The following is a 72,089-nucleotide window of genomic DNA, read 5'->3' as shown; positions in this document are numbered from 1 at the left end:
AGATCCAGACTAACACGGCTACCCCTCTGATACTTCTTCTATAGATTAAGCTTCGATTGTTGCCTGGGACCTCAATCATCCGGCTAGTCAAAAGCCATCGGAGAGGAGCTCCAGGGAGTCCTTTGATGTTCCTCTGGGTCTGAAGAAGAGTAGATGGTATGTCAGGGAACAGTAGCTGACAATGAATGATGATAAGTGGTATGTGGCTATCTGTCCTTCTCTTCTCCTTGCAGGTGATGGCAAATGCATGTCCAAGTGGAGGCGGAGCTGTGAAAAGAAAACCCTAGCCCCCCTCTACCACTAGGATGGGTAGGTAAGTCCAAGTCAGACCTGCGACAGTCAGTGGTGTAGCCAGCTTCTAAGAGGAGGGGGAGCAAACATAAAAAAGGCGCCCCCCCTTTGCTCCTCCTCTGGCCCCCCCCTTGGCTCCTCCTCCGGCCGCACCGCCCCTCCCCGCCCATGGCTCCTCCGGCCCTGCCGTGCCCCCCCATGGCCCTCCCCCCTCGCTCCTCCGGCCGCGGCTGCCGGCCACCATGCTGATGGACATAACCCAACACAGGGAGGGACAAGATCCCTGACGGGGGTAGAGACGCTCCAGACCTTTCAAAAACCGGATCGTCAAGTCATGAGCGAAGACTGACCTGCCCTGGAGCAAAGGGTGGAAGGCTGAAATAGTGGCCAAGTGGACTTTGATGACAGGGACAACCCCTGGAGCTTGAGGTGCAGAAGATAGTCTAGGATCGCCTGCAGCAAAGACTGAAGTAGAAGAACCGCTAGTCCTTATGAGGCAAGGGAAAAGCACTGCGACTAACCACCACGTGTGGTAAGAAGGAACTGAGAGGGCATAGGGCTGGCGGCGCCTAATATACCGACGCATGGGTGCGGTACTCAAGGGGGCACCAAAGCCAACCCTACGGATACCGTGAAGGCAAAAATCTCCGACGGCTGTGCACATGGGCACACCTAGAATGGAATCGAGATGGGTAAGCACTTGAAGAAGAACCAATAAGCCAGTAAGCAGGAGACATATGGGAACTGTACAGATCAGGGCTTAAATTCTCCCCAAGTATTTCCCGAACTCTCGGGGCAGAAGCCGCATGGGGTGCACCGGGGATTGGGGCAGAAGCCCACAGGAGGCACCAGGACTCCCTCGGGTTTAAAAGTATTTACCAGAGCTCCACTCTGGTTGGCTTTGGCTGAATTTAAGCCTTGGTGCAGACTTCATTTGTCCTTTGGAGTTGCAGTCAGGTACTGTAATGGCAAACCTCTGAACAGTGAAAATTGGGCAAGAATCCCTAGCCCTGTCTCCCCTACATCAGGATGATGCATTACTGTCAAAAAAGTACACACAATATTCTCTTGTTGCATATATGCATTTTAACAATCAATGACTTGTACATGCATTGAATTAGCTTAATCATGATAAAATAATGCGGAAATCATGAGACAGGTCTAATTGCTGAAAATTAGTATATTCAATTCTTTCATAAGAGTTTAATTTAGTGAATATTGCTAACCTTGTAATTGTATACTTTTTACACTCATTAGATTTAAGGCTTGTCAGTTAGTGATTCACAAAATCAACATGCACCAATGTATTGGGTTTATTATTTTAAAAATTAATAAATAAATAAATAAATGAATCCATAGCTACAGCTTAAACTTGTGAAATCAGGACTATATTTTAAACTCCTGTACTCCTAAATTAACATAGGGCCTAGGAACCTGAATAGGGCCCCCTCGGCAAGCAGTGCAGGAAACGTAAGAATTAGCGTGACATATGCAACTGCTCTGTTTAGAAACAAATACCTAAACATCCTCTTTAAACCCTAGTCTGGTCAAAGTCTTAAGAGTTCTTCCATGAAGTCAAACAAACCTTGTTCACTCACTCATGAGGGCTAGCACCAAGGTGGGCTCTAGGTTTTTTGTCGCCCCAAGCAAAAAAAATTTTGGCTGCCCCCACCCCAGCCCTGGGCTCCCCCCACCCACAACACCCTGCCGCCCCAGCCCTGGGCTCTCCCCCCCACACCCGCACCCCCCTGCTGTCCCAGCCCTGGGCTCTCCCCCTCCACCCGCACCCCCTGCCACCCCAGCCCTGGGCTCTCCCCCCACCCCCCCGCACCTTCCTTCCGCCCCTGCCCTGGGTCACTGGTAACTAGCTCCCAGAGCGGGTCATTCAACAGGAATTTTGGATGTGCACAGAACACAGACAGGATTGGTTCCCATATGGTTACAGAACTGCAGTAAAGTGGAACAATTTTCAGCTTGTGTGATTGGAGGATATCTGGATGCACATTATAAGACTCCATAAATGAGGAAACGTTGAGGTGCCTTTATTATTCTTTTGTTCCACTCTTTGTTTCTATGGGGAATTTGCCAATGCAATATCACTGTCTTCCTTTTAAACAAATAAAACTAAAAAAAAAAAAAAAAAAAAAAAAGGCAGTGGCTGTTGAAAATAGCAATTCCAGTCCTAATAACCACTGGGAAGCATTTCTTGCTCAATTTTATCCCACTTTTTCTACAGCAAGTTACAGTGGATCAGTATATTTGATTTAGGAGAAATGAAGTAACAGCTGCCCAAATTGAGCTTGAGCACTCCTGAATTTTGAGGTGTTCAAATCTGGAAGGCAGGTGCTAGATTCCCTTTCTGAATATTAGCTAAATCTGGAAAGGAAAAGTCAATTTCTGCTTCCATGGCTCAGAAGTGGAAATCCTCCTATGTACCTGCTACTGTATCTAAAGCTGCCCAAGTCCAGTAGAGCCTCCCCTCCCTTACTTTTCATTTTAAATTCTAGTGGGATCCACATACCTCCCTTGCTAGACTTCAGATAGAGAGGGGCACTGTCTATTTAGTCCACCCAATTCTTTCTTTGGGGGCTGCAAGGTGAGGTCACACCAGTATCCCTAATCCGGTCTGGGGATGTCTTCTGAAGGAGATATCTGGGCCAAAGCCTTCTACTCCTTGGGCATACTTGTTCCCCATTCAGAGTGCCACCCCGCTCTAGCAGTGAGCTCTCCATTCACAGCAAGCTGCAGCATGAGGTTTCAGCTACCATACTCCCTTCCCCTCCCTTTCCTGTTGATAGCGGCCAAGGGAATGCTGGGAAATGTAGTTCTTTCCCTGCTCCAGGGCTGGCTCTATAGGCAGGGAGCTAACCAAGGAACTACAGCTCCCAGGCTGGATCCCTGCCGGCTGCCGCCCCTGCAAATGGGCTGCCCCAAGCACCTGCTTGCTTTGCTGGTGCCTAGAGCCGCCCTTGGCTAGCACTGTATTAAGGTCCCATAATGGTGCTGTTTCTTTAACAGGAGGGACTAGATGGACAATCCCTTTTAATAATCTACCCACCAGGGAGTTAGAAAAAATTGACTTCTCTTGAATCGGTGGACGGAAAGCTGATGTCACCACTAAGTGGACCCTCAAGGAGCTGAGAGACAGACCTTAGGACTTAAAATGCAACAGATAATTCAAAATGTCCTGAATATATGCTAGCTTTGGCTGGGTTCTCCAAGCTAGAGACCAAACAGAAAAATGCTTCCACTTGGTGAAATATGTAGTCCTACTAGAAAGCTTTCTACTGTTAAGCAAGACTCCCTGCACCACTTCCGAGAAATGTCCTTCCTCCTCATCTAGCCGAGCAGCCTCCATGCTCAGAGGTTCAGACTGCTCAGTGCTGGATGCTGAATCTGACTGTGGTGTTGTGTCAGAGGGCCTGGGAGGAGGGGAAGAGGTTTGGGAGGTCGAACAGACAGGCTGAGAAGATCCGAGAACCAATACTGTCTTAGCCAAGCTGCTGCGATGAGTATCAGGTTGACATGATCCAATTTCAGTTGGATAACCTGTGGAATTAACAGGAATTGGGGGAAAGCATATATCAGCTCCAGACCCCGATTCAAATGGAAGGTATTGGGTTGAAGAGCTTGGACTGAACTCCACTTGAGAGGAAAACTGACTGCATTTTCTGTTGTCTTTTGTTGCAAACAAATTGATTGCCAGAATACCCCAATCTCTGAAGATGGACCTCAACACGCTGTTCTTCAGGGACCACTCATGATTGTGGAAAAAACTCTACTGAGGTGGTCAGCTAACTGATTCTGAACATTGGGTAAGTGTGCTGCTGTGGAGGTAGTGTTCTCTTTGATGCAAAGTTTTATTTCTTCCTGGAAAAATTGGTTCCTGCTTGTGCAATAATACTCCCCTTTCTGAGATAGGCCGCCACTATAGACATGTATTTAGTAAACACGTGTGGGTCTGAGAATAGGCCAAAAGAGAGCACTGTATATTGATATGCTGACCTGCCATTACAAATCTCAGACATTTCCTGTGACCTGGGAAAATTGCCACCTGGAAGTAGGCATCCTGAAGACCAAGAGCAGCAAACCAGTCATTGTGATCCAATGCAGGAAGATAGTAGCCAGAGTAACCATGCAGAATCTCAGGTATTTTATGTATCTGTTGAGATTGCGGAGACTGAGGATGGGTCTTACCCCTCCCTTGGACTGGAATTGCTGGGAGTAGAATTTCTTTCCCTGATGATGATGATGAATCTCCTCTAAAGCCCCCAGAGCACACGGAGTTTGGACCTGCTTAGAAGCTGTGACTCATGAGAGGGGTCCTGAAAAGGGATGGGGAAGGGGTATGAGAGGGGGGAATGGACAGAAATTGGATGGCATAACATGATCCCACAGGGCTTAGAACCAATTTTTCCATAGTTATTGTTTCTCAAGTATTGCAGAAGTGAGCTAGCCTATCCCAAACTGCGGAGGCATGGTTGATAAGTTCACAACTGGTATGCTGCTCTCGATATGAAAGTCAAGTAGATTGCCTGCCCAAAGGTGGAGGAGGATGGGCTGGTTGATTACAACTGGACCCAGAAGGTCTTCTTGTCTGCGATTTATGCTCCTTTCTGGTGAAGTCTTGCTGCCTAGCAGGGTAGGATGACTGTCAGAAGCATCGCTCCAGACGATATCGCTGGTGTTGTTGCTGACCTCCATAATGATATATTTTTGTGGCCTGGGCATAGACCCCCCAATGACAGCAAAGTAGTATTGACTAAAAGAATGCAATGTCTCGTCATTTTTCTCAGAAAACAAAAAGCGTCCATCAAGAGGTAAGTCATCTATGTCTGTTGGACCTCAGGAGCTGTGCTGGAGTTCTGTAACCATGAGACTCTTCTCATTGTTGCAGCTGAAGCATAAGTCTGGATGAAGCATCTGCCACGTCCAGTGCTGACTGCAAAGATGTCTTGGCCATCAAACTGCCTTCTGCAATGAATGCCTGGAACTTTTTCCTGGAGGATTCCGGCAATTTATTTGTAAACTTGGACATAGCATCCCAGTTCACAAAGGTATACTTAGATAATAGCACCTGTTGGTTTGCAATGGCCATTTGTAATGAAGAGATTGAATAAACTATTATCCCCATCAAGTCTAACCTCTTAGACTCTTTGTCTTTATTTGTGGGTTTATATCTCCCCTGAGGTAACTTCTTATTTGCTGTCATCAAAATAAGAGAATTAGGAGCTGGATGTAAGAAAAACACTCAAAACCTTGCATGGGGATATAATACCTCTTATCGGTACACTTTGCTGTGGGCGCTAAAGGCACTGACTTTGATGTGCTTTGTGCATACACACATGAGTGGAATATACATCTGCAACCACTTGAAGAAGAACAGCTTTTACAAAGTATTTAGACTCGGCAAACTGGTTCTAGCTGTGATGGAATTAGGCCGACAGAAAGCACAGGTGCTCAGGACTTGTGTTAGTCTCTATCCTTCCAAATTACCTGGCTAAGTTCCTTTTGGACTTTAATCAATGCTATGTATTCACAGAGACAGTTTTTGATTGATGACATTCCCTCACCAGCAGAGGAGGAACACATTTGCCACTGCACTACTCCTAGCCCAGCTAATGCAACTGAGAATTGATGCATATCTGGTAATGCAGAGCTCTCTCGTAGTCCAGCTCTTTTCAGAAAACATTTACAGTAGAACCCTAATTTTATCAATATCAATTACAAAAGCCTAGTTATACGAACCATCTTTCTACTACCAAAGTCATCTTTTTGCCAGTGAATGTGACTTTAAATCCTTCAGCCAACATTCAAGGAGCTGTACAGGTTTGAAGAGACTGACATTTGGCAGCAAAAAGATGTAGTTCTCTCAAAGAAAAAAAAATCAGGCACATTGTATATATTTGTTAGCATTCATTATGTACACTAATCATTGAATGATTAGTAAATTGACTTATGTACTGTACCTATTGTGATTTTGAGACGTTAGAGAGGTTAGAACCACACGCTCATCTCTTGGGCTGGATGTGAAGTATTTCATTTAAAGTGTAACAATGGAGGGTAAACAAAAATGGGAAAAAATACCAAGACTGAAGGGGCAAGGATAACAGTCTAACCTCCTTGAATTCTAGGCAACATGAAAAAGTTAAGGCTAGATAGGCTGAGTCTACAGTTGTAAAAATGGCAGCTAAGAGGGAGTAAGAAGCGAAGTATAAGAAGAGTAGCTATAGCCGTGTTGGTCGCAGGACATTAGAGAGACAAGGTGAGTAAACCTGGCAGCTGCGCCACAATGCCATCCAGAACCGCCTGGTGAAAGCCATCGCACCACGCCTTGGGGAGATCTCCGTGAACTGCGCCATCCCCGGTACCGACAGCCAGCTACAACCTGACATCGTCATCACCGACGAGGCCCAGAAAAAGATCATCCTCGTTGATGTCATGGTCTCCTTTGAGAACAGGACCCCGGCATTTTGCGAAGCCCGAGCTTGTAAGCTGGAAAAGTATGCCCCCCTGGCCAACACCCTGAGAGCGAAGGGCTACGAGGTGCAGATGGATGCCCTGATTGTCGGAGCCCTGGGAACCTGGGACCCCTGCAACGAGCGTGTGCTGCGGACCTGCGGGATTGGTAGACGCTACGCATGGCTCATGCGGCGCCTCATGGTCTCAGACACCATCCGATGGTCCAGGGACATCTACATCGAACACATCACTGGCCACCGACAGTACCAGGAGGCGTGAGCTGGAGTGACATCATTCTTCGACTACGAGAAAGGGACCAACAGACCATGATCCGTTGGATCATATGAACTGGAACCAAAAACTCCACGAACATTAAATCTCACCAAATGAGGGTCAATCCATCCTCATCATCATATCCACTCATTATACTCCACACCTGAACATAGCCATTATATGAACTTCATACCCTCATATCTCAATGTCTGTACTTTGACCCATCAATATTTTACCCCGATCGGGGATATTGCAGATTATGTATTCCTTATGCCATCCGATCTTAAACCGAACTTCGTACCCCTCGATAATCTGTATGTTATTCCCTGATAACCAGAAACTTCTATGCGTAAACTCTGTACTGTTCACTTTTTTTTTAAAACATCATCTTAATAAAAAATTTTAAATCTCTTACTGGACCAAATTCTACTGGTGAAAGAGACATGTTTTCGAGCTTACACAGAACAGTTCTCCAGCTCTGGGAAAGGTACTCAGAGTGTCAGATCTAAACACAAGGTGGAACAGATTGTTAAGCATAAGGAGTTAACTCATGTTGTAAAGACCATTTAAGGTGAAGCGGGCAGTTAACACCTCTGCAGTCATAGGACAAAAGGAGTGTTAGTAGGTTACAGATTGTTGTAATGAGCCATAAATCTAGTGTCTTTATTGAGTCTTTGATTTTTAATGTCTAGCACATTCATAAATTTAAGTTCCCAGGCTTATCTTTTGAAGTTGTTGCGCAGATTTCCTTTGAGGACAAGGACTGAAAGGTCAAATGTGGAGTGATTGTTAATTTAAAAGTGTTTGCCCATGGACGATCTCGTGTTTTTGTCTTTTATCATTTTTCTGAGAGTTCATCTGGGAGAGTAGTGATTGTCTCATTTCACCCACACAGTTGTCATTGGGGTATTTAGTGAGCTGGATGAGGTACATCACATGTTGTGATAGGCTTGTGTAGGACCCATGGATATTGAAAGGTGTGTTGTAAGGGGTACTGATCATCATAGCAATAGAGATATGCCTGGAGGTTTTGTATCTGTTATGGCAATATTTATGGCAATATCTGGTGCCTTTTTGAGTTAGTGAATCCTGGGCTGTGGGGAGCTTGCTTCATATGAACTTGGCAAGGTTTGGGGGGTTATTTGAAGGTCAGCAGAGGGAGTTCCGGAAAGATTTATTTCAGGATGTGGTCCCCCTCATGTATGGGTTATAATTGTTTAATGATACCCCACATTGGTTCCAGGGGTGGTAGGTGACAACTAGGTGTGTGTGATCAGAGCTTTTTTTTCTCTCTCTCCATATTGAAGCAGGTTCTCTCAGGGTATTTGGGTGGCCCATTCCATGATGTGATCTACTTCTCTGGTGGAGTATCCTTGTTTGGTGAAGGCGGTTTTAAGTGTGTTAAAGTGTGTATCCCAGACTTTCTCCTCAGAGCATATTCTGTGGTATCTGAGTACCTGGCTGCTCAGGTTTCTTGGTGTGTTTGGGGTGGTTACTGCATCTGTGAAGGAAAGCATGGTCCATGGGTTTCTTGTATATAGTTGTCTGTAGGATTCCATGGTTGAAAGTGATGTTGGTGTCCAGGAAATTGATGCTGGTGTAGGAGGATTCTAGGAGTTTGATGGATGGGTGTGACCGAAAGCACCCATGTATTCACATCCTACACACTATTGTAATAATCTTTGTATAAAATATGCCTTGTGAGGTATAATTTAAAAACTAATAACTCACTGTTCAATAATATCATGGTGAAATGTATGTAGCAACATTATATGTAAAGTAATTAATTACCCCATATGAGGTTATTAGCACAGTTTCAAAACCCTGCCTGATAAAAGTGTTAAGCAGGTCTATCCTAAACAAAGGAATGTGTGTTTACCTCAATTTATGTACAAGTAGTAAACAGGATCTTCAAGACAGCAGGGGAAGGAGATGGTAGGAAACAGAATAATTTGCATTTCAGCAAACACAAGTGGGGGAAGAAAGAGCATACAGCTCCCTTCATCACTAGACTCCATGTTGCCATCTTCACTGCTTCAATAAACTTTACTTTAAGGGTAACCTTCAGAAGAATCCACTTCAAAGGCTCACTGGTCTATAAAAGAAAGCGACAGAAACCCCAAATTATCTCTTTGACCTAAGAAGACAAAGGCGGTGGGCGGTGGGTGAACTGCTGGTTGAGAGAGGCTAGCCCCCTGCCAGCCCTGCCTGAGGACCCACACTTCCACTGCCGGAGCCCTCCAATCCCACGGCTAGTGCATGGTGGGAGGGCAGCATGTGGCCTCCTGGCCCCCAAGTGCAGGGCATGCGGGCAGCATGCCATCCCCCAAGCACAGGGTGGGTGTGCAGCCCCCCCCAGCCCCTGAGTGCAGGGGTGGCATGTGGCCCCCCCAGCCCTCAAATGCAGAGTGGGTGGGCAGTGCACAGCCCCCCTGATCCCTGAGCGCAGGATGGTCAGGCGCCCCCCCAGTGCCCTGAACCCTCCCAAGCACAGGGCAGGAAGCCCCCCAGTGCTCCCAACCAGGGCCGGCTCCAGCTTTTTTGCCGCCCCAAGCGCCCCCTATCGGCGGCACTTCGGCGGCAGCTCAGTCGCGCCGCTTCATTCTTCTGCAGCAATTCAGCGGCAGGTCCTTCGCTCCCTCTCTTCCTCTTCGGCGGCAGCTCAAAGAGGAAGAGAGGGACTGAGGGACCCGCTGCCGAATTGCCGCCAAAGACCCGGACGTGCCGCCCTTTTCCATTGGCCACTCCAAGCACCTGCTTCCTTCACTGGTACCTGGAGCCGGCCCTGCTCCCAACCCCCCGCAATGACGGATGGGCAGCCCCAGTGCCAACCCACCCCCAGTGTTGGGTGGCACGGCCCCAGCGCCTGGGGGCCCCCAGTGCTGGGTGGTCCCAGCCACCCCAAGTCCTGACACCCTCACCCTAGCCACAGCCTGCTTCCCTGAAGAGTAGTAGCCTACCTGGGCTGGGGCAAAGGGCAAGCATGATGGGGTTTGGGAAGAAGTGTGGGCAGGGCCACACCAGGCTGTTTGGGGAGGCACAGCCTTCCTCAGCCTATGCGACACATTGTCCATGGGCACCAGCACCTTTGGGCCTCTGGGAGAGATCATGACTAAGGCTATGTTTTAGTCACGGGTATTTTTAGTAAAAGTCATGGACAGGTCATGGGCAGTAAACAAAAATTCATGGCCTGTGACCCTATCCATGACTTGTATTATATACCCCTAACTAAAACTTGGGCCAGGAGGCTGTGGCTGCTCTGGGGGGACGGTCGGGGGGGGGCACTGCGGGTGCTGGGGGGGTAGCCCGGGACTCCTGCTGGTGCTGGGCAGGGAAGTGGGTGGTGGTGCATGGCCCGGGACCCCCGCTGGTGCTGGGGTGTGTGTGTGTGTCTGGGCTGTGGCGTGCAGTCTGGGACCTCCGCTGGTGCTGCCAATGAGGGGGAGGGTTGGCGGGGCTGGCAGGCTCCCAACTGGGCTCCGTGCAGCTCCCCAGAAGCTGCTGGCATGTCCCTGCAGCTCCTAGGGGGAGGGAAGGCCAGGGAGGCTCCACGTGCTGCTCCCGCCATGAGCTCCAGCTGCACAGTTCCCATTGGCCAGGAACCACAGCCAATGGGAGCTGCAGGGGCAGTGCCTCCAGGCAGCGGCAGCATGCAGATATCCCTGGACCCTCTGCCTATGAGCTGCAGGAACATGCCAGCCTCTTCCAGGGAGCGACCCCCCCCGGTAAGCACTGCACTGCACCGCACCCCAACCCCGAGCTGTCTCTCACACCCAAACTTTCCCAGCAGCAGCCAATGCGACTGGCCCAGGGGCTGCCTGATCTGCTCGGGCAGCCCCAGAGCCAGCTGCACCGGCTGCTGCAGAAGTCTCGGAGGTCAGGGAAAGTCACAGAATCTGTGATCTCCATGACAGACATGGAGCCTTAATTATGACTGAGGAGAAGGTCAGTCACCATCTTGCTGGAAGACTGTGGGTGAGAAAGGCCATCTTAAACAAAGCTTTGAACCAAAACTTGCTAGATTAAGTTTTAGATGTTTTCACTTGTATTTGCTGGTAGCCATTTCTAACTATCTCCTATACTTGAATTCACTTAAAATCCTATCTTCTTTTGTTAATAAATGCATTTTATTTTTAATCTAAACCAACCCAGTGCTGTGTGTAAACTGAACTGTTTGTTAACTCCAGGTAAAGTAGCAAATTGTTGAATATTGACTCCTTAAAAGGGCAACAAACATTAATATCACTCTGTTTGTTCCAGGACAGGAGTGGACATTTCAGAACACACATTTCTGGAAAAATTTGGGGTTAGCAGAGTGTGGTGTCACCATACCAGCTGTTAACCAAGGTTGGTGGAAATCTGTGATATTGCAGGCAGGCTTCAAGATCCAAAGATTTGGACCAGGGCTACCCAGTACATAGACGGATTGCATGCTTGTTGCTGACTGTAGGTGTCCCAGGGAGAGAACCACAGTGGCAAGGCATTGTGAGGCACTCAGTGTTACAAGATAAAAGGTGACAACTTTTCACTAGTCTGGATTGCATAGATGCTGTTTCTAATCTGCCGGGGGGTGCTCCCCCTAGGCCCTGTCCCCACTCCAACCCTTCTCCCAAGGCCTGACCCCACCCTGCTTCTTCTCACCCCCACCCTGCCTCTTCCCACCCCACCCCTGCCCAGTTCTGCCCCCTCCCCCGAGCATGCTGCGCCTTCGTGTCCCGTCCCCCCCAGCACCTCCTGATGCCGCGAAACTACTGATCCGTGCCAGGCAGTAGGCGCTGGGAGGAAGAGGGAGGCACTGATTTGCAGAGCCCGCCAGCAGACAGGAGGTGCTGGGTGGAGGGGGAGGTTCTTGTAGGGGGGCTGCTGGTGGGTGCTTAGCACTCACCATGGGTGCTTCAGCCCCAGAGCACCCACAGAGTTGGCACCCATGCTGGATTGCACCCCAGAATGTGCACCCAGACAATAGGTGCTGGCTCACATGGTGGTGGAAGTCTATGAGGGAGTTCAGGCCATCTGTCCAAAGAATGAAAATATCATTGATGTATTTCAGGCAAATCACTGGTTTTGTGGTGCATTTTTCCAGAAATACTTCCTTGAGGTGGCCTTTGAAGAGGTTGGCATATTGGGGAGCTGTTCCAGTACCCATTGCTGTTCCCATGGTTTCTACAAAGTATTTCCTGTTGAATGTAAAATTTTTATGGGTGAAGATGAAATGGCTGAGTTTGGCAATGTATTTGGGGTGGATTTTTGAGTGTTACCCATTGTCTTGTAGATATTAGAAGCAGGTAGTGATGCAGTCCTGGTGAGGGATGTTGATGTAGAGGGAGGTGACATCCATGGTAGCAAGGATGGTGTTTTGAGGAAGGTTGTTGATGTTACAGTTTCTGAAGGAAGTCGGTTGTGTCCTGGAGGAAACTGGCTCTTTATGTGGTGAGTGGTTTGAAGATGGTTTCTATGAGTCCTGATATTCCTTCAGTAAGAGTGCCATGACCAGATATGATGAGTCTGCCTGGTTTCCCTTGTTTGTATATCTTGGGCAGCATGCAGGTCACTGGTGTGGGTCTGCAGAAGGGGATGAGGTTGTAGGGTTTCTCTTGGAGTTGTTTTGTGAAGGGTTTGATGATATCCTTAAATTCCTGGGTGAATTGTAGTGTGGGGTCTTATTTGAGTACTTTATTGTGAGTGGCATTGAAGAGTTGTTGGTTGTCATCATGGAGAGAGTGTGGTGTTTGTGAGGTGATATTTGTTAAGGATTTCACAGTTGATTTTTTCCTGAAGCAATCAGTGTAATGATCAAATGTGTAGTTTCATCTGCTGTGAGGGGTCCACTCAGATTATTCTTTTTTCTGTGACAGTTGGGGGAATATGGAGTTGTGGGTGGTGTCATCTTTGTTGTGAAAGAATTCTTTGAGGTGACATCAAAGAAAGAATTCTAGTTTGCCACAGTTATCATACTATCAGGTTCTGTGGTGGGGTGGAAATTCAGTCCCTTGGAAAGTATACATAATTCAACTTGGGGTAGGAGTAGTCTTGATAAATTGATGTTGTGTAACCCACTAACCCTGCTTTGTCCTTTGACTGCAGGTATTAACTGCCTACTTCCCCTTGAATGGTCTCTTGTAACATGTGTTAATTCCTCATGCTCAACAATCTGTCCTACCTTGAATTTAGCTGTGACACTCTGAGGGACCCTTTCCCAAACCTGGAGCAGAGCTTTGTGTAAGCTCAAAATGTTGTCTCTTTCACCAACAGAACTTGATCCAATAATATATATTACTTCACCCACCTTGTATGTCTAAATAAAAGGATTCTATCTGAGTGTTACTTAGGCTGATATTGTTCAATTTAAGCGGGCCCAATAATGCTTGAAGTTTACCCCAGTACGACTAACCTAATCAGATGTTTGATTTCACGTACCTTTGATGGTGTTATTTTTCTGGAGACAGTTATACAGTACTTGGAAGATGTAATCACAATCTTCACTTTGTTATTGTATTGTATGAAAATTCATCTTGTTTTTTATATTACTGAAAGTTTCTGAAACTTTTTTTTTAAGTCCAGAAACTTCCTGTTTATTACAATAGAAAGTTAGAAATATTGAAAAAAGAAAGATGAAAGATTCCCATCCCTACTGAAATGCCACCACCAAAACAAGCTCAGCCCCTCCCCTCAAAACCAAGAACTTTTAAGAGGCTCTGAAGTGTTCTTTATATATATGTCACCAATGGCTAGAAACCCTTTAGAAAAATAAAAGATTAAGGATATAAAGTTGTTCCTTATCTTCCAGAAGGATTTAAGTGAGGAAGAAATTTCACATTTAATGAAACGATATACACATTCCATTTAAGCAGTCAACAGGGCTGCCAATACAGTAGACCCTCAGAGTTATGAACACCAGGGTTACGAACTGACCAGTCAACCACACACCTCATTTGGAACCAGAAGTACACAATCAGGCAGCAAAGACGAAAAAAAAAAAATTTTACTGTACAGTACTGTGTTAAATGTAAACTGCTAAAAATATAAAGGGAAAGTTTAAAAAAACTAGACAAGATAAGAAAACTGTTTCTGTGCTTGTTTCATTTAAATGAAGATGGTTAAAAGCAAAATTTTCCTTCTGCATAGTAAAGTTTCAAAACTGTATTAAGTCAATGTTCAATTGTAAACTTTTGAAAGAACAATGATAATATTTTGTTCAGTTACAAACAACCTCTATTCTCGAAGTGTTTGTAACTCTGAGGTTCTATTTTACTACCAATTTCACTCTTTTCAGAGTTTACAAAATAATTCTCCAAGGTGTACATTAAGAGATGGAGTCAATATTATACACATTTCTCATTGATCTTTACTAATATAAAGCTATCAGACGAAATTCAAAATTAACTAATAAATGTTGATATTTTGTATAATTACCCAATAAACTTCCCACTGAAATAAACGGATAGACAGAGAAATCTTTTCGCTTCCCATCAAAATAGTGGTAGCAATGGCACCTATGCCCCAATGTTTCCCCCCCATAGTTCACTCTTGTTTCTACTTATAGGCCAAATGTTTCCTTTAGATACACATAAAGAACCCCACTGCAACTTGGAGAGGAGGGATTTGGCCTTATGTATGCTGGTAGATTTCAAACCTTTCTGCAACGAATCATTGTTTTACCTCCAGTTAAACTGTGGGAAAGTAGCAGCTGGCAACTGCTCACCATTTCTGATATTGCCATCAATGATCTGCTGTGACTCCTATGCAGCTAGAAGATAAAGGTGGTGGCATCAAAGAACATAAGAGGAGTCAAGACACTTCAAGTCTCTTCTAACAGCTGTAACCAGAGGGAGAGACTTCATCATTTCCTTATTTTGGAGGATACTCAGCATGTAGAGCAGATCAAGGGAGAAGTTTAAACATTTTCAGGGTTATCTACTATAAATATCAGTTATGAAAATATTCTTGCCTAGTAAAAATCTGAAATACAGAGCACTAATTTTTTTTTATTTAAAGAACCAAAACAATAACACATTTAACAGAGGTTTTGTGATTTTATTTTTGAACCCCAAACTATCTGGCAGTGAGGAAAGTATTGTAAAAACTCAAATATATAGTGCAGCCATTATAAGGGACTATAAAAAGAGGAAACACTTGGTTCCCATGAAATTATACACAGCAGTCTGCGAAGCCCTGAACACATGTATGGAATTAATCTTGCACTTTTAAAAACATTGTTACAATAATGTTATACATAAGAAATAAATAGTAACATTTCAGTTTAACTTGCCCATTCCATTTGTCATGCAGTTCTACTTGTAGAACATTACGGTATGAAGAACACCTGCCACACAGTGTAAAACTTTTTACAACATAAAGGCAATGTTCATGTTTGAGCTTCTCTTTGGCATATTGTTTTACAATATATTTAACTAATTTATGCAAAACACAGATCTTACAAAGTTTTATTTGATAACTACATAATAAAGAATGAGTAAATGGCAACATAGGATATAAGCTGGAGCGTGGGACGGGACCAAAAGACCCATTCAATTGTTGTGTGGGGGTTTTGATCAGCATTTTCACTGGGGACTCCTCAAATTAGCAAACAGCTAATCAAGTTAATACAGGGCCTTCCCTAAGTCAGGTAACTGCCATGCTGTGTTCCACACCCAGGACATGAATCACGCAGGGAGCGAGGGCATGTCTACATTGGCCGTGCACAGTAAGATGGGATATAAATCTACAGCACACTAGCCTGCCACACAATAACTGGCCACCATGCACTAAAAGTTCCACAGTGTGCTGCAGAACTCCTGCTACAAACAGCTCCCATCTCTGTGGTCAGGTGGTGGTGTCACCCTTGGTGTTCTGGAGGATAGCCCTGGCTGGTGCCACCAGAATTGATCTGAGACATTGGGTGGACCCTGTGGTGCTCGGCCAGTGCATGGGGCTGCCCACCCTGCATCTCCACTGTTGTGTGCTCTGGGAAGTGAGGGCAGCCTTGGCTCCTGATTCTGACTTTCCTTGAGTGGGTCCTGCATGAGTGTGCTTTGTGTCCACTCCCTCATCTCTGGCCCTCCAGAACTCATTATCGGGCCCCTGCTCTACGAGCCTCCCCGGCTGCCCCCAACATGCCACCTAAGTCAGCTGAATGACATCCAGCTGGTCTGCCTCCAAGCTGTGCCAAGAGAATATCTGTAAGCGCTCATGCTTCATACCATTCACTTCCTCACCCTTGCGTCCCATCCAACACCAAGTGGAGAAACCTATTGTCACCTGCGGAGGGTGAGGAACCCTGGTGGGCCTGTCTGTACTCCATTGTAGTTCCATGGCCCACCAGAGATATTAATTGGCAGCTCCTACATGGAGTTGTGAGCACAGGCATGTACTGGCATGGTTCACAAACTCTTCTGATACAGGTTCCTTTTACAGCAACCCTTGAGATCTATGTAGAGTGCATCAGGTTGCAGCCCCTCTTGTGGATCATCCAGAACCTCCTCCTGAGGTTCTGGCTGCCCCTTTTCCCCACACCTCCTGATTTTTGTACACTTCATCCATGGCTCCACAAAGTCATGGGACCTCCTTGTCAACATCTTCTGGACACTGGCCAAGATGGCCATCTATCACTCCAAGAGGAGGAAGCTGGATGGGGTGGGGGGGTGCTCTGCTATTGTGGGGCCTTTTTATTGTCCCTTGTCTGCTCACATCTCCAGGCGGAGTTCCTCTGGGCAGTGTCCATTGTTTCCTTGGATGCCTTTGAGAACACTGGTCTACAATTTTTGAGAAGTCGTCTGCTTCAGAGATAAAATGTGCTATTTATTATGTATTTTGATGTGCTGAATTCAAATATGACAATTAAAACAACTGATGGGCTACTGTTTCTAAGATATTTAAGTTTTTACATTTTATGTCTATGTATATTGTGTAGATAGTAGAGTTTTAATCATAAATTGTAAACCTAGGTCTTTTCATGTGTTTATGGTTGCTTTACATGATAATATGTCACCTGTCCTGTTTATGTAACACTTTAAAAATCAGCAAAAGGGTTATATAAATAAAATTTATTATGAAACAAAAGGCAAAAAACTATTATGTTCATAGTTTAGTCCTATTCAGTGTCTACTCGGCGCTTCTTGGCTTGTCTCTTGTATTCATTAAATGGAGCATCTCTTGTCACTGTCCAGCAATAGTCTGCAAGCATTGATGGGCTCCATTTGCCCTGATAGCGTTTCTCCATTGTTGCAATGTCCTGGTGAAATCGCTTGCCGTGCTCGGCACTCACTGCTCCGCAGTTCGGTGGAAAAAAATCTAGATGAGAGTGCAAAAAATGTATCTTTAGTGACATGTTGCAACCAAGGTTTTTGTATGCCTTGAGGAGGTTTTCCACCAACAACCTGTAGTTGTCTGCTTTGTTGTTTCCGAGAAAATTTATTGCCACTAACTGGAAGGCTTTCCATGCCGTCTTTTCCTTGCCACGCAGTGCATGGTCAAATGCATCATCTCAAAGAAGTTCACGAATCTGAGGACCAACAAAGACACCTTCCTTTATCTTAGTTTCACTTAACCTTGGAAATTTTCCATGGAGGTACTTGAAATCTGCTTGTGTTTTGTCAATGGCCTTGACAAAGTTCTTCATCAGACCCAGCTTGATGTGTAAGGGTGGTAACAAAATCTTCCTTGATTCAACAAGTGGTGGATGCTGAACACTTTTCCTCCCAGGCTCCAATGACTGTCGGAGTGGCCAATCTTTCTTGATGTAGTGGGAATCTCTTGCACGACTATCCCATTCGCAGAGAAAACAGCAGTACTTTGTGTATCCAGTCTGCAGACCAAGCAAGAGAGCAACAACCTTCAAATCGCCACAAAGCTGCCACTGATGTTGGTCATAGTTTATGCACCTCAAAAGTTGTTTCATGCTGTCATAGGTTTCCTTCATATGGACTGCATGACCAACTGGAATTGATGGCAAAACATTGCCATTATGCAGTAAAACAGCTTTAAGAGTCGTCTTCGATGAATCAATGAACAGTCTCCACTCATCTGGATCGTGAACGATGTTGAGGGCTACCATCGATGTTGTTGCAGGCTACAAATCACCTTCCATGAAGAAGAATGGGACAAGATCCTTTTGACGGTCACGGAACATGGAAACCCTAACATCACCTGCCAGGAGATTCCACTGCTGTAGTCTGGAGCCCAACAGCTCTGCCTTACTCTTGGGTAGTTCCAAATCCCTGACAAGGTCATTCAGTTCACCTTGTGTTATGAGGTGTGGTTCAGAGGAGGAGGATGGGAGAAAATGTGGGTCCTGTGACATTGATGGTTCAGGACCAGAAGTTTCATCCTCTTCCTCTTCTGACTCAAGTGAGAATGATTCTGGTGCATCAGGAACCGGCAGTCCTTCTCCGTGGGGTACTGGGCGTATAGCTGATGGAATGTTTGGATAATGCACAGTCCACTTTTTCTTCTTTGACACACCTTTCCCAACTGGAGGCACCATGCAGAAGTAACAATTGCTGGTATGATCTGTTGGCTCTCTCCAAATCATTGGCACTGCAAAAGGCATAGATTTCCTTTTCCTGTTCAACCACTGGCGAAGATTTGTTGCACAAGTGTTGCAGCATATGTGTGGGGCCCACCTCTTGTCCCGATCTCCAATTTTGCAGCCAAAATAAAGGTGATAGGCTTTCTTAACCATAGTCGTTATACTGCGCTTTTGTGATGCAAAAGTCACTTCACCACAAACATAGCAGAAGTTATCTGCACTGTTCACACAAGTATGAGGCATCTCTGCTCACTTTGGCTAAACAGAAATGTGTCCCTTTGCAAAATCAAACACTGACAAATAAAAGAGCACGACACTGTATGATTTCTAGAGCTGATATAGGGCAATTTGTTCAGCAGAGTGATGTAAGCTTTGTTATGATTGCATCATCCATGACTTCTAGGAATAACATGATGCAATTCATCTCATGTATGATGCAATACCAGCTTCAGATTGCATCATTCATTGTTTTGCCTAAAAAGCAAGTACTGTCCAAACCCAGTCATAGATTTATTCATAGATCCAGTCAAAGATGTATTTTAGTCATTTCTGGTTTAAATTGAGATCCCTTCCCTTTATAACTCACTTATCCTCCACCATTCCCAAGTCAAGGGTCATATATACTGACCCAATAGCATATCTTGAAAACTAGAGCCAATCAACAATTTTAAGCATCATTTTCGTTCTCAGTGACCCAGAATTAGTAAAGTTTGACTACATTTATTTCAGAAGCATTTTGGCTGTAGAGCAGTGGAAGCAGTGGGTGCTCTCTGGGATTCTTTGCGCTGTTTCCCTGGATTTTCAATCTTTAACCTCACTCCTGTTCCTCTTTTCTCCTTTGCTGTCCCCAGCAATCAATTGTAGCCTGGACTTAGTGGTTCCTTCCCCTATATTTGAGGTGGGGGAAGGGGGAAAGAAAGAGAGGGAAAAGAGCTTTAGTTATGGGCAAGCCTAGCTCTGTCTGTTCTAGTACTACAAATATTACACACCTCAACTTCTGCAACAAATGGGCATAGGCACAATTAACTCTGGCATTTCCCAATTTTTGAGTGCTTGACTAACTTTAATTATGTTCTTTTAACATAGGAAATTACACATGGAACATTAGGTTTTTTAAAAAATAGAAATTCCATCAGGTGACATCATATGGACATCCAGGCAGGACATCAGCAGAGTTGGAAACTTTAGCTTCAATGCAAAGACCCTCCGCCACTTGAGCTAATGGAGTAACTGACAGCAACAGTAGTTTGTCATCTTCTATGTGGACCCGCACAAGGAGTGAATGGGCCACTTTGCAAGTGGGTTACACAGATATTTGCTTACAGCAGAGAACTTATGAGATTCCAAGAGTCTTGGGTTCCATTCCAAGCTCTGGAGGGGAGTGTTCTCTAGTAGGCACAGACTCTTCTGCCATCCCCACAGTCTGCCTCCTTCTGCTTATCCTCTCCAATCTGTCCCCGTCCTGGATCTTCTTTACTCCTGTGGCTGGGGCAAGGAGCCACTCTCCATGCTGTCCCAGTTCGAACTCCACAGGCTCGTTGTTCCAGTATCTTTGCTCAGCAAATCCTAGTCCAGGGGTGGGCAAACTTTTTGGCCCGAGGGCTACATCTGGGTGGGGAAATTGCATGCAGGGCTATGAATATAGGGGCTGGGGCAGACAGTTGGGGTGTGGGAGGGAGTGTGGGAGGGGTGCAGTGTGCAGGAAGGGGTTCAGGGCAAGGGGTTGGGGCGCAGGAGGGGTGCAGGGTGTACAAGGGGGCTCATGGCGGGGCTGCAGGAGGGGTTTGGGGTACGGGCTCTGGGGTGGCAGCGGCGCGCATCAGGGCCAGGGCAAGATCCCTGCCTGCCCTGGCCCCGCACCACTCCCCGAAGTAGCCGGCACCACGTCCCTGCGGCCCCTGGGGGAGGGGAAGGCAGCGGGCTCCAGATCCGGCCCATGGGCCATAGTTTGCCCACCCCTGTCCTAGTCTGACCTTTTCAAAATCCCTCCTCCTATCCCCATTCCTCCCCCTAGCTCCTTGCCCACCCAATCCCAGCTGCTGTGTCTCAGTCCCTCCACTATTTCTCTCCCTTGTCCCAGTCTGTTACCCACACCCCCATGTTCCCATCTACTCCCCCTGTAGGGTCGGCTCTTGTCCCCTTTGCATTTGAATCAGGCAGCTTCTTCCTCCAACTTGCCTCGGCCCAGCAAGGGGGTTGTCTTTGAAAGCACAGCAGTGACAGGCTCCCTACTCTCATTTCAGCTGCTCGAGAGCTGAACTTTCACAGAAAGCCCTGCTCAGCTATGGGCCGGAGCATGCCCAGTGCACACAAAATCTTTGGGGAAGTTAGCTGCTAAAATCTAAGAAGTTTACTTAAGCATGTGCAAAGTGCAATTTTTCACAGACTTAACTTGCCCAGACTTGGGTGGATTTTTCACAAAGACACATCCCAGACACAAAGACCATCGCACACCCAAATTTGGAGTCCTTGCTCCAAAGCACAGGGCACTAGAGATTTTTTCAAGGAAAAGGTTGCCAGCATTTTTTTTTTTTTAACATAGGCCAAACAATGTATTTTTCCCTAATGTTCTCTGAAACAGCTGGGAGGGAAAAATAAAATCCACATGTGGCAGAGACCCTGAGTGGAAAATTGCAACCCAAATGGTTAAAGTTTGGCAAAGTTATAAGCAACTGATTATAAAGGGAAGTGTCAGTGACATTTCTATTACAGAGCCTATGATTATGCAGAGGATGAAGACTAGGGTAAAAAACACTGCAAACTGGCAGGTGTTTTTCTGATAGTTTCTTGGTTCAGCAGAAAGAGAATGGTATGTGCACAGTTTGTTTCCTCCCAATTAGATATTGGTCTCCCTAGATTTCCATCCAGCTTCAGCTCACTAGTACAATCTCTTTAAATTCTCCAGTTTGGATGTCAAAGCCATGCAAATGCACTTAGAGAAGCTGCCACATGCAATATCTGTGACCAGCTTTGTAGGTTCACATCAGCTCTCATAATGGTCTTAGCAGCAGAGGCCAGAAATACTAAGGCACTGGGCCTACAAAATCAACCATCTTGACAGCCTGGGCTGCAGTATATTAGCTATATCGGTGACTTTTGCAGAAAGGAGAGTCTCAAGAAGACAAGCCTCCTGCTAGAGAGTGACCTTCTTCGGCAGGGATTCATATAAAAGTTGATTCTCTCTGACTGTTGGAATGCATGTGTAAAGTCTCCTATGGTAAATGTCACAGCACACTGCTGATAGATGAAGCCCCAATAGGAAAACTGTCTAGTTCTAAATCAGGTACCTAACATACACCAGATAGTGAACCTCACTTTGGCAAAATGTCCTCAGATGGGACACAAGACAGACACCTCGACACTCAAAGGTTTGGCTAGAGTGAATTTTTTTGAGTTAGTTTCAAATGGGGTTGACTACCTCAGTGTTACACCAATTAGCTAACCATTTCTTTTCTTCCTGTAAACTTGATATACTAACAACTTACACTGAAGTGTTTAATAGGCAACCCATACTGAGCATTTCCTGATAGTGAAAGATAATTCCCTAAGACTGTCCAGTGTCACCTAAACTGAAAATTTCAGTCATAGGTGAACAGCCACTGTAGTAAGGTCCACCAGTGCAAGCCCATACTATAGATAAGCAAAGTTGTGATTTGTACCAGTACAGCAGACCCTTCTTTGAAATTGTACGTGGTGAAAAAAATTATAGCATAACAGCTTTGCCCATCTACATTAGAGGTTTCCATCTGTTCAGCCACACTGGTGGCTGGCCACTGAGGCCTGAATCAGGGCAAATCTCCGGTGGAGATAAGTTAAAATGTAAGCCAGTATGGTTTGAGGACAAGTATGATTTATAATGGTAAAATGTAATAGGGCTAATACAATTAGATCTAGCAAGTGATACTGAGTCATGATAGTGAAGAAAAGATCATAAAGGAAACACTTTAAGATCTTGACTGTATCTAAAATTAGTGACACATTTACATAACCAATAAAGTCTACATTTGACTCACCACACAGTTAAACGCTGCATGTAAGAAAAGGAAAGAAACCCATGCAATTTCCATCCTTACTGTGGCAGATTCAGTTGTCTCAATGCAATACTCCTCTGAAGAAGAAAGATTTTAGTAGATGATGAGAAACTTAGTTATCTTGCAATCAACTGTAGAGAATATACTTTTAAAACTATTTTTTTACATATTTATAGCTATTATAATGCGAGAAATAATTTTAGAATAATTAACTTTTCACTGCCACTTTTGTTCAAAAGAGTTTCTGAAGTCATTCTAGCTGTAGCTGATGAACTTGAGGAACAATTGACAAAATATATTTTAAATTTGTAATGGTATAGGAAGTGCTGTGAAAGTAAAACAAAACAATTCAAATCTCATTAGCTTTATTAAAGTCATGCAGAGATTTAAACTAATTTAAGTTTGTACAATAACCATGTGGACAAAATGTTCATAAATGTTTATGAAGAAGGCTGTAGTCTGAGACGGTTCCTATACTAAATTCAGTGTTAAAGGAAATGTTCTAGATTTACTGCCAGATTCTATGTGGTTCTAAAAATCTGTACTGAACTGGTCAAAATATAGAACAAAAACAATAAGTTCTTTTTTTTTTTTACAACATGAATTAACACACTCAGAAGATAAGTCGGATGACATCAAAGTACTTCCTTAGGATCATTTGCAGAGAATGGCCAACTTTACTTCAGCAGCACAGTTAATACTGGAGATATTTACAGAGTTAACGCCAATATTTACGTGCTGCTAATGTACTGCTGACATCAGGATCATGTTAATTCATAAGTGACATTTCTCTTCAGGAGGATGAAATCCTTGTATTTTTGAGGCAGCACAATATGGCCTGCACCTTTTCAAAACCCACAAACCATTATGTGCTGCTACGTTAGCCCAAGGTGTCTACAAAACGTCAAAGGAGTGAAAGCATAAGCTGTAAGTCAAACCCCACATTTTCTTGTTTAACTTTAACATTAATTTTACAGTATTGACATTAGCTATTTTAATACATTACAAATCCTTCATTAACATCTACTTTTAGTAGTGGACCAATATTCCACTTACAATTAAAGTCAGCTTTAGACTTTTGTTCCTGTCAAGTTAGCACACAGTAACTTTATGGTCCAAATTTCAGATCCTTGTCAAACTAATTAAATGCTGTGGATAGTTCTCCTCTGATTAGATGTTAAGTTTGATGTCTCTAATGTGCAAACTTCAGTTCATCTTGACATTAAAAGAAAATTTTAAAAATCCCCGAAACATGTTTCTTCTTTCCCTTGAATGGAAATCTTTTTGATATTGCTATAATTTCAGGGTCACCTTTAACAATACTAGAAGTTAAAATCTAGGTTAAGTAGAACTGTCAGTTTCAAGAGGTGAGCAAGAAACTGTAGGTCATATCTCAAAAGGGCTAGCACCTTAGCATTTACAAGAGATACTCTTGGGCAGGGGGATAGTTTAAGCACCCCAACCCCTTTAGGAAAAACCCACAAGAGTTAATAAGAGTGCTGGCTCTCACTCAGGCCTACTCTACACTAGACAAGATGTAGAAAAAACTCTCCTACTCTAGAGTCTCTAGACACGGCTTATACTGGCAAAAGTATTTTCACTGGTATATTACCGGTTTCCCAAATAAAATAAGGGCCTGTCTTCACTACCCGCCTGGATCGGCGGGTAGAAATCGATCTCTAGGGGATCGAATTATCACGTCTCGTCGGGACGCAACAATCAATCCCCGAATCGACGCGCATACTCCACCAGCGCAGGTAGGAGTAAGCGCCGTCGAGGGGGGAGCCACGGCGGTCGATTTGCCGCCGTCCTCACAGCGGGGTAAGTCGGCTCGGATACGTCCAATTCAGCTACGCTATTTGCGTAGCTGAATTTGCGTATCTTAAATCAATCCCCCCCCAGTGTAGACCTAGCCTAAGTTATACTGGCAATAGCACTTGTTACGGCTATACTAGGGCTTTTGCTGGTATAGAAGTGTAAAAAACCACACACCCCTAATTGATGTTACTATACTAGTGAAAGTTTCTGATGTAGACCTGGCCTTCGGTAGTTTGAGATGGAATGGTCCATGACTTCAAACTGAGCGTTGGGAGCAAAAAACAAGAACACAATGCCTCACACAGAACAGAATCACTGGCAAAGGTGACGTAGTGCAGACAATTTTTTTTTTTTTTTTTTTACAGAAAATATTTGTGTCCATGTCATTTTCCCTTACCCACTTGCCTCCTAGGAGCATCAGGGCAGGTCTATACTAGAAAGCTTTGCTGGCATAGCTATGTTAGTTAGGAGTGTTTTTTTTTTTGTTTTGTTTTGTTTTTTTAAGCCAACGTGGCTATACTGGTAAAAGCTCTAGTATAGTCACACATATCTGTATAAAAGTGCTTATACTGATCAGGAAGCTGGCACAAGTATAAATATATAACTGCATCTTTACTAGGAAGGTTTTGCCAGTTTACCTGGTATAAACCAGCAAAGCCCTCCTAATGGTGGATAGTGACAGGCCTTAGAATCAGTTTCCATTATTTTCTGGTGTTTAAGAATGGTGTCTTAAAATTTGTCACCCTGACGAAGACCAATGGTGCATCTACTCAGTTATCCTGTTACAGCGACTAATGCTGGATTATACAGGAGGTCTGACTACATAGTCTCTCTGAAAATAAAACCAAAAATGCACCTAACTGCAATACTGTGCCAGGACAGTAAATTTCTACCTGAAGAGATTGGGCTAATCATACACTGAGGAAGGGAAGGGAGGGGAAATAGAAAGCCTTCACCCCAGGAGTTACAGTGTTGATGGAGATCAGGGAATGGACCACTCATAAAATAAATTTACTTAAACCTACCTGGCCAAAGGTGGCAAAGGGGTTCTCCACTAAACCAAATAAACTCATGCCCATTGGCTACCAATTTATTTAAAAGATCAAAAGAAACACAAAATAGCTAAATACTGCCAACATTTAATTCCTTTAAAAACACATTTCTTACTAATGATCACGTACTGGCCAAATTCAATTGAATTGCCTTGTTCTTAGACTTTTGAAGGTTTTTACTATGTTAGTTATTTACTCAACTCTAAAGTCACACTACACTCTTCATAACAAAGTCTTGGCAGAACCTTTCTATATATGTTTTCTAAAAGCAATTTTTAGGCTGAGAACTGGTAAGTTAAAAATCTTTCCAACATAGGGCGACATCATCAACTGTGAAGGGACAGGAAGCTTCCATTTTTCTACTTATGTTTCTTTGGAATTTTTTTTTTTTTTGGGTGGGGAGAGTTGAGGTAGAAGAGTGCATCGCACCCCGCAAGAACCACCCAGAGGCTTAGGCCCCAGAATCTTCAAGTCTCTGAGATCTGCTGGAAGTCAGGGGTATCCACACAAAGGCCCATACCGCTGCCAACCCCATCCTTTGGAAGTAGGACTAATAAAATCATGTTGCCAGAGATGCCCTTGAAGCCACTCATTTAAAGAGGTGGTTTGTTTTCCAATTTAGGGGGGCAAGCCAGTAGAAGTTAAAGTGATGGGGTATGTCCACTCTAGAAATGCTACAGAACTGCAGCTGTGCCACTGTAGTAAGTCCAACTCTCATAGAGGCAACAGCTAGGTCAATGGAAGAACTCTTCTCTGCGTAAGCTCGAAAGGTTGTCTCTCTCTCACCAACAGAAGTGGTCCAATAAAAGATACTACCTCATTCACTTTGTCAATTTAAAACCAGGCATATAAAGATTAAATACAGTAAATAATTACTTTAACATCCCTTCTGAACTGTTCTACAATGTTCACATTGTGACTTTTCTTAATACTTGTAGTAGTAAAAAAAAAAAAAAAAAATCAATCAAGTTTGCTAGGGCAAGAATTCAACACACACTCTACCTCTTTTTCAGTTCACAGAAAGGAGTAGGAGGAATCTAAGCAGATGCACTTTATTCTCTGTTCTAGGGAAGAACCACAGATCGAACTTTTAGTTTTTTTTTTCCAGAGGAGATGAACCTGAAGGGTCCCATCCATACTGACTGTAAAACACCCTAAGGGCTACAATTTAAGTCTGGTATGAGATGGGAACAACATCCTGCTCTGGGTCAAATTCATTGTACAAAAAAATCAAGAATGCATAGTAGAGAAGACTTGTTTGATACTTTCACCTACAGTAATTGATATGTTCCAAATCCTGTGGTTTCTCTTTAGAAGCTAGTAACAGATAGTACATTGCTGGACATCCACAAGTCTTTTAGTATATTCTTATATGTGGACCAGACACTAAAGTGAGCAGGGTTGGGTGTAAGCCTCTAATTTACTTCACATCTGAAAACCATAGCTGCTTAAGTCAAACTGCAGATTCTGGAGGTTTGTTTGCCTCTCCCACCCACCAAATGTCAGGTAATATATATCAGATCAAATGATAATATCAAGAAAACATCCAGAGTATTGGCTTTTTTGTCCAGACAAAGACTGCAAGCTTGGGCATAGTCCTTGGAAACAGTTTATTATTCAAAAGTATTATTTGCTGAGGTTCCTTCTACCCATGTGCAATGACTCTGTATTCTGTCAATATGCCTTTGCACTCCCTATCCGTGATATGTAAAACCCTGAGTGAAGGCTTTTTGTCCCAATGAAAAACTCATAGCTTGTGTAACACCCTGCTTTGTAGGCCCCGTGGTACTAAATGCATACACCACAGCACTGCCTGGAAGCTGGGAAGTAAGATAACCAAGATTAATCAGACTGCCCTTCTAATTTGCTTTGTTCTTGGCCAGTTCCACTGATTTGCAAGCACTCCACCTAGGGTATGTCTACACTACAGGATTAATCCGAATTTAGATAATTCGAATTTGGGAAACAGGTTGTATAAATTCGATTGTGCGCGGCCACACTAAGCACCTTAATTCGGTTTTTAACCACATTAATTCGGTGGTGTGCGGCCACACTACCCCATTAACTTAAACACAGTAATTCGGTGGTGTGCGGCCACACTAACCCTAATTCGAATTAACAAAATCGATTTAGGCTCTACTCCGTTCGTCGAGGTGGAGTACAGAAATCGATTTAAAGGGCCCTTTAATTCGAATTAACTGGCTCTGTAGTGTGGACGGGTGAAGGGTTAATTCGGATTAACGCTGCTAAATCCGAATTAATCCCGTAGTGTAGACCAGGCCCTAGTCAGATTGGTATGTTGTCCGAATCAAGTCAAAATCTTGCAGCAAGTAATCTTTCAGGGTATGCTACTTTTTCAACCACTATATTAGATACAAGCTTGTACTGTATGGAAGCATAAGCCTCTTCAAATTGTCATTTTGTAGTCTACTGCTGCATAGGTATGATATACAATTGGGTAAAAAGACAAAAATTGGACCTTAGCACAGAACAATGAACCCCAGCAAACTTGGTCCTCACAGCTGGGTGTGTCTTCCAAGGATTCTAGAATGAGAGAAAATGCCATGAAGTGAGAACCAGAAAACACAAAAGGACTGGTTGGCCTCTTGTTAACTCCCAGCCCCTGGAACAATGTTTTTACCCTACGTATTTCTCTTTGTGTGTCCCGAAAGAAGATAGTCTTTATGCACCAGCCATCCAGAACAGAGATAATGTGCTATCTTTTCTTCTATGACCTGGTGTCACTACTGTCACAATTTTCATAAGCGTTCAGGAGGCCAAAAGGCTTGAAGGGAAAGGTCATCCGTTATTTGTATCTAAAGGATCACTGATCCAGTGCACAGACAAGGAAGCCCGCTAGTCAAGAGCAGAGGAACCCCTAATATTTGCTGTCACTTTGACATAATATTACTGCATTATTATAGTGCCCTTAATTTGACACTTGGACAGAAGTTTCAGATGTTCCATGGGAGGCAGACTCTTAATCCATTTTGGATTTCTGTAATCCATTCAATGTTGGCTGTGGAGATACAGAAATAACCCTATCTGAACTACTTCTGATTCCAGACCCTTTTATTTTGCAGTTGAATGTGTGTGGGAAAGATTACTTTCTAAAATGTGTACATATGAGCATTTTGTTCATGAAATAGCCATACGCTCAGTTCTCGGAGCAGTTACCCATTACTCCTGTGTATTTCGAGGCAGACAGTATTGATTGCTATTGTAATTAGTGAAGGTGACTTTTGAAGCTAGAGTCATCCAGGTAAAGTCCACAATTTTCTTAGTAGATTTACCAAATTAAAGGAACTTCATCACTCCTTCTACTCTGCAAAGAGCACAAGAATGCTAAGTGCATTCTGCTGCTCTGCATTAGGCTCAATATTCAGTACTATAAGTAAAATCTCCAACAATTAATCTGAATACCAAAAAAATTAAGGAAAGGAAGTATGATCTAATAGCTAAAGCACAGGACTAGATGTCAGGAGGATCCAAGTTCTACTCCCAGCTCTGCCAAACATTGTCTAGTAAATATCCACAATCCTGAACATCAGAATGGTCATGAATCTTCTTGACAATTAACAGCTGATTTTTTTTTAAATAAAAGTATTTAACAGTACATGAGACTCATTAATTTAAGTAAATGGCAGTCTTCTCCTTTGGAGGCATTTTCCCCTGAGGATACGGAGTCATTTTTGGAGTCATCATTAAATTCTGGATTATCTTTCTTACTCCAGAAGGGTACGGGGGGGGGGGGAGGGAGGGGGCGATCACTTTTTCACATATGAAAGATGAGGCTAGCACTTATCTACCTCAAGGGAATTGTAGCGCTAAACCAAATATTTGCAATTTACTTTAACAATTCAAAAAGTCATTATTTAGTAAACAATGTTCAAAAACAAAATTCCAGAAATAAATGTATTCTGCCTTTTTAAGTTACCTAACAGGACAGGACTGAAATGATGAACTTAACTTAAAGGCCCTGAAACTAAGATTCAGATGTTAGATAAAATTACAGAACTTATCTTACAACAGTGTAACTCTTAAAAGCACTGTACATCTCCAAAGCTTTCAAAACAGATTTCTAGTGCTTTCAAATGGAAATAGATTTTGAGCCTATTCTGCATCAAATTGTTTAGAAACCTGCTCCGTTTTAAAGTTTAGATTCAGTATTTAAGACAATTCAAATTGTCCTTTCTTCCAAGATTTAAATGAAGTGGTAAGAATTTTATATTATATGGGCCTTTCTTGTAATATGAATAATAAATTGTAAGGCACCCCAAATTCTTTCGGAAGGAGATGACTGTTCTTCACTATCTTCCAAGAATTACTGGCATGGATATACCAGATCCTTTGTGGTGAAGAGTAACCCACACGTTAAGGAACATCCATAAATTAAGGAGCGTATGCTACCTGGCAGATTTCCCCTTCTAATTCTGAGTCAGAGGTGTCATATTTTTTGTCAGAGGCTGGGAAGACACTGCCAAGAGAATCTCTCCTCCTGTGTGCCACATGAAGCCACCTGTTCACAGACAGAACAATCCTGTACCCTGCATCTGCAGAGTATTATTGCACACTTGTTTTCCTCGTTTTGTTCTGTGTTCTTAGACCTTCAATATTTCCTAAGAAAATATACAACAAATAAAACCCTAAAAATAAGCTTTAAGAACTTTTGATCGAACTTTCTACATCTGACTGCTTGATTCAGAGGTAGGAATCAAATTGGTAGCAAAAGGAAGGGGGAGGAGTCAATCTGAACCAGGTGGTATGAAAATGCTTGTTCTTTCCATTCTAGGCTTCTTGCCTGCCTATTTGTAAAAGAAACAAAATGGATCTGATACTGCAAACACTTACCCACATGCTTAACTTTAAGCATATGAATAGTCTAACTGGCTTCAGTGGGAATACTCACATGCTTAAAGTTAAGCTTGCATGTGTCTGCAAGATTGGGGCCTAACCTCAGTCGACACTGATGGAAAATAAATCAGACCACTATGGACATTATATGATATGAGAGATGACACCTGGAAGCAGAAAACCTAACCACTTTAGAAGGGGCTAAATGCCAAAGAAAAAAAAATGTAACCGGGACAGTTTGCACATTAACAAGTCAAAATTTTTGTTTTCTTCTTTTGCAGGTTCATGAAGGTTAGATGTTGTGGATTTTATTCTAAGTGACAATTCAATCTCTATTCTGAAGGCTCCAGCACTGTTGCAGAAGACAGACATAAATTTTACCATAACAACATATCAAATATTTGGGTCATTGATTTGATTTTTAGAAGAATTATTACATTTACAGATGACCTTTAAATAAAATGGTACTTAAAAGGGAATATTTTAGAGATATTTATTAAACTACATACAGAATGCATAAATGAAAGTATTTAAAAGAACTGTAAAGCATGTAAGGATATTCTATAATGAACATTATAACTACAACAGAAACTACACCATCCTCTAAGCAAATTATGGAACAGCTGATTATGTAGTAAAATAGTAGAACATACATACAAAAAGTAAACTAGTGGTCTCTCTCCATTTCTCAAAGATTTAATATCAAACAACAGTAGTGAAGGCTCATGTTACTATAACTTCATTTTTACATAATCGATGTAGTTACATTTTCAAGCACATTAGTACTACCTTATTTTTGTGGTAAGTTATCATTATGAATATATACAAAATACATCTTATGATGTGTTATCCTTGATTTTTATAGCTATTTGACCGTACCTGCTAATTGACATAATTTGATATTTTGCAAGGAGTCTCCTACTAAGTGTAACTACTCGAAATAAGTTAGAATGAGGCAAACAGTTGATTATAGGCTACTGATGGATTTCTGCTCATTCAAAATATGCTTATTCTCCTCATGCTCTGTTTTCCTCAAAATTTAATAAAAAAAATAAAATAAAATAAAAAAAACATTAAATTTAAGTCTCACTGTGGTGGCACCTTGCCATCTCAAAATCTGTGTCTTTATGAAGCTATTTGAAGGGTATTGTGCAGAGTGCACGGACAAAAACAAAACAAAACCAAAAAAGCACATTGAGAACACGTTATGTTTATCATGGTGGGTGAACTCCAATTTAACAAAGCATAAGAACTTTCTTAACTCTATCTCTATTCAGCAAAGCACTCAAACATGTGCTGAAGTGTTTTGCTAAATAGGGAGGGTGTGCTGAATCAAGGCCTTAGTGACTAGTTTGATACAGTTTCCTACAGAACAGAAAATGGGTCACCCACATAGGTTAAAGCGAAGTTATTTTGCACTCTAAAAATTTAGACATGAAAAATATTCATAATGTTGAGTTGTCACATTTTCATCACAGAAACCTCAGTGGGATGGACAAACTGAATTCTACACATGAAAAATACAAAGGATGAATCCATTTTCTAAACAGGAATTTTTTCAAGGAAAATATTTTTGTGTGTAGGTTCTTGTACTTGCTAAATCAAGTATTTAACATTGGTATACATTTCTTATGGCGAGTTAGCAAAGGTATCAATTTTAGCTATAGATATAAAGTACTGATAACCAAGTCACTATGACTGCAAGGTTATAGTTGACATCAATACCTTAATTACAAATCTAGGGAAAGTTACTGCTTTAAAGACATACAGAACTATCTTTCAGAACCTAATGCTCTAGAAGAAATTATTTTCTGACTGATAGTTCAAATTCTCCAATTTATAAACTGGATGCAAAACAAGCACTCTTGCAAACTAAGACCCAGATTTTAAACCTTACTATGATATTGAGAAAGAATAGGCATTTCCCTGTGGTCATATTTCAAATTATATTTGTATGCACTACTGAAGTGAGCAAAGATTTAAATTCCATTTTTAAATCAAATCTACAGTTTTACTAATTGAAGTAGGGACAACATATATTTAATAATCTTTGCATACAATCCACATTAAATTGAGATATATGCATACATAATGAAGATCAGAAAGTGGCCCTTTGTTTAAAAAGCAGCTGTGACACCCAAGATGATGTCTCCTAATTAATATTCTTCCCACCTTTGGGCCAAAACATGTTAGGGTAGGCTCATGGAGAGGATCTGCACAGATACTGGTGAAAAATAGGAGATGGTGGAGAAGCATCATTCTCCCTTCTTCGAAGCCAGCAGAAGACCCTCTGCATGTTTGGAGGCATGAAAAAGAGAACCTTTCTGTTCACCAGGGTTTTGCCTGTACAAGATTCATAGATTCATAGATTCTAGGACTGGAAGGGACCTCGAGAGGTCATCGAGTCCAGTCCCCTGCCCGCATGGTAATGCTAACAGGGTAAACATTATGTTGCAAAGAATCCTCTTTTACGATGTGAATTCTCTACATGTGTGTTTTGAGCCAATTACAGGTGAGGCTTCCTATCAGGAAGAAATGGTGCCATGAGGGACAGCAGGCCTCCTTCTAATCCCCCACTCCTGGCAGATGTTTTGGGTAGCTTACATTTATGGGTGCTTGGGAGTGCTGTGCTACTCTCTCTGTGCTAACAGCCTGGAGATCACACCCCCAGCCCAATCTACCAAGGGTCAACTTTGCCCCAGGAGGTTACCAGCACAAGTTCCAAGTCATAACCTAGGATTTCCCAGTCCTACTGCAAATTTCCCCCACATAGGGGATAATTTAACCCATTTTAGATATATTATGAAGTATTAAATGCAAACTCTATGCATTTTTTAAAATAGAAAATAAAGCCAATTAAATAAAGCTGCAAAGACCATAAAATGCTGATTATAACACTATTTTCACAGAAAATCTCTTTAAATTAATGTTAATTGTCACTATTTAGACCCAGTCGTTTCCCCCTAAGCAAAACCATCTTTAATACAAAAGGGGGGTTGGTGTGAGTGGCAGGCTGAAGTAATAAGACTTTGTTTTGAAGATTTTAAAACAAAGCATTTACTACCATAAAGAAATAAGGGCAAACTCAAAGGTTAAGATATTAATGCAATGGTGTAAATATTTTTACATATGACTAAATGTTCAATTGCATTTCACAGAAAAGCTGAGTTTCTTATTTTTTAAAAATAGTGTACCTGACAGAATAAGACATTCCCCTCCTACAATACTTTAGTTGTGAAATAATTTTCTCATTAAATATTGCCATAAAAACATTAGAGAAATACACCAGACTGGGGTTCCCCCCAGAGAATATGTAAGTTATTCAGATTTTTCACTTCAGAAAATGCTTGCAGTGAATACCCAACTATTATTTCAAATAAACTCAGAAATTAGCATGTTTGGTAATAGAGGATTACTCAGACATTAAATAGACCAGTCAATCAGCAACCACATCTCCGAACATACTGCTTCCCCTCCAAATTATTATCTGAACACTTGACAAGATAGCCAATTCAAAACAAGGTAGATTAAAAAAATATTAGTGCAGTACAGTGAACAGTTAAGTAAGTGAACTCTGATTATAGAAAACCTCAAATGCAGTTTTAATTTATTGATTTGGAGGCACTTCGACCAAACTTTTTGTTAAAAAAAAAAAAAAAAATCAAAAAAAAAAAAATCAAGATGAGGTAATCCCCCCATCCACATCTAGACATATGTTTTTGGGTAAAAGAACAGATATTTAAATATCAATTAGTTTTAATTATTATTGCTAAAGATGATCTGCATGTAGTTTGTTGCTTCTTAAAAATTAAGTCTCATGAAAACAATGTTTATTCACAGGCAAGGAAAAATTAAGTGGACCAGTCTCAAATCCTTATTACACAGATGTCTTACTAAATGACTGGCAGAATAAAAGTGAAATGCTTATTTAAATCTGATAACATTTTAATGTAGGCTTTTGTATGTTAAGGCTGGATTTAGTTTAAATCAACAAAAGCCAGGAAATGCAGTTATGAAGGATTCCAAAATTTTAAACTGCCTTGCCTAAGATATCAGAGTTTTCAAACAATGGGTGATTTTACATGTGTTGTAATAACTAGGCACAAGTTAAATAATTTTCATGAAGTAGATATGCAGCTATCCATTTCAATTGACTTAGAAAAGCAAGAGAAGACTATAAAGAACGCATAGGTAAATTGACACAGTAATCTGCAACAGCTCTTTTAGAGAGTTATGATCTATTATATGAGCATGTGTTGTCAGCTCTCAAAACTATTATTTAGCCAACATGTCTGTATAGTTTTGTGTACACACCTAGAGTAGGAATAATAAAAATGGTCACAAAATGTTACACATATGTAGGTTTGTAAAAAAGTAAATCTTGTACATTTTTATCCCTTTCACCTTCAATTACTATTAGATAATTAAGACTAATTCAAAAAGTTATGTTTAAATGCCCACACCAATTCTTTTGAAGGGCCCCTCATTGCAGTCCTTATTCAGGCAAAACTCCCAATTGTAGTCAACAGGAGTTTTGCCTAAGTAAGGATTGCAGCAGTCAAACTTAAGTGTGAGAAAAAACACACCTTACATCCCTCTAGACAGTCACTATACTCTCTTTTGGGCTGTGAATTATATAGACCAAGTTTCAGTATGGAAAATTTCTAGAACAAATCAAGAGCTGAAAAGTGGATTTTATAATGAAAATTGACAACTTTATTTAAAGTAGCAGTCCTGTGTGATATTTGAGCTTGTAAGTTAGTAAGTCTTCTGAGTAAGTGTGTTGGTACATATTTTAATTCCTCATTTTGAGGCAACTCCCCCAAAATATTACTATATTTCAAAACTATCCATTTAAGGAAATCAAGTATTTTGAACAAATATTAAAAAACAAAGGATTGCAACTATTAAGGCCATGATCCTGCAAATTTTTACTCATGGCAGTCTTTAGCACTATTTGTGTGTCTAAGAGTTTGCAGTATTAGGCCCTAAATTTACAATAATACTTTAGATTCATGGTTAAAATCTAGACAGCATATTTTCCTTCAAAATATTACATTAGAAATACCCTCAACGTTAGTCAGACTGAGGAATACCTTATCAAATTTTCACCTTTTAAATTTGTAACAAGGGAATTTTAGATAGATTTGCCTACCGATATCATTCTGATTTTCATTAACAGGATTGTAATAGCTTTTGCACAGAAAAATATGAGCGCAAACAAAATTATTAAAATGAATGCAAAGTCCTTATATTCTTAGAGAACTGGAAACTCAGATTATTCATAACTGAACAGTACCCACTGAATCAAGTACAGAGGTTCTGAACAGCTTCTAAAGTTTAAAAACTTTGCATGTTATGCAAAGTATCCCAAACAGGAGTATTAATAATAATCCCAATAAAATAGTAATTTTGGGGGGTTTGTTTTATTTTAATAGAGATTTAAAAAAATTCACTACCTATTTACAATAAAATAAACAAGGTGGTGGGTTTATCAAAATATAAAGTTATGCTCTAGTCCAAATTTATTTACATTTTATATTTTGTGTGTATTCAAGGTTTTGGTTTTCAGATGTTAATTTTATGTAGAAGGCTTTCAGTACCTACAAAATGGTCATACTATATCAAATATTTTCCACACATTCTTTAAGAAAAAAATATTTTCTAAAATATTGTTACAATAAAAGGTGTATTATTGCTGACCACTTGCAATCCTTCAACCAGATTTGAAATTAGCTACCGAATTAAGGCTAGATACATTTTACACATCTATGGATTTGCTGGAACTTTTTCAGGTACAGTCAGCAATTGTATGGGCTTATTGCAGCTTTTAAAAGAAAAGTTTATATCTTACATTTTAGTACAATTATTTTCTGCAAAGATATATACATTTTAAAAGGCAGTAAGATTTGATTAAGGCTAAAAGCTCTATACCAGCTGAATACTCAAATTGCTAATGTCACACACAATATGTTCATAAAATTAGTTTTTGCCACAATGCATTTTATGACAGAGATAAAGTCTTTAAATTTCTAGTGCTCTGTTTAGTGTTTAAACATAAATTTGTTTGATCTTAGTGCAATTACTTTTTAAATTTCAGTTGTTTATTTTAATGGTTAGCTGAGATTATTCATATACAAGTAGAGAGTTCTTGATTATTTTGAGTGGATTTCTCAGTTTCAACCAAATTACCACTAAGTGCAAAGCAAGACTTGCAAGATGAGTACTGTATATTCTATGTTTATTATTGTTAAATAATTCATTGTTTTACTGTATAATACTTAAATATTTATTGATAGGCTCCAAGATAAATGAAAATTTCTGATAACTCTTTATATAGGTGGGGTTTGAAAACAAATTTTGCAAATTTTATATTGCTTTAATTGTGAAGTGGCTAGTTATTAATAACTTTAAAAAATAATTTTGTACAGTACATTTAAATGCACTCAGCTAGTTCTCCATTCTTCTTTCACACACACTATTGACAACAGAATAAAATTACTTAAAAATAACTATTGTATCATCCATTACTATTATTATTTTGCATTACCAGTAGTAATTCCCAATACAAGAATATGAGAACAACACTATATGGAGAATTTATGTAACTCCAATAAGCAAGACAGTTGCAAGCTCAGCTTTTTGTACATATTTTGGCCACTTAACACACTGACTGTCTTCAGAGGGAAATGGAGACTGTTTTTTTATTTAGTCTTAAAACTTAACAGAGCGAATGTGAAGAAGAATAACTTCAGCAAACAGAAAATCTTTAATCCAGTATAAAACAGTTTCACTATGCATAAACCAAAGAAGTCCTATTACTACATGCATTTTTAAAAATAAAGAGCATCTGAAATATGTGAAATGTTAATATGTTATATACCATTCTCATGCTCCATCAGCTTCCCAGAGAGAATTTTTCAATCACAGAAGTAAGTTGTTCTCCAGAATCAGCTCTCTATTGAAAGGTCAAAACCTGCAATAAAAATGTCATGTATTATAACATATTTCTGACACCCACAGTTTCATGGTTGATCCCCAAACATAGATGTAGGTCATCAAGTTGACCCTCACTTTGTCTATGTTAAGGAAAACCCTAATTTTAAAAACACACACACACAAAAAAACCCAAACTGACTTGATTAGAAACACCTGTGATATGCTTCTTTATTATCAGTAGCCTCCTGAAACAAATCAGATTAGTATGTTTCTGCTTTCATTCTCCCTATAATGTATTCTTGTGGGAAGTAAGGGGGAGAAAGAGTGGGAGGGGAGAAAAAGAATTAAACAGTTAACTATAAACATTTAACAATTAACATGTGCGCTGTGATACTTCCTGAAATCCGCTACTGACTTTTATCAAGAAGTGTTTAGCATGTAGTGCTTTCTTTAAAACAGTTTTTAGCCCACTTTTTTCAAGACATCAGCAGTACAATCAACATTTTTAACAAGGAGGAATTGTATAAACACAATAAATTACTCTATAGCATCTAATGGAATTGTATAGTATTGCAGTCACACACATTTTAAAGGGGAGGAGAGGGGGAAATGTGACCATGGAATTTATTGGATAAAAACAAGGCAAAAACCTGATAAAGATGGTCACTTCAAATATTTACAGGAAAAAACAGTGAATTAATATAGCCAAATGCTCAGATTTATTTAGCTTTTGTACTGTAGGTGCTATGACAAGAAACATCCTAACTATGTCTAATAAATAAGCAGCAGATGATTAGATCTGGTCACCTGTTTACAAATATTTTCAATATATTTGCGCTTTACTCCTTAACTGTATTTTCAAGTTTTATTAAAGACAATGATAGTATTTTGAATAAGGTTAACTTGCTTTTATTGTAAAAATGCATTTTTCTTTACCTTTATTCCTCTTCCCCAATACATCTTCACTACTCCCACCCTTTTAAGCACAAATAATTTGGAAAAAATATCCAGCCAAAAAAATATTTCTTTTGTTGATTTTTTTTCTAAAAAAAATTATAGTAATATAATCGTTTACTATATTAAATGTTAAGTCTGAAGCTAAACATATTCCTATTATCACAAAAGAAATTTAAAATCACGATCAAGATATTTTTCTAAGTCCAAATGTTAATCCAATTGGACATTTCTTACTAGATAAACAAATTAGTGGATTTTTGACTCAATTCTCAAAGTTAATAATAATCTATATTTACAATGGGTACACTTACCAGCCTTTAGAAACTAAATAGCTAAAAATATATATATTTTTGCCACTTTCAGTAGTGGTTTCCTTTAGACATTAATAAAGACCACAGAGAGTCATTGCTATTTTTTTCAGTTTCAAGTAAAAATGGAGATTATATCTTGATTTTGAATAAGTCTTCTTTGGAAATGCTTTAGTATTTAGTAAAAGCTATATATTTGTATTTATACACCATTTGTGTGTATACACAATAATAAATGGGGACATACTTGTACTCTAGTTATTCTGAACTGCTAAAATTTTAAAAACTGTTCAGAATTAAAGAAAGATTTTGAAGTCTATTATTACTTTCCACAAGTAGAAACTAGCTTTTAAAGGTACAACTACAGTGAACTCCAATTAGACAGAAATATTAGTCAATTAAAAATAGTCAAAGTTACAACATAACTGAATTAGAAGTGAAGTTACATTATCCACCTCCAATCTTCATGCAAGACTGATGGAAGTTGTCATACAAAAATAAATGAAGTTGAGAACTAAATTTTTTCTCAGAATTATAGACTCATTAAATCTCTAAGGTATAGACCTACCCAAATGCTTCTTTTAGCAGAATTAGACTTAAAAAAAAAAAAATTACAATAAAGGGTTAAACAAATCAATACAGGCATTGATTTAAGTTATATTAAACAAAGACAGAAGGTTTAAACTAAGCCAATTCTTACCATTTCAGAAATATAGTGTACCACACAAAATTATGAAAATATTTTCATGATAATATAGAGTTAAAAAGAAAAGAAGTTCAAGTTTGATAAGTACTAAGACAGTGACTACTCAGCAATTCTATAGAGCAAGTGCCAATAATTCACAAAATAAATAAAACTGCAAACTGACTTTTTCATTTAGGTTTAAATTTAGACAACTTTCATATCCCTGTTATTTGTCTCACCTTTCCCTCAATATTTGTAGATACTTACTATTATTTCTATCTTAAAAATGCATTACTAGCTGAGTCAAAAATTAAATAACTTACTTCTAAACTAAAGTAGTGTGTAAAGAGTCAAAGAAATGTAATATACTACGTATAAAAATAAAGTGATTTTGTACAGCTTGGTCCAAACAAAAAATTAATATTATTAATAGGAAAGGTAGTATTTTTTTCTGACCACTGGTTCTAGCGCAAGATTATTATTATTAGCTATTTAGAACTTGCAAATAGATGCATAGCGAATATATCCAAAATATATGTATATACCTTAAAAAAAGCGATTTTCTGTTTTTTAAAAATTTTACTATCAAATATTCATTTCAATTGGACAGAAAAGCCTGAATTTTATTCCCTATAGCTTCCACAGATAGCCAAAAAAGTCTAAGATGCTCTACCTTTGACAATTTGTGATGAAATGAGTAATGAATGTAATTACTGAAATGATTAGTAATTTGGAAAATCCCCCTGTATCTAAGAAAGCAAATACCTCCAGCATATGCAGAAACTATAATTTTAAGTTTCCCAGTTCCTTTTAAATATAGTTTAATATTTCCTATCTCAAATATTAAAAAATAGTAAGTTGTTACAAAAACAGACCGTTACATTACTATTCTGTACATAAAAATAGGAAGCGTGTGTATATATATATATAGATATATATATCTATATATATATACACAAAACACTCCAGATTTTTTTTTTGATACACCTGTTAGAACAGCCTTATGACATCCAATATGGGTAACATAAATTTTCCCTGAGGAGTGTACCTATAGGCAGGTAGCATGTATGCAGTTCAAGCAATATATAACTACAAATTCTAATGTATCCTAATACAGAAAGTAACAATTAACTTAAGGAAATTAAAACTATTAAGTTTAGAAATAAGTTTTCCTCTATAGCTTTGTATTTCACATGGAACAGTAAGAAGTCTCGATTCTATTAAGCTTAAAAAAAAAAAAAAAAAAACCCCAAAGAGGACAGATGGTATATTCTAACTTTAATATCTAGCTAACTAAAATATTCTATCTTAAAATGTTGCTACAATAGATTTCCAATACAATACAAAAATATCAGTAAAAGCTACCCACGTAATTCCAAATTACTAGGAAATAGTCCTTTTTATTTATTAAAAAAAGTTTCTTCAATCTCCAGTACATTTACACTTGCAAAAAACAAACAAACAAAAACACCCTGTAACTCTTGGGAAGTTTCAGTGCAACTTTAGCTTTTAACAGGACAACTGTAGCATATTTGAAAAGTTTTTCTGAGAGCCAAAATAACTGAACAGGCTTAATAGAAACAAATTTATGAAGAGAATACTGATTATGTTTCATGACAAAATTATAAGCAATAATCTGATCACAAATGCATAATTATAACTTTCATTTATGGGTCTAGTGTAAATACATGTTTATTAGAGCTACAAATATATTTAGAGGAAATATCAAAATTAATCTTTTCTAAGGCCAAGTAAACCTCAGTTAATGTTTGACATTTTAACTAAGGTGAAAAATGCAAGCAGTCCTATGAGGTTCAATTTAAACTAAGTGAATTTCTCAAATACATTAAATGAGTAAATCAAGTATCAGGAAACCTATATAAATTACATAAATGCGCACTGTATAATGATATCAGATTGCTTGCTGCTTTCTTTTTAGCCACACCCACTTTTATATCATTATAAAAAATGGAAATAGTAAAGTTCTGAAATAAAAATGGAGCTAAAAAGAAAACACTGTTTGATGTAGTTAAATATCTAATAAGTACAAATATTTTAATTATAGAAGACTATAACAAAGCATATGTATGCTATGTACTTGAATGTCAGAGAATGAAATAAAGCATACGCACCTGTACAATACTTACCTGTTCTGTTTTATAAATTAACTATGAGTCAGGACAGTTATTTCCTTGAAAGTGAAAGTCAGTGTTTATAAGTTTACTTCCATTGCTGAGTAGTGTAAATCTGTTCAAATACTGATATTTTAAAAAGTATACACTCAGCTACAAAGAAACAGTTTTGTGCACATTGCCGCATAAAGTATTAAAAATGTTTCTTAAAACAGTTAAGTAGTAATCATGTACCTCCAAAGAAATAAATGATAAAATATCATAAGGTATTATTAGCATCACAATTTAACAGATTAAACTTAAATTTCTAGCTATGAGGATTTAATGATAAACTAGAGACAAACTAAGAGTAACTGTAGCTGAATAGATAGACTGAATAGTCTGATTTGTATACTGGATTTAAAAACTGAGAAAACCCCAGGGTTCACAATAAGAATGTGTTCTTAAACTATTGTATTTCTGCCTTACACAGAAAATACCTTGAATCCAGCTAACATGCTAAGTTTTGTATTTCACTTTAAGGCTACAAGCCTTCAGCCATGTACATAGAAATCCTTTGTACAGCACTTCTGCACCCCAACTCTTCTGTACGTCCCTCCTCCTACGTTACTCTATTAACTCATTATTTTCGGTGCAGAGGGTGCTAAGTAAAAAGCACATACTCTTGGCATTAACCAGAGTGGATAGATGCGCGCGCGGGGGGTTGGGGGGGTGCAGAGCGAGAGAAGCGGAGAAATCCTATGACCCAGTCCAACCTTCAAGCCCCAGTAATGCGTTCATGCAGCCAATCAGGGGGACCAAATACTCGGTCCAGTATTTTCTGAAGTGGCACATAAATGAGGGCCCGATCCTGAATTCACTGCGCACCCAACGCTCCCAGGGATTGAACGGGGGTTCTCGGTGCTCAAGGAAAGTAGACTAGTGCCTTGAGATCTAGCAGGATTCGGGGAAATATTCATACGTCTTTCTGCATCTGAGAAAGGTTCTGGCGGCCGAAAGCAAATAGGGAAGTAGGCAGAGGAATAAAAGTAGCGCTAGAAATTGTATCTGGGAAGGAGCCAGATGGTCTGCCTGTTTCTGAATCTGCAGTGCTGTACGTTAGCTTATCTGCCCCCTGTACATTATTATCCCCCCCCTACTCCCACCAAGTAACTGCTGCAACAAAAAGATGTCTTTCTTGTGTGTGCGCAACTATGAAGCGTGAGCGCCCACGCCAAATCCAGTCCCGAGAGGGTTAAATAGCGTCGTGGAGGAAAAGGCACAGTGTCACATATTATGTGTATGCAACGGGGTAATCGCTCATCACATACACTGCGAGAGTGAGCCCATTACATATCACCATAAGCACAAATACTCATAACCTAGGGGAGACCGAGAACCGCTGCCCACCGAGAACTGACATAGAAACAGCCACCAAAAAAATAGCTAAGCCAATGACAAATAGCGACCCGGGTGACAGAGACGGAGAATTTAGTAGGCGGAGAAGAGATGGTGAATGGCCACTTCTAATCACAGTATTAGGCTACGCTGCCTATGGGAACGATATTTACTCATTTTGCGGGGATGGAGGAAGAGAAGGCGAAAAGCACCTACAAATAACTGGTACAATTCAAACGGCCCCAAATTACGTTTTCTCTTTGAGCTAGGGAAGGAAACTCGCGTGTTAATGTTAAAAACACTGGGTAATATACGACTAAAAGCGCGTCGGTCCTTCGTTATTAGCCAAAGGGACGGGGATGATAAATGCGATAGCGTGCGGCAGCACAACCGTCACCCAGGGCTCTGCTAAAGGCGGCTTCGAGATCGTGACACGGGAAATTACGATCTTAAAAAGTGCGAGGCTGAGAGAGCTCCGAGACAGAGGAGTCAACCTGCCTTCATCGAAAGGAGACGGGGGGGGGGGGGGAGGAGGGGCTATTCGGGGGGCCCTAATCCGGGTTACAAACCCTGGGGGGGCGGGAGGCTGAGAGAGGGGAGCCCTGCTGGCTGCTGCAGAACAGTGGAACCAGCAATCGCTGTATCCCGAGCACTCTCCGGTCTGCCCCGCAATGCTCACGGCCACGGGGAACACAGCCTGTCACGTCACGTCACGGCAGAGGGGCGCCCACAGGGGGCTGGGAAGGCGCCCTCCGCTCGGGGTGCTCCGGGTCCCCAACCTGCCTCTAACTTCCCTGCCCATCTCTGCTTGGGGCTGAGCCGCTCCGAAGGCGGGGGGAGGGGGGCACAAGCGCTATCGCAGACAGGGTCTCTGCCCGGGAGATGCTCCCTTCAGCCGCCCTGGGGCGGGGGTTACCTGAGAGAGGCGGGCGCTCCGGGCCCCGATCCTCCCAGGCTGGAGACTGACAGTGACAGATACGCTGAGGTGCCGCCGCTACCGCCGCCCTGCTCACCCCACTGCTGCCTTCGGGGCCGGGATCCCCACCGCTCGCTCCCCGACAGGGTTTCGGGTGGATTTTTCCCGGAGGCGGGACACGGGTCGACACCGTTAACCGGACAACACCCTCCCCCCGCGGCCGCTCCCTCCGGCTCTTACCGCCTGTGCAGGCGCCTCCTCGGGCCGCGGGTATTTTTGGCGGCGGTCTGCGCCCAGCCCAGCGGCCCCGCCAGCTCCGGCTCCCCCGCGGCAGCGATGCGATCGGGCATCACTCGAAAATGGCGCCGAAAGCGCAGGACTCTTCATTCAAATTCGTTAGAGCCAGCCCCGCTGCCCCGGGGCATGCCGGGAATGGGGGGGGGGGAGCGAGGGGGAGAGCCGCTCGCGCTGAGGCAGCGCTACGGACCCGGCGCTGCTGTCAATAGCACCCCTCCCCCTCCCCGCTGGCGCGCGCTCCACCCCCTCCCCGCTAGCGCGCGCTCCCGCACTAGCAACCCAACCGCCACTCATGGGGGGGAAGGGAGGGGGGAATGTCACCCAGAGCCCCAGACCCTGGGGAGAGAGACAGTCATTCACCATCAGCCCCATGGACTTGTCAAGGTAAAGGGGGGGTGAGAGGGGGGCGGGGGAGGGAGACTCAGAGAGAGGAGGGGGGGGGAGCAACATCGAGAAAGTTAAGCGCACCCGATAATAAACCAGTCCATCCCCAAGCCCATTGCCAGTGCAGCGCTCGCGTTACAGCCCGACCCCCCCCCCCCGAGCCAGGCCACGCAGAAGTTTGAGGCGCTCAGAGTAACTCGCCCCCATGGCACAGCTGTAGCCTGTGGGGCCCGATTCTGCCTTGGCCGCAGCAGCTCCCACAAGTCAGTTTACATCAGCGCTGTATTTGGCCCAATTCTGCCCTCAGACACAGCTAGGCAGCGCTGCCTGAAGTGGACTGCAGCTGTGTGGGCCCGTCTGAGGGCACCGTTGGGCCCAGAGTGTATAACTAGCCACTGGACAGACTGCCTACCTTCAATGTAGGCAAATTAAGATTTCCTTTGAAAGTGTTAGCTTTGGCATTTAACAAGGCTTAGCAATGTATATAGACTCTTTCATCATTGAGCCACTTCATAAACATTGACTAAACATGGTATCCCACCTGCTAGTTTGGTGTATCACTATCCCCATTTTACAGATGGGGAAACTGAGATGGAGGTTGTGACTTGCTCAGGGCTGTGGAGGAAGGTTAAGAAGTCAGGCCTGCTTGACTTTTAGTCCCCTGTTCAGACTACTAGACTACACTTGGCTTTTAACTGCTTAAGGACCCTCTCCTGTGAGGGACCCCTGTGCCTGCACAGAACCCATCCACTGCACTAGTGCAGAGTAGCTTGCAGGGTCAGGGGCCGGGCCTAAAATTATAACCTTAATGGAAAAGTATTGTAAGATATTTTATGTAACTTCTTTTCTTAAGAAAAAAGATTAAATAAGCAAGGCCCTGATCCTGCAAACACTTGTTTACATACCTAACTTTGGGGCAGATTTTCAAAGGCACAAATGGGAGTTAGGTGCCGTACTCCCATTGACTTTTATAATCTTTGAAAAATTTTGCCTTCATGTATGTGAGTGAGTCCATTAAGCTCAGCAAAACTATTCACAGGTATAAAGGTTTGTAAGCTGAGGGCCTAATATTTCTACTGATTTCACTGCACACTTCTAGATCTGTGTGGTCAAAACTATGCAGTTCTGGAACTTCACAGTGAAATGGCAGTGCAAAAATAACACAAATAATCACATAACTAACATTGCCATTATGTAGAGAGACCTGAAGAAGAGCTCTGTGTAAGCTCAAAAGCTTGTCTCTTTCACCAACAGAAGTTGGCCCAATAAAAGATATTACTACCTCACCTATGTTGTCTCTCTGATATCCTGGGACCAACATGACTACAACAACATTGCATACATTGATATTCTGTGTTTAATTTATTACATTGTCCTTCAAACTTAGTGGAAATGTTATATAGTACATTGCAAAAGTGATTTTTAAATTTTTATATCCTTTCCCTCTAATTATCTTTGAAACAAGTTCACAATAAGCACTAGCCACCTGAAAAACTTCAACTTGTAAAGTTTAGCTATTTTAAATTGTGTTCAAAAATAAATAATTAATCACTTTATAGCAGTAAAGATACATATATATTTTCACCCTTAATTTACTAAAAGATTAGTGAAAATCAAACTTTCAAAAAAAATGACCTTTGAACTGATAAAGTATCAAAAATTTCAGTTTCAATGAGAGCAGTGAAAGAAAAACTATAGTACTGTCTATACCATTTGTATGTGTTTAGTTTATACACAATGATTCATAGTCAAAACATTCTAGACATCATTTTTCTATTAATAACCATTTTTAAACTATAATGCAAAAACAGTATATAAGGAAAAGGTGTACCATGGAGATCTGACAGCCTACACAACAGGTTGTAATTGCTCTGGTCTGTAGTGTGAATTATGGTGTTGTCAATCATAACTTCATAGTTAAGGTTTCACCAAGATTGTAGCTAAAGTGAGATTTTGTATCCCCTAATGTCTAATCATTTCCCTCAGATTTACACTCCTTACTTAACATGCTTAGGCCCCTATCCTGTAAAGATTTTAGGCACATAGCTAACTTTATTCACTGTGAGTAGTCCCATTGACTTTAATAATCATATACTTTCTATATAAGGTTTTGCAAGATCAGGGCCATAGACTAACATCCTACTTTAATTTTTTAGATTATTTCATATAAAGGCAGAAACTTCCATTTGAAACTTTAAAAAAATAAACACTTCCTGAAATTTTGCTCTCTTTGGCTTTTTTTGGCTCTCTCTAACAAGCATTTAGATCTCCAAGACACTTAGAAATACAGTCATTCACTAGTATCTCACTAGATCTCAAATCTAAGCTAACTAGTGAAACTTACATTTAAAAAAAGTTATTCTCATTATTACTTATAAATGAACAGATCTGCACAAATAGAAACCAGTGGAAGATGTCTTGATTTCTTAACTACTTCCATTGATCTCAATGGGGTATCGAGTCAAATATTGTACAATTACAATTATTTAAATATCAAAATTGTTAACTACTTAACTGCTGATCACAGCATATAAGAAAGGAAAGGGATGATCATATTATGAAGATGTATGCAATTTACAGTGAGTGATGTCCATTCTGGTGTCACAATTGGGAGTCATTTGGGAGAGTATCACCACTCTCCTCGCCTCAATTTGACCAGTGAAGTTAAAGGGAAGAACAGAGCCTAGGGGGGTCTCTGAGCTGCCAAGGGACAGCCAATCCCCAAATCCTTACCTTGAGCAGGCCAGGTCCCCCCAGATCAGCAGGGGCTTGGTCTGCTATCGGTGATGAATGTCAGGCCAAGCAGCTTCCTCTCTGGCTATAATGGTTACCTTTGCTGGATGCTGTCTGCAGACTCAGATGCACATTATTGCATCAATTACCCTTGGTTCATGTTTTTAAGATTTTTTTCACAACCATGAAGGTTAGACACTTTTGTCTGTAATGAACATTGAGATTCTGTCATTATCACGTAATACTTAGAGCCAGGGCCTTAGACACTTGTCTATAGTTCCTGCATCTTAATAATCCAGTGGGTGTATCCAAATCCCACTAAGGGGTGCCAAGCCTGAGGAGCTCAGCAGAACACGTATGATCAGATTTGAACACCTGCACAATGTATTGTGAGTGGCATCTCATTTTGGTATCCCAAATGGGCAGAACTTGGGTTGTGGGTGGAGCTTGGGGGATTCCCCGCTGCCCAATTTGAGTCCTGCCTTGCCCAGCTTGTCTCTCTATCTCATCTACTCTTGATGTCAATCTGTGCCAAAAAATTAAAAATTCTGCAAAATTATGCAAGTTTTATTTGTCAATAAATAAATGCAGAGGCTCCAGCATGACAGTGGGGAGCACAGGCCATTGGCTGCACGAAAGTGGGAGATCACCCTGCAGCCCCCGCATACCTGGGACATGGACTCAGTGGTGAGGCTGCACCTGACCCTGACACAGCACAAGGCCTGGGCCTGCCCTAGAAACACCCTGGGCTCTGCCCCACTGCACCAGGCATACCAGGTGTGGGGAAGGCATGCTCAACCAGGCAGGATCCAAGTGTGGAGGAATCCAAGTGTGGGGAGAGAGGATTCTGTGTGGGACAATCTGGGTGCAGGCAGCTCAGTGGGGGGGTCTATGTGTGTGTGGGGGTCTGGATGCACAGAGGCTCGTTGGGGGGCGGGTTCCAGGTGCAGAGGCAATGGGACTCTGCAGGGGCTTCCAGGTGATGGTGGTTGGGGCTCAGCGGAGGGGTCTGGGTGCTGGGGGAGTGGGCTTGGTGGGGTGGGGGTCTGGGTGCAGCTAGTTGGGGGTCTGAATGTGGGGGCTCAGGGTGGGGCAGAGGGTGGGGCATCAGGGTGGGGGTTTGAGTGCAGGGAGCTCAGTGGGGAGGTGGTCTGGGTGCAGGGATGGGGGTCCGGAGGCAGGGGGTATGGGTGCAGGGGGGCTCCAGATGCAGGGGTTGAGGTTCAGTGGGGTGGGGTTTGGGTATGGAGGGCTAAGGGGGTTCTGAATGTACTGCGTGAGGCTTGGCAGGGGTCCTCTTACCACCCAGCCTCTACTTCCTACAATAGCCATCCAGTCTTCAGCTTACCTTGGCAAATTTAGGACCCATAAATCATCACAGTTGCAGCTTCACTTGTGATAGCAGTGATAGAGGCTGTAGTGTAGATAAGACTTTGTTATATCACATCTACCCTTGTTTACTGGTAGTGTTGCAATGTTGGTGAATTAAAGGTCCTAAATTCACCAGTGTAGACATAATCAATGGAAGTTCCCATGATAATACGCAATACACCAAGTAAAAAGTGTTTGCAGGACTGAGAAGTACATCTGTTTTGTAGACCTTCTTACAAATATTTTGTTTAAAAAATTGTAGCACATTTTTACCATGCCTCGCCTCTGAACTCTGAATAGCCAACCCTCAATTTCATTTTTTAGTCTTCCTACTGTCATGATTCTCTTAAGATAAGTACGAGCCATATGGGCAAGAAAGGCTGGGATAGTAGATAATGTTTTCACCCCTCAGCTCATAGAGAGCCGAGTATTTCATTCTAAACCCCTGACATTGATCCTGAAATAGCTACTGGGCCCCCAAAGAGTAATGAAGCACATCCTCCTTTGTTGGGGCTAAGTAAAGAAGTGAGATGTTACTGAGCTTTGATTCCACAGTAGCATATCGATAAACCTGTCCAAATGTTGCTAGTTTTTAAATATCAATACACTTGCTGTTTTAATGCTTTTGTTGTTAATTTAGCACTCCTGAAAGGTGCCAGTTTGGCATTTGTTGAAACTGAAGCCCTATATTTATCCATAGATTAGTTTCAGGGGGCAGTGGTACAGCAGACTTCTCCACAGTGCCCTGCCAATGAGCTTCAACCTTGAACTGAAGAGAAAACATTTAACAGTGAGAAAGTAGTTTACTCTCCATGACTATTCAGTTCTTTCACTGGATGTTTTATTTTAGCAGTGATAGAACTTAGATGTATAGCAGTGGTCCAGCCCCTGTGCCGACCCTTTCCCCCGAGGCCCTACTCCTGTGTCGCCTCTTCCCCTCAAAACCCTGCCCACCGCTTGCTCCTCTCCGCCCCATCTCCCCATCGCTCACTCTCACGGCTGGTAAATAGTGGGAGGGCATAGCCCTCCCACTTTTAGAAGTGATGGGGCCATGGCCTCCTGGCCCTCCCCTGTTCTGGCACCCCTGCAGTGGTCTCCAAACTGTGGGGCATGCCCCAGGCCAGCCCCCACAGGGGGCAGGGAGGGAGTGCAACCCAGTTCCGCTCTGTCCCCTGCCCAGCTCTGGCCCAGCCACAGCTCCACTCCACCCCCAGCCCAGTCCTGGCTCCAGCCTAGTTCTGTCCTCATTCCTTCTCCATCCCCATGCCAGCTCTGCCTCTAGCCCCAGCTCCTCCCCCATCCCCAGTTCTGCCCCCAGCTCTGCCTTCAGCCCAAGCTCCTCTGTTGAGCCAACTGTGCAGTAATGGAGGGGGAGCACAGACTCATTCCATTACTGGTAAGGGGGGACATGACAGGAAAAGTTTGGGCACCACAGATGAACAGAATGGTAATCACCAGGACCATTCTTCTTTCCTTTTTTGAAAATAGATATCGTAACTGTTTTTCTCAGTCTTTTATTACCTCCTCAGTTATCCATGGCTTTGCAAAAATAATTGTCAGTGACACAATAACTTCTTTAGATATAATACCAACTTTAGGCCCTGATCCTGTAGACATTTATGCATGTGCTTAACTTTCCCCATGAGTAGTCTCATCAATAGAATGACTCACATGAATAAAGTTGAACATAAGTGCAAGTGTTCGAAGCACTGGCGCCTTGAATTCTGTATGGGTGAATCCCTGCATCTGAATGGAATGCCACTGAAATTAATGCAGGATTGGGCACCTCTAACGTAAACTCTGTCTAGCATTTACTTATTTGCTTTTTTGCTACCTAATCTGTTTCCTCCAAGCCTGGCTTAATTTAGGTTGTTCAATTGCGTCTCCAATTTCTCATTTCTGGTGTGCAGCCTGTAGGCCCTCACAGCATGCATCAACTTTTATTAAGTCTCACAATATCTCTGTGAAGTGCAAAGTATTATTTTATTATACCTATTTTACTGATGGGTAAAACAAAGCATAGAAAGATTAAGTGAATTGCCCAAGATCATCAGAAAGAGGCAGAGTAGGAATAGAATTTGAGAGTTAATCCTTCACTCTCCCCATTAATCTTCTTTGTAAAATATTGAGATTTAAATGTAGGGGTTTTGTATTTTTGCATTTATTTTAAGAATATTATTTATTTACGGTTTTTATTTATTTATTTTGCAAATTAATATAAAGTCTATTTTTTTCAGTTTTCTGGATATGTTTCAGAATATTTCATCCATTTGTTTGCATTGCTCCAGAACAACACGCCTCCTGCAGTAAACTTGGTACTGCTCCACAGTTTTAAATTGATTAGGAAAGGTGTGAAAATGATGACCAGAGGCTGAAAAATAAGGAGCAGTGTGATAAATTTCAGGATTTTTTGGAGTATAAAGATGTTATTTTTTCCTTGTCTTGTTGGTAGAGAATAGTTTTAAACAGTGGTATGCAAAATGTGGTCCATAGGCTCCAGGTGATGGACAGAGATAACAAGGAACCCGTGGCATGCTGACAGTGTTCCAGATGATTTTTGGTATACTTATGAGATGGTGTCTCTGTGTCTTCTCTTTCTCTATGGTAGCAGTATCATAGAGTGAGGAGTAATGGAGAGCACCGCCTTCTTGGCTGCTTTCATGATTTCCACAGCTCCTTCTATCTCTGTGGTCCTGTTACCATAGAGATAGTAATATTGGAAAGATTAACCCTCTCCCAGCTAATTACACAATCTGTTTTGGAAGTGCAAGTGCAAGTAGGCATAGAGGACTGTGAGTCCCCTTAACAGTTAAGGCTGCAACCCTGTGTCAATAATTACTTTAGTATTAATGGTATCACTCACTGAATTAATTATCTTTCGCCAGAGGTAATTGCTGTGTTACAATATATTCATTGTATTAAAAAGAAGTTTTTATTTTTATATTTAACCAAAGAGAGACCAGGCAGTAATCCAACCTTTATGCTCAGAGCATAAAGAAATAACCAGGAACTCATTTATTTTTTAATGTGGATTTCACAGTTTGTTTCTTTTTGATTTCTCAGTAACTTTTTCTCTGGTTTTCATGAAACCAGATTCAGCAAAACTCTTAAATATGTGCATAATTTTAAGCACATAAGTAATCACATCCTGCTTCAGCAAAGCACTTAAGCCTGTGGTCAAGTCACACTGGCTTCAGTGGGACTTAAGCATAGGGGTGGAATTATTTATGAGCTTAAAATTAAGCACATGCTTAAGGGTGGGATTTTCAAAAGCTCTCAGAATTGACCTCTCTCTTTCACTTCAATGGGTGCAGAGTTAGGTCAGTACTGAGTGCTTTTGAAAATTCTGCCTCAAATGCTTTGCTGAATTAGGGCCTTTGTTTCTTTTTTTGTTCCATCCCTTTTTCTCTCTTTAACTCACTTTCACTTCTCTGACACTTCTCACACACCCTGTTTCCTACTAACCTTTCCTCTTTCGCTCAGCTTCCTATTAACCTTTCCTCACTGACTATCCCCTGCCTTTCTTCCCTTTATGGGAGTTTTGTGGCTGTCACTACACTTTTTTCAGTTGGTGCCTTTTTCACTGGTTGCCTAAATCTAACTGCCATAGAACCTTTTGATTTCAACTCTGCCTCTTCTGCTAAAGAAACACAAGCCAAAAATGTTCAGCTACAGCAGAATAGTGAGGAAAAGAATATCAATGCATGTGTAATCTGTAAGAGGGCGAAGCAGGACATAAAAGATATAAAAAGTTATTTCACATAACGGAATTAAATGCTAGTTCTATGCAGTGACAGGAATTTCTGGTGGTTGTTTAAATATCCATTGTCTTCTTAAATAGTGCACATTGAAAATATTTCATTGAATGAATGTGTATCACTGAACCTTTTTTAGGTCTGGGGAGAAGCTAAGTGAGAGTGGAAGAGAAGCAGGAAGTTACAGAGAAATGGGTGAAGTGCAGTGCATTCTATAGGCCTGTTGCCTGTTAACTGCAGTCTTGGTGAATATCAAAAAAAGGTAATCTGAACTGCACTTCTGTTATTTTGCACCTTCATGAAGGGACATATAATTAGGGCCCTGTATACTCCGCGGCACAGAAGGACCAAATTCTGTGGAAACAGTCCCGAAGGCTCTGGATTAATGTATTCTATCAGTATGTGATACCTTTCATTCTAATCCCCCTGTCATACCACAAACACACACGGGTGGCTCATCATTGAAAACATGAATTGATGTAAAATTGATTGATTATTTTTTTTTACAATTATTTTTGAGGATGGATTTTTTTGCTAGGGTTTTCAGATGGCCCAGCTCCAATCCTAGGCATTGACTCCCATGGTATTTTCTTAGCAGCCTGGTTTAGAACTACCTTCTTTCCATCCCTGTCAGAGAAGGACGGTTTGTGGCCGGCTTCAGTGTCTCATTTACCTGACTCCCTAGGCCTTGGCTGCTGTGCTGTTCTCTACTCTGTCAAGCTCACCAAGCTATACTTTTGGCTCTCTCCACTCACTGAACTGCAAACTGGACTTCAGCTCTTAGATACACTCTGCTGCCTAGCTCCAGGGAACAGTGTAGGAAGCATGCACTATAATCCACTTAATCTCCTCTTTTAGGAAAGATGGAGAGCAAAAGGTAACTGCAGGCAGCAGGGCAACGAGACAGACCACAACATTTTGGGTGGCTGTCTTCAGCAATAGACCAAATTCCATGCCATCTTGGGAAAATGCCAAATTCTGTGGCTGCAGAATCATAGAATCCAAGGGGCCCTGACTGCAAGGAATAGGGCACATCACACCTCTCAGAGCTGTTGTTTCAGGTTCTTTGCAGATTCAGGCAGCAAACATTGCATCAGTTTACATTCATTTGATGTTTTGGAAGCTGTCTCTACAACCATAACAATTAGAAATAAGGCCAAGATTTCACCCATAGTTTTTTTAAATGAAAGTTTAGATTCTGTAGCACAATTCTGCGGAAAGGGGTGAATTCCTCAGCCATGGAATCACAGAATACTCAGGGCTCCGCATATAACATGTTACTGAATTAAAAAATACTCCTCACTATCACAGTGATTGGTCTCAAATTTGGCACATGCTCCCTGAAATGCAGATTTTAATTTTATTTATTTGCCTCCCTGCACCAACTGAAAAACCTATCCACCTGCCAAAACTAGAGTTTCAAGTCTTCAAGTCCCACATAGGAGCCAAACTGCCTTAAACCCAGGATACTGGATTTGTTGGGATTGTGAAAGTGGGCACACATTTTATCTGCTTCATTGCTCATTCACAGGAGAGATGGCAGGGGATAGAAAACGTTGATAACTTTGGACTCTGATCTCTGTAGAACACAGGATTCTTGTCAGTTTAATTTTTTTGTCTGCTCACAAGAATAGAGCCAGCAGAGGAACAGATAGATAGTATGGTATCTGTGATTCCAACAGAATTGTGTTTATATTATGAATGAATTTATATTTGCTTCTAGTTTATGAGCTGGTTTCTTAAGTCTTGTAGCTTTTTTTTTTGAGAACTAGTTCTCTAGTTATTAGTTACTTCTGTATCTGTGTGCATGTTTAAAAAGAGGAGACACCTTTCCCTCTGCAAGTTTCTAGGAGTGTGTCAAATTTGAAGGCTAGACTCATGATGGCTATTGACAGTGTCCCTTGTCCATTACAAACCTGTTTTTAAAGAGTTTGTAGTTTATATATATATGAACATGATCACTGTTGACGTTTCCCTGAATGGACTCAACCTAGAAGTGTTCTTTAAAAAAAAACCTGAATGTAAGTTCTGTGTGAACAGGGAACGAGATATGTTTATTTGTTTAAAATGACTTTTTGCACTTCTTGTATCTTAAACATCTTTGATTTAAGAGCTTAATTTTAGCAAATAATCAACAATACTTCGTTTTCATAAGAATTTTTGTTTAAAAAGGCCAACAAATTTAACTTTAAAAAGTGGCTAGTGCTAAACTGATTTTCATTACAATTTTTTATTACATATTTTCTAAGGCCCTGATCTTAGAAGCTGCTTGACACAGTCAGACCCCTGCGCCAGCATGCAGCCCATTGACTTCTTTGGGACTCCGGGCTGGCTCAGGGATCTGCCTGCATAGTTCAGCTTCCAGGCTCAGAACCTAAATAGGTATTTGCACAATAAACCAAAGAAACTAGAGTCGTCAATGATTAAAAAATGTGTTAAAATATGTCTAAACATATATTTGTACCATATAACAGTAAAAGCTCCCTGGACGTTAATGAATATTACAGGTCTGTCGCATCTTATGCGCATTCAACATGCGCGATTTCAATTTTATGCGGTCGGCAAAAACAAAAAAAACAAAAAAAAAAAGAGAAAAATAACAATTTCAATACTATACCTGTAGTGCGGGCGATTCCGCCCGCCATTGAACTCAATGGAATTTTGACTATACGCAGTTTTCGCTTTACGTGCTAACCGTGGAACGGAACCTCCGCGTAAGACGAGACAGACCAGTGTATCAGTTAATGTACATGTCCTTAAGATTTTTTTCAAACCAATGTTTAAAAAAAAAAGAATTAAATAAAAAACAAATACTAAAACTGACATGCAAATGAAAAAAATCATAAATACTACACTTAAACAGGCTGTGAGAAGACACAAGAGCACATTAATAATTAATTTTTTTTATCTCCCTACCTATTTTTGCAGGTGTGTGAAGGAGCTTTCATTATTGTCATTTCCACATAAGCCCAGATCCTGCAGTTGACTCTGTGTGGGTGGGACTCTATTGAAGTCAATGAGGCTCCACACTGGGGATGGGTTCTACCTGTGAGAAGTCAGTTGCATGATCAGGGCCCTAGTGCGACGCCTCAGGGTGCATTCCGGAGCCTGCTTACCAAGATAATGTAAGTCCTGTTTTTCCCCCCCAGATTTGTTTTCTTTTATATGCCAAAGGGTATGAAATAAGAGTACTAAAATGTTAAAATATTTTACTTAGAGTAGTTTTAACATTGTGCTAAAAAAAGTTGTGACTTTGTGGTTAATTTAATTTATACACACCTTTCTAATTATGTTTTCTTGGCAGTACTTTAGGCAAATTATATATTACTTTTGTCAAAACATGTCCTTCTTAATGGCACTAAGATTTTGTGGATATTGAGTCACAAGATCAGAAATTTTTACTCTAAGTACACTGAAATTGTTGAATTTTCCAGTAGTTACTGATATGTCAATATTAAAAAAGGACTATGGGTAAAAATGTGAATTGGGAAATTTGAGTTATGTATCCAAGAAATCCTCATTTAGCTTAGTGTTAGAAAACATATACAGCACATCTACCAGGGGTCTCATTATTCTCTGGATAATTTATCATCTAAATGTGGGATACAGTAGTATTGCTTCTAGATATGGAAATGTGAATTTGTTTCTCTTTTCACAAATATTACATCTATTTCTCCTTCTAGACACACACTCTCTATCTCTCTTAATCTTTCTGAAATTTAGAGAAAATTCTGTAAAAACTGATTACACTAGTATTTGTGTAGCTACGGTATCAACATTTACTAATGTAATTATTTTCTGTTGGTTTGCATACATGAATGTTAATAAATGTGCACTTGCAGTATGTATCTTTGTGAAAGTTGGTTTAAGTAAACTAAACTAATCTGGAATTCTGATTGACTTCCATCAGATATGCTGATTAAACTGTAAACTCCTTGGAGCAGGAATTGTATCTTTTATTGTGTCCATCACACTCTTAATGCTTAAATAATAATAATACTTACAATGTCATATGCCACTGTGTTCACATAGAGTGATTATAAATACCTTTACCTGGATTGCGGAGGAAGTGCTCTCCCTGCAATTGTGGGTACAGTCACTACCAAGACTCCTGCTTTTATGTTTAAATGAGCAGAAACTCACTGTGGGCGTTCTCCCTGTGCAACTGTGGTGATATTGTAACATTGCACATCTATGCTGATATTCTTTATTTCCCTTCTGCTATCAGACAGCCAGCAGAATGTTTTGAAAGAGGTCCCATTCAATCAGCAAAGGGATAGAAAGTGACAGAGTATGGGAATCAGAAGTGTAATGGAGTATACTGGCCCTTTAAGTTTAGAGGAAGGCCAGAAAATCCTATTCCAGAAACACTGGAATAAACAAAGTCTCAGGAAATGGCAGAAGCTGGAAGAGAGGAAGTGGTTCTGGGGAATTAGTAGTTGGATGGGGATGAGAAACCCAGGACACTGTCCCTTTAAGGGCCCAGGAGCAGGAGCTCTGTTGTGTAGGATGGGGCAGGGTCCCCTCTTTCCCAGCCAATCACGAGAAGCTCTCTGAAGGAGAGCAGTATATGTGCTGTCTTCTCCGTAGGAACTGGGGAAATGCTGACAGGATAAGAAAGTCAAATCCAGAAGGCTGAGCTTCCACTAGAGTGGGCCAGGAGTGGCAGCTTTGTGAAGAGCAGACTGGGGAAGGAGAAGAGCTCCATGTGTGGTAGAAGAGCCTGAGCTAAGTGTGAACCTTTGGGTTGTGGTAATGGATTTTATTTTGAGGACCTTGAGGACTGTTTTGAACTGTCTCTATTATTTAACCAACCCCAGATAGGAAGGGGGTGTTAGCTGTGAGAAAGACTGTGTGGAAGTCTTAAGGGGCCATGAAGAGGGAAACCAGAAGCAGGCCATGGCAGAGCCTTTGCTGGCCACAAGGGGGCGATCAGGAGTTGGCTGCCCTTGTACAAGAAGGTTCTGTATTATTTGTGAATGATGGCAAAGAAGGGGGGGAAGGTCTAAAGAAAGTGTATGTGAAAGCAAGACGAGTTCTCCCCCTGCAAAGAACAGAGAAGCAGGGAATAGGTATGTGACAGGAGCAGTAATGGGGAAGTGAAAGTGAGTTGAAGAAAGGGAGCCAGAGAAAAAGGAAGAAATCAAGAGAACCAGAAGAAAGTACACCTCTACTCCGATATAACGCTGTCCTTGGGAGCCAAAAAATCTTACCGCGTTATAGGTGAAACCGCATTATATCGAACTTGCTTTGATCCGCCGGAGTGCGCAGCTCCGCCCCCCCTCCGGAGCACTGCTTTACTGCGTTATATCCGAATTCGTGTTATATCGGGTCGCGTTATAGATATATATATATATATATATATATAGATAGATAGATAGATATAGATATATAGATATATAGATATATATATATATTGGGGTAGAGGTGTAAAAGTAGAAATACTGGTAAAAGAAAGAAAAACAGATGGTACAATCTACCAGAAAGGATAAATTATCTCCTAGTTACTAGTAGTGGGCACTACCTTACAGTGCCACCATAGTCACATGTTGCAGTTGGGCACTGATGTGCTGTACCATTGGGTGCTCCTTAAGGTGGCAGACACAGTTGTTACTAGCAGGATGCACAAAGATACACACTCCACACCACTTTGGGCAGTTCTGTGTTAGATGCACAAAGGATAGTCATATACAGAGTTTGGAAAATCAACTTGCCCTGGGCAAATGGCAGGCTTACCTGAGCAAGTGAGGGCATCTACACCACTAATGTCTACAGAATCAAAATTTTCATTTAAAAATAAATTAAGTTTATAGCCCTTATTGTTACAAAGATAACCTTTCCAACATGAACCAAATGTGAACTGTAGTGTCACTTTCCTGAGTCTGCAGACAGTTTTAGTGCCTCTGCTTCTGTTTGTAGATTTGTCAAACAGCAGTAGGATTAGTGAAAGTCTAATCAGTTTCACATTCCTATTCAGAAACCTGTAGGCAATGGTGAAACTGCCAGAAATGTCAGTTTGCTGCTGCTGCTGTCTTGGAACATTGTGAGCAGCAGCAGAAGCAGACACTGAAGATATTTACAGGGGAAGAGGACCTGAAAATGGAAGCTGGGAATGGGGATCTCTTCCCTCAACCTTTCACAGCTACCAGTTGACTTGGGGAGGGATAGAGTAGTGGAGACCTAAATACCCTGGTAGCAGCCAGAATGTTCTAGCGGGTGAGAGAGGAGATAGAATGTTTTTTATCCTTTTTAGCAGTTATGTGGGGGCGGACCTTCAAATTTGTAAGATGCCTACTAACTAGCTACTAGTATAAAAGATAAAGAGTCTCCAAACATAGTCCAGGAACAGCATTCTAGTAGAAATCTCAGTACCCTCGTTTTTCCTAGCAGCTGATGGCAGAGGAGCTGTCATTCTTACCAGGACATTGTCCCTAAACTTCAGGGGTGGAGTCCCAACACTTTTATCTTTCATATCTACCTCTTGACTAGTAGGTTTAGTTTTCTGATTGTCAGGTGTCTGGTAAGTTTTTCTAGCCCTGACCACCAAGGAGTCAAGAGATAAAACATCTCAGCTCCACTTGCTGAAAACATTTATCAGGCTTGTGAATGTATATTAGAGTTCATGTTGCCACACAATAGATTTTAAATAAATGATATATTTAAAAAAAAATTAATGTTGTCATTATTAACATACACGAATTGTCTATACAAGTACTAACCGATCTTAATAATAACCTGCACCTGTTCCCTTTCAAAGACCAATTTGTGTTTGGTCAACCTCTTATCATTATCTGTATATTTATTTTGTTCAGATTCCACAAATAGTAAGCATGCATTAAAAACTATTTGATGCTGATGTAAGGCGGTCTGTAATTTTTTCTGTGGGAAGGATTTCCCATACTTTATTTCTACATGTCATTAATGTTGGGAAATCTTCCTTTACCAAAACAAGGTATCACACATCTATGTGTTCGTAGTAATTTGAGTTATTCATGTTATCAAATATATTAAGGAATGATTACTATATTATGGATGTTGTTATAAGTGATATTAATTGTTGTTTATCTTTACAAAAATCTGTTTTCTTGGAATCTTAGATTAGAGTCTAGCACATTATATGGAGTTTAAACAAATTCCTGAAAACAAAGTTTGATAAAATGTAAACAATGGCAATTTTAAAGAAGGTTAAAAAAATTTGGGAAGTTAGCACATTCCCTTTCTCTCTAAACATTCTTGTTTTATATTTCTTATTTGTGTATTTTTATGCACATAAGGAGAAAATGAACATTTGTACATGTTTTCATATTGAAAAATATTGTTTTTGTGTTGAAAAATCTGTTATCTGCTCTTTTGCAGTTTTCCAAGCTGTGCACTTCGTATTTTCTTCAGCTTTTTCAATATAACTTTTTTCATTTTCTCTCTTACAGTGATAGGTTTCCTACCTCTATTCTTTAGCAACAGAAAGCCATGTGGTTTTTTTGTCATTTCCATATTCCTCCTACATGCTAACCTTTCCTATTTAGGATCTAATTCAGCAAAACATTTAAGAATGTGCTTAATTTTAAGCACATGCTTAAGTCCCATTGATGTCAAAGTTGAGCATGTATGTTCAGCATGTTATGTCCTTTCCTGAAATTGAACCTTAATAGGGTTAATCCTTTATTTATTTATTTTTAGTAAATATTTATCATTTTTCCATTCTTCCATCAAAAAAATCTTCTAGTCCAGCATATTTCCTGGAGCTAAAAGGTGTATCCTCATTTTTCTCTTCATATAGCTATATTTATATATGTCAGATGTTGGCAGATAGGCATTTAGCAACTCAAAACTTTTGGGTTATTTTTTTTCAAACATGCTTTTCTTGAAAATAAGATATTATTTTGTTTCTTACGTTAGAGCTGAGCTCTTCTTGCCTAGGATGACATTATTTTTTCTCATTTCCTCTCTTTACATATTATACAGCATACCTTAAAGTATGTGATAATTTGTTTTCTTTGTGATAAAGTATGTTGTACTTTGTGATCTGGTTAAATAGACGAAGAGTATCTTTTTTAGGCTCCCATCCTTTAGAGAATCCACACAAGTAGAATAATCATCTTACATGGATCTCTTTGTAGGATTGGGGGCTTATGTTATATATCAGTTTATCTTTTTTCTTTTTACTTTATGTTTGTAAACTTATATGGTTGACTAAAGTCAGATACCCAATTACATGACTTCTTTATAATTTCAATTAAATGGTTAATTGATATGTGTCCTTTAAGACCTGCCATTACAATAAATAACACTGAAAGAACACAAGTAATAATAAAACACAGCAGTACATTTTCCATTTTCTGCTCACAGTCTGTAAACTTTTGTGGGCAACTGTTTCTGCCCTTCCTTTGCTGGAATAACTTAAAGCTGTAAGTTGTATATTCAGCATTAGTCTCTAAAAATTGAATCTACTGTTATTGCTTGTCAGATGTCATGTTAACCTTAAATACTCTAGAGGCTCATGCGTACTGAACAGCATCGAGTTAGAATGCTTGATCAAGGATACTGTATACTACACTCAGTGAGCCTAAATAGTATAATACATTCATAAATTCAATAAATTATATAATTATGTTGGTATTGCGCCAAACATTAGTATTATCCATAAAATGACAGTTACTGTGTCATTTTTTAAAAAGATCTTTTAAAGGTGGATTTTGCGATCATAAAGGCCAGTAAGTGAGACTTCCCATCACTTGAAACAGGTTGTTTTTATTGTCTCTGATTTGTTAGAGAAAAGGGTATACCATATAATTATATTCAAGTTTTTGTCTTAACTCTTAGCTATTTTTATTTAATATAAAAAGAGTTGTTATTATGTAATGAGCTGCTTATAAAGTATTTAAAGACATAAATCATTCAGGATTGACTACTTGTGGCTTCAAAAAGTGGCTGATGAAGGACAGAAGTGGGCTTGTATTTCTTGTACAAATATTCTGTTATAAAAGTAAAGTATCAGAGATGTTAATATAGGGTCAGTCCAGCAAAGATCACTGTATATTTTGTTCTGTGGGCAGATCCTTTTATAGGATTGGGATTCCATCCTACTTTCTAAGGTTATTATAGTGTAAAGCCTTGTTCACATTTCCATTACCGAGTCTTATTTTCAAAGCTTTAAAATTTTGTAATATGAATTTGTCCAGGAATAAGAGAATATTAACATTAAAATAATAATTCAGTGGTCTTTGAGTAACGTGTAAAAAAAAAAGAGGACTCTGTAAAGATGCTTCCTTTTCACAACAAAATACAGTATGAAAAATCCCAGGTCTGATCACAAATCCTAGCTGGACTATACATAACCAAATATAACTGTAGAAGGATATAATTAGAGTTAACTTACCTTTCAATACTGGAAAACGAACGGTGTGCAAATTTCATCCACAAACTGTAAAAAAAAAAAAAAAGGGGGGGGGGGAGAATAAAACATTAAGATAGCAAAAATAACTTAATCTGTGACCCTTCTAGTTTATATGCTTGGTTCAATTACAAACAGTATGTTATTTTAAATGGATTTGATTATAAGTAACAAATTAAATATTCAGGGTAAACTACATACTCTTTTTAATTGATGCAACAAACAGATCTTTCTGTGGAAACTGCAAATAGAAGAATGTTCTTTTTCCTTATAAGCTAAAGTGCTTAAACTTGCTTATTTTTAAACCTAGAAATACAGGCCCAGATTCTTCTCTTCTGTTTCATCCACTGCACTGTTCAGGAATCTGGTTCTATCTGGTCAACTCAGAATTTTTCTGGTGTAGCCCAGGAGTCCCCAGGTGATGTAAAATGGAGTATTTAATTCCTGTGCTAACTACCCCCAACGCACACTGACATAGGGATGCAAATGGGTGGGATAGAGCACACCATCATTATGGCAGTTCATAGATTCATAGATTCATAGACTCTAGGACTGGAAGGGACCTCGAGAGGTCATCGAGTCCAGTCCCCTGCCCGCATGGCAGGACCAAATACTGTCTAGACCATCCCTGATAGACATTTATCTAACCTACTCTTAAATATCTCCAGAGATGGAGATTCCACAACCTCCCTAGGCAGTTTATTCCAATGCTTAACTACCCTGACAGTTAGAAACTTTTTCCTAATGTCCAACCTAAACCTCCCTTGCTGCAGTTTAAGCCCATTGCTTCTTGTTCTATCCTTAGAGGCTAAGATGAACAAGTTTTCTCCCACTTCCTTATGACACCCTTTTAGATACCTGAAAACTGCTATCATGTCCCCTCTCAGTCTTCTCTTTTCCAAACTAAACAAACCCAATTCTTTCAGCCTTCCTTCATAGGTCATGTTCTCTAGACCTTTAATAATTCTTGTTGCTCTTCTCTGGACCCTCTCCAATTTCTCCACATCTTTTTTGAAATGCGGTGCCCAGAACTGGACACAATACTCCAGCTGAGGCCTAACCAGCGCAGAGTAGAGCGGAAGAATGACTTCTCGTGTCTTGCTCACAACACACCTGTTAATGCATCCCAGAATTACGTTTGCTTTTTTTGCAACAGCATCACACTGTTGACTCATATTTAGCTTGTGGTCCACTATAACCCCTAGATCCCTTTCTGCCATACTCCTTCCTAGACAGTCTCTTCCCATTCTGTATGTGTGAAACTGATTGTTCCTTCCTAAGTGGAGCACTTTGCATTTGTCTTTATTAAACTTCATCCTGTTTACCTCAGACCATTTCTCCAATTTGTCCAGATCATTTTGAATTTTGACCGTATCCTCCAAAGCAGTTGCAATCCCTCCCAGTTTGGTATCATCTGCAAACTTAATAAGCGTACTTTCTATGCCAATATCTAAGTCGTTGATGAAGATATTGAACAGAGCCGGTCCCAAAACAGACCCCTGCAGAACCCCACTCGTTATACCTTTCCAGCAGGATCGGGAACCATTAATAACTACTCTCTGAGTACGGTTATCCAGCCAGTTATGCACCCACCTTATAGTAGCCCCATCTAAATTGTATTTGCCTAGTTTATCGATAAGAATATCATGCGAGACCGTATCAAATGCCTTACTAAAGTCTAGGTATACCACATCCACAGCTTCTCCCTTGTCCACAAGACTCGTTATCCTATCAAAGAAAGCTGTCAGATTAGTTTGACATGATTTGTTCTTTATAAATCCATGCTGGCTATTCCCTATCACCTTACCACCTTCCAAGTGTTTGCAGATGATTTCCTTAATTACTTGCTCCATTATCTTCCCTGGCACGGAAGTTAAACTAACTGGTCTGTAGTTTCCCAGGTTGTTTTTATTACCCTTTTTATAGCTGGGCACTATATTTGCCCTTTTCCAGTCTTCTGGAATCTCTCCTGTCTCCCATGATTTTCCAAAGATAATAGCTAGAGGCTCAGATACCTCCTCTGTTAGCTCCTTGAGTATTCTAGGATGCATTTCATCAGGCCCTGGTGACTTGCAGGCATCTAACTTTTCTAAGAGATGTTTAACTTGTTCTTTTTTTATTTTCTCTTCTAAATCTATCCCCTTCCCATTAGCATTCACTATGTTAGGCATTCCTTCAGACTTCCCGGTGAAGACCGAAACAAAGAAGTCATTAAGCATCTCTGCCATTTCCAAGTTTCCTGTTACTGTTTCTCCCTCCTCACTGAGCAGTGGGCCTGCCCTGTCTTTGGTCTTCCTCTTGCTTTTAATGTATTGATAAAAAGTCTTCTTGTTTCCCTTTATTCCCGTAGCTAGTTTGAGCTCATTTTGTGCCTCTGCCATTCTAATCTTGCCCCTGCATTCCTGTGCTGTTTGCCTATATTCATCCTTTGTAATTTGTCCTAGTTTCCATTTTTATATGACTCCTTTTTATTTTTTAGATCATGCAAGATCTCGTGGTTAAGCCAAGGTGGTCTTTTGCCACATTTTCTATTTTTCCTACCCAGCGGAATAGCTTGCTTTTGGGCCCTTAATAGTGTCCCTTTGAAAAACTGCCAACTCTCCTCAGTTGTTTTTCCCCTCAGTCTTGATTCCCATGGGACCTTACCTATCAGCTCTCTGAGCTTACCAAAATCCGCCTTCCTGAAATCCATTGTCTCTATTTTGCTGTACTCCCTTCTACCCTTCCTTAGAATTGTGAACTCTATGATTTCATGATCACTTTCACCCAAGCTACCTTCCACTTGCAAATTCTCAACGAGTTCCTCCCTATTTGTTAAAATCAAATCTAGAACAGCTTCCCCCCTAGTAGCTTTTTCAACCTTCTGAAATAAAAAGTTGTCTGCAATGCAGTCCAAGAACTTATTGGATAGTCTGTGCCCTGCTGTGTTATTTTCCCAACATATATATGGATAGTTGAAGTCCCCCATCACCACCAGATCTTGGGCTTTGGATGATTTTGTTAGTTGTTTAAAAAAAGCCTCCTCCACCTCCTCCACCTGGCTAGGTGGCCTGTAGTAGACCCCTAGCATGACATCACCCTTGCTTTTTACCCCTTTTAGCCTAACCCAGAGACTTTGAACACTTCCGTCTCCTATGTCCATCTCCACCTCAGTCCAAGTGTGTACATTTTTAATATACAAGGCAACACCTCCTCCCTTTTTCCCCTGTCTATCCTTCCTAAGCAAGCTGTACCCATCCACACCAACATTCCAATCATGTATATTATCCCACCAAGTTTTGGTGATGCCAACAATGTCATAGTTGTACTTATTTATTAGCACTTCCAGTTCTTCCTGCTTATTACCCATACTTCTCGCATTTGTATATAGGCATCTAAGATCCTGATTTGATCTTGCCTTGATCCAGTTTTGCCCTGACCCTCCTTTCTCTCTGCCATTATAGCCCACGCTCCCTCCTATTTCTGACCCATCTCCCAGGTCTCCATGTTCTCCACTTACCTGTGGGCTTTGCTCACCTATGCCCGTCGAACCTAGTTTAAAGCCCTCCTCACTAGGTTAGCCAGTCTGTGTTCACAATTGGCTTATTGTTTTATCAAGACCATAGCCAGTTGGCGTAAGGTAGAGCAATCCCTAAGCTGTTAATATATGCTGAAGGGGCAGAGCTGGTGCAGATGCACCATAAGAACCAAGAAGGTGTAATTTGCTGTTTGACAGTCCACTTCCCCAGCACTGAGCAGATTCAGTGGACAGGAGAATCTGGGCAGCAATCCGTAAAGATACACAGTCAAAGCTGGTAGTCCTAAAAATTGACTTGACCATTCTCCTTGTGTTATATTGAAGGACTTGACCCTAGGAATACAGTTACGTATGTTTTCCCCATCTAATAGTTCATATCATATGAGAAATGAAACCAAAGCAGACGTGACTTACAGTGATTCTCATTAGACAGAGTTTGCATATGATTTCTTATAAATAGTGCATGTTGTTTTACTCTTCTTGTCGCATTAGAAAGTTGCACACTTGCTCTTTTTTTCTCCTGTTTTTATAAGGCTATAATTCTTAAGGTTATATAAAGTCTTCAGTGTAAAACCATTGTCCAGGTAGTCCAATATTTAGGTTTTAAATATATCTTTTAAAATACATTGGAACTGACAGGATTGTCCTGTTTTAATTTGATATGTAAACCAGGCTGATTGCACATACTTTTGTCTCACTCAGTAAGGACCATTGTGTATGTATGACACACTGGTCTGCCTTCAGGGGTGGGGTAGAGTTCTTCTGTCGACCTTGAGGTGTGTACATTGCGGCTTAGGTCGTCTTAATTAACTTTTCACATCCTTGAGTAATGTAGCTAGGTTGACCTAAGTTTTAGGTGTAGACCAGGCCTCTCAGGGATTGTGCCTCAGGAGGCATAGTGCCTCCCTGATTTCCTTGGCTGACTATGGTAGCTCTGACAGCGCCATAGAGTGCCAGCCAGTGCTAGATGGTGGGACTATTGCCTTGCTTCCTTCCCATCCCCCTTTGGGTGATTTGCACTGCAAAGGTTGCTAGTATCTTCAACCCCCTTTACTCCAAGTGCAGTGTCTGCTTTTGTGTCTGGCCCTTGTGGAGGAGTTGCAAGGATGGAGAGAGGAGCTTCCTTGCACTTTTGCCCTCCACCCCCTGAACCTATACTGGGGATATACCCAATCTGGCCCTTTTAAAACTCCAGGGGGAAAAAATCCCTGAGTTTCATTGTACACCTCTACCCCGATATAACGCTGTCCTCGGGAGCCAAAAAATCTTACTGCATTATAGGTGAAACCGCCTTATATCGAACTTTCTTTGATCCACCGGAACGCGCAGCCCCGCCCCCCCAGAGCGCTGCTTTACCGCGTTATATCAGAATTTGTGTTGTATCGGGTTGCGTTATATCGGGGTAGAGGTGTATTTAATTTACAAGTGTCCAACAACATTTAATTCAAAGATTCTTAGAGAGCATATTTATTTGTGTATTTTTCTACAATATTTTTTATCTATTGTATATCATAAGAATTCATGAAGTCTTGGTGTACGGCTCTGTAACAGGGTCCACGTCCCCCCCCTCTTCCTAGGGCCCGCTTGCTGCCCCCAATCAGGCTCAGAGAGACTTCAGGGTTGTGCAACACCCATGTCTTCATTTACTTAACTTCATCCTACCACCAGTGTCCATCTATGTACAAGTTTTACAGGATTACTCTCCTCCTTTCCAGGCAGAGCCAGCCTTCTGCTAGGAGACCTCCAGTTCCCTCCCTGGCTGCCCCCCTGGCTTCTGGCTCCCTCCCAGCCTTTATAGCCCTTGGCTTGTCAGGCCAGCAGGTGTTGCCAATCCTCAGGCCAGCATCAGGCCTTTTCCATCAGCCCCAATCTGCTTCCCCTGATTGGAGCTGACTGGGCAGGGGCTAATTAGGTGCTTTAAAAAAAGGAGAGCATATTTTCATATATTTATACTTTCCAAGGCCAGAAGGGACTATTGTGATCATCTAATCTGATTTCTGTTTAACACAGGCCATAGAACTTCCCCAAAATAATTCATAGAACATGTCTTTTAGAAAAACTTCTAATCTTGATGAAAAAATTGCCAGTGATGGAGAATCTGCCACAACCCTTGGTAAATTGTTTCAATGATTAATTACCCTCACTGTTAAAAAAATTATGCTTTATTTCCAGTCTGAGTTTGTCTAGCTTCAACTTTCAGCCATTGGATCATATTATACCTTTCTCTAATAAACTTGAAGAGCCCATTATCAAATATTTGTTCCCCTTGTAGGCTCTTACAGATTGTAATGAGATCACCCCTTAATCGTCTTTGATTAAGCTAAATAAATTGAGCTCCTTGAGTCTATTGCTATAAGGCATGTTTTCTAATTTTTTAATCATTCTTGTGCTTCTTCTCTGAACCCTCTCCAGTTTATCAACATCCGTCTTGAATTGTGGACACCAGAACTAGACACACTATTCCAGCAGTGTTCTCATCAGTGCCAAATACAGAGGTAAAATAAACTCTCTTTTAATGTTACAGAATACAGAAACCCAACAATACAAGCTTAGGTTTGTCTTGCTGTAAATATATTTAATATTATGCAACAAATAATTCATCATTTCAGACTTACTGATTTCTTACTATTTAGTGCCTTTCCGCTGACTAGGATAAACTTGTTTTGGCTCACTGAACACTCCTGTGCACTTCAGCATAGTAAACACAAGTAATGTACAATAATACAAACAGCATAGAATTAGATGCAAATAAGTGCAGTACATTTTCTCTGCTCAGAATAAGATAGTTAGAAATATGCTATTTCTCAAATTATTTTGTTTTAAGTCAAACATTGTGATGTTGATCAGCAAATACCTACTGAACTGCAAGTAATTCATTACATTTAGATTAAAAATTGCTCAGTTAGTGATATGACCTTGTGAGGCTTACTTTTCCATAGTACAGCTATGGAAGCATCACGACAGAACAATTACCCCTTCACTTTCATTTTGTGGAATACCCAATGTATTCATTCACTGCCTTATTATTGAGAATAAATGTAGATAATTAAAAACTTGCAATTTAGAAGAGAAATTATTCTAACACACTCAAGGGATAATAACTAGTTTAACTTACTTTTTCTTAAGCTCTATGTTTATTCCTCCCTCAGGCATCCAGGACAGGCTCTTCCTCCTTTTTTTTTTTTTGCCTCAGGAGAAAACATCTATACAACCACCAAAATATATATACCAAGATCAACATTTAGTTGAAGGATTAAAATGCAATTTAGTATACTCAAATACTAGTGGCACACATGCATGCTGAGTTTGTGCTTAAAACTCAAAGACTTTATATACTCAAAAATATCCACTCGTGCAATATCTCATTTATTTAAATTAAACATTTTAATTTCACTTTTAAAAATAAAATATGTCAGCAGTCTGCTAGTCCTAATTTGAGATGATCAGGCTCAAAAACCTTTTAGAAAATGTGACTTTGAGTTTTGTGAAACATAAGTGTCTTAGAAACAAATTTTAGGGTTTTTTTTACTACAGTTTTAGCACTCCAAAACAGCCACATAGATTTTCTTATTTTTTTTCCACAGAAAATTAAATTCTAGGCTAATGTCTTGTTCAAATTTCAGCCTAAGGGAAATATTCACAACAAAGTTAAAAGAATATTTTAAAAGTAGTGGGGAAGGGAGTATTGAGGTGTGGGAGGTTGTATTGTAGAAAGAATAAAACGGTCTTAATTATAATGGCACAAACACAACCACTAAAATCATGAAACCTCTGTTCTGAAACAGCATTTAGTGTGATATTAGGTTTTGGAATATAGCTCTCATTCCTGTACTCAAGAATTACTGTCTGTAGTTTATTTGTTAGCATTTTCCTTGCAGTGATTGTTAGGTGCCCTGGCATATTTGCCACTGTCTCTATTTTCTATTTATTTTCTGTGTTTCACCTCTGTTCTTTTCTAAAAAAATTTCATCATCTTGTTTTTCTGCTTTCCCCTTTTCTCTGAGCTTTAGCTACCCTCTTCCTTGAAGCCTCTCTTTAGCATACTTGATTACTTGGAGGGTTACATGTCTGCCTCTCCTCCCAGGTTGAGAGGCATAATTTCTGATTTGCAAGGTGGAAGATCTTTTTCTTTGATGTTGATATCAGTATTTTCTGTGAGAACTACTCTTTTGAAGAGATAGAGCAGACTGTGATACTCTAATGAATTTTATGTCCATTGAATCACTAAGAGACTGGGGGACATGGATCAGCATTCACATTACACTCCTGGTCAGTACCCCGTGCAAGCCGGGGAAGCTAATGATCCAGCCAGCCCACCAAATTTGGTGATGAATCCTGGTCACATGCCACCAGAGGCACATTGCGCATATGCTAAGAAGATTAAGAGACTTCATTCTTCTGCACAGAAGTATAATGCATTGCTTGCCTAACCAGCTTGTAATTCAGAAGCTTTTATAGAATTATAAAACCTAATGTGAAGAGAATACAAAATCCATGAAAAATGTCATAGTGCTTTAGATGTAACAAAATATGTGATATAGCATTAGTCTTCATTCTGGAAATGATAGTAAAAGAACTTTTTGATCAGATTTTCTGAAGTGGATATTTTATATCTTGTTACCCAACCCCAACGTTCTTTAGACAATTTGAATTATTTGGTGGTGAGCTATCACAGTGACAGGTATCTTAAAAATCTAAGAAAGAATTTGCACAAGTAAAGTACAGAACTTTTCTGTTATACATACACATTTTGGATATGAAAAATGTTGCCATTAAGAGTGGCCTTCTCATGTCTAAAGTAACAGAATGTAATATTGACTTCTTAGAAAATTGGAGGTATGGCTGAGAATTTCATTTATGCTGGCTGCAAATTATTAACACTGTAATAATAGCAGGCCAGCATGTGGTACTGGTACCCATTAAAAAAGCAGTTGCTTTGACACTCTGACTGACTGACTAAGAAAATAGCATTACTCTTGAGAAATGGGAAGCAGCGGAGCCTTAGAATATCTCTTTAAATCAGTGACTAGTGTGGCAATTTCTTGTAATTTTTGGTTAAAATTAGTCACAGTTGATCCATTCCACCATGGTTAACAACACATATGGAAATTATCTAAAGGGAGAGCAATATAGGGTTGAAAGACTGCATCTTTTGTTAGGACTATATGGACAATATCCTCAACAAGTGTAAATTGACACAATTCCAGTGAAGTCACCAGCTAAAGATTTGGCCCTATTTTTTTTCTTATTTATACAGGACAAGATTCTATCACGCATACTGATGCTGAGTAGTGCCTTACTTGATGAGTAGTCCCATTGACATTTCAGTGGAATTACTCACTAAGATACTAGTCAGTATGAATAGGGTATCAGAATCTCTCCTCTAATTTTTACAGAATAGTAAGCAAGTAGAGAAAAATAATTAAATGAATTAATGTATGTAAAGAAGCCTTGATTTAAAAGCAGTATAATACCACTGAGTAATGAACATATTTAAAATATAATTTATGATTTTGACCAATAATAAAAACTCTTTAATCTCAAAAATTAAAAAAGCATTTGCAGATTAAAAATAATGTGCATTTTACATTTACTTAAGTACAACTGTCTTATCTGACTTCGTTTGACCACTTTATTGTGAATGGTTATATTTGCAATCAAAATAATTAAATAGAGAGTCTGAATGTCTATCTCCATTAATGAAGAGGAAGAGAAGAGGGGGTGGGGAGTATAGCTGGAAAATATTTAACAAACCAGGAATGATTCATCATCAACTGATGGATGAATGTAAACATGGGGGGAAATTTGCAAAAGAAAAAATTAAGTTAAATGAATATTACATAGGTACATTGAGATGACTGTGAGAATACACTGTCCCTAAAAGCTGGAACAACCTATGGGAAATAATCAAGAAACAATAGAGGTTTCTGTTCATAAACAGTTTTGTTTTAGGGCCTGATCCTGAGAAATGCTGAGCAGCCCCAATTCCCATTGGATGATCTTTGATTGCATTACAGACATGGTTGGACAAGACATTACTACAATATAATTATAAAAGGATACATTTCTAGATAAGGAAGCTCAGCTGAGGGCAAAGTAATTTGTAAAAACAAATATACACAAGTACTGAAATTCACATAGGTGGCATATAAAGAAATAACACTTTCACAGGTTAAAATGAAGGATGCATAAATCATGAGGGATTTAGTATGTAGGCATGTAATATGCTACTTAATCTGAGATTAGGAAAAAAGTATTACTTACGGATCTGATACTAAGTGTGTGAAAAATAATTAAAAGAGGTATTTTAATTACATACAAGAAACTTAACAAGTTTTTTCCAGTAGGATACAAGAGGATAGTCTCTTATGGTATTTCAATAACTGAAAGAAGCAATGAGGCCCAATGAAATCCTGGGTCTGATACTGACTAACAAAGAGAAAATGGTAACAGCTCTGAAAAAAAGGAGGGAATTTTGGAGGTTATGATCAAAAGCTTACAATATTTCTGGTGCAAGTGATGAGATACAGAAATGGGTAACCATATTAGGAAATGAGGTAGAAGGAAGATGGGAGAGTTTAAAAAAAAAGTGGAAACCATGGTTTTACAATAACACTGCAACAAAATATGAAGATTTTTTTTAAGACATGGCTGAAAGGATGGTTGGCGAAAGAAGTGAAATTAGTTAAATAAAAAAAATTATGAGAAATGGAAAAGAACAGAGATTGAAATTATTACATTTAATCTTACCATCATATAAATGCAGATATAAAATAAAGAGGGAAAAAACCAAAAAGCCAAAACCAAGAACAAAATGATGCTGGCTCGGGAAGCCCAGTGATATAAGAAAAGTTTTTTAAAAAATATATTCAAAATATAGACATATTTTTAAAAAGGAACTGCTAGAAAACAGAAAGAAGCAAGTAAGAGTTCCACAGATAACCCAGAATTTTAGTTTTTCCTTTGTTTGCAGTAGGGTATACTGACTAAAAGAAAATCTGAGCTTTTTGTCCAGGAAA

General features: G+C 40.5%; 2 long non-coding RNA genes across 3 annotated transcripts; one reads left to right on the top strand and one right to left on the bottom strand.

Annotated features, from left to right (window-relative positions):
* Window positions 1-20,701: 20,701 nt before the first annotated feature.
* LOC112112599 lies at window positions 20,702-43,964 on the bottom strand. Its single transcript, XR_002908620.2, has 3 exons — window positions 43,863-43,964; window positions 37,192-37,284; window positions 20,702-22,661 (listed from the first exon to the last, which is right to left on the bottom strand). It is a non-coding gene; the product is annotated as an uncharacterized LOC112112599 (long non-coding RNA).
* A 300-nt stretch (window positions 43,965-44,264) lies between these two features.
* LOC113406854 lies at window positions 44,265-67,518 on the top strand. Of its 2 annotated transcripts, none has more exons than XR_003369890.1 (3): window positions 44,265-44,303; window positions 55,091-55,287; window positions 67,483-67,518. It is a non-coding gene; the product is annotated as an uncharacterized LOC113406854 (long non-coding RNA). The 2 variants fall into 2 exon arrangements; XR_003369889.1 differs by lacking the exon at window positions 44,265-44,303 and adding an exon at window positions 52,307-52,424.
* Window positions 67,519-72,089: the final 4,571 nt, after the last annotated feature.

The sequence above is a fragment of the Terrapene carolina genome, unplaced genomic scaffold, assembly GCF_002925995.2.
Source record: "Terrapene carolina triunguis isolate 2854851 unplaced genomic scaffold, T_m_triunguis-2.0 Scaffold142, whole genome shotgun sequence".
Classification (NCBI taxonomy): Eukaryota; Metazoa; Chordata; order Testudines; family Emydidae; genus Terrapene; species Terrapene triunguis.
This window is presented reverse-complemented; position numbering and strand designations above follow the sequence as displayed.